Consider the following 72,089-nt stretch of genomic DNA (forward strand, 5'->3'; position numbering starts at 1 on the left):
TAACACCTAATAAACTTACAAAAATTTAAATAAGATAATAAACTTACAAATTTTTAAATAATATATTTATATAAGATAATTTTTGAGTTATTATTATTAACAAAGAATAGAAATAGTGCCTTGAATGAGTAATTTATTACTAATTTGTAATATTATTAATTAAAAATGCGTAATATATATTTTTTAGTATAATATCAATTGTTATCCATACAGATTTTTATTAAGTAAGCCACGTTTACATTTTTATCAATTGTTATTAATTAAGCTACGTTTAGATTTTTTAGTATAATATCATTATTAAGTAAGCCATACAGATGCTTTATTTATTTGATTTAGATTTTTATATTTTCAGTTACACACATGATTTTTTTTAATTTGTAATATATATTTTAGACCCCCTCTATATATTATTATATTTTTATATTATTATATAAAAATATGAAGTACATGATATTATTATAGTGTAACCATATTTTGATTTTTATACCATTTAATTATTATATAAATTAATAATATTATATATAAATATCTCTTCGTGATATTATGTATATATATATTCTACACTTTCTCTATAACTCATATTTTCTTTTACTCTATTTTTTTTTTCTCTTTTTCTCTCTAAACTCATTCAATAATTTTCATAATGAAGTATTATTTTCTTTTCGACTTAAACAATGATAGAGATGATTGGATGGTAAGGATCAGAGTTTGTAGAGTGTAGGAGTCTGTCAATACTAAGAAGAATGAAGAATTAATTAGTATGGATATGATTTTTCTATATGAGAAGGTTGAATCAAAATTTCTTTTCTCAGTTTTCTTTATATTATCAATTATTTTATATTTAATTAATATATTGTGTATATATATAAATGAGAGCTTGAAGGAGATGATGTGACACTCTAAAATTACTCCAAACTATTTTTTCTATTTTCTCCTTTAATCTAATTTTTTTATTCATTTTTATTATTAATAACTATTTTTTCTGTTTTTTCCTTTAATCTAATTTTTTTTATTCATTTTTATTATTAATTATTTAAACTTTATTTAAGGAGAGCTTGAAGGAGATGATGTGTGTTGACGCCGTTTTTCGTCAACAGATAAAAGAAGAGAGCACGTAAACAATTAAAGACAATGGCCAAAAGAAACAAACGAATCAAACACACGGTTTTTTACGTGGTTCAGCAGTTAAATCTGCCTAGTCCACGAGTCTCTGTTATTAATCTCAATATTATCTCTGGACAATTCTTTAGCATGAATTCTCCAGAGTTTTCTCTCAAAGATCAGAATTTCGGTCCTTTACAATGGTGCATGGCTTCTCTATTTATAGAGAAGGATGCAGACTACTATCCCACATATTTTGGGTAGTTACTCTTTTGTGAATAAAAATAAATGGCTTTAAATGCCAATAATTAGATATAAAAGGAAACGTCCCCCAAAGATCAGGGGGCGCATAACTGAATAAATAATATCCCACAATTCTTGGGGATTTACATCAATTAATGAGGGTTACATCTCATGTTCACAATACTTGTAGATATTCAAGGTGGTTATAACGTATCTTCAAGGCTCCAGCATTTCAGGTTTCATGTCATTGTGCGAGCCACTGACATCTCCCGAGCTAACGTTGCTTTCGAGATAGGATATCGAGCTCAAGACCCATGCTCCGAAGTTCCTGAAGATGAAGGTGTTCTCGGAGCTACCTTTCGAGATCGAGATCATTTCGAGATCACCGCATTCGAGATCATATATCATACTTTGCAGGCTTCGACTTACAATCCTAGATCACTCTAATCCTCAGGAGACCATTTGTTGCGAACTCAGCTTTCGAGGTCATATTTACTATGGCTCGAAATCTGGGTATAACAATGTGGCACTCGAAAATTACTCCAAAATATTTTTTCTATTTTCTCTTTTAATCTAATTTTTTTATTCATTTTTATTATTAATAACTATTTTTTCTGTTTTTTCCTTTAATCTAATTTTTTTATTCATTTTTATTATTAATTATTTAAACTTTATTTTTTTAAATATTTAATTAAGATATTTTTTTAATATATATATAAATGAGAGCTTCAAGGAGATGATGTGACACTCTAAAATTACTCTAAACTATTTTTTCTATTTTCTCCTTAAATCTAATTTTTTTATTCATTTTTATTATTAATTATTTAAACTTTATTTTTTTAAATATTTAAATAAGATATTTTTTTAATATATATATAAATGAGAGCTTCAAGGAGATGATGTGTCACTCTAAAATTACTCCAAACTATTTTTTCTATTTTCTCCTTTAATCTAATTTTTTTATTCATTTTTATTATTAATTATTTAAAATTTATTTTTTTAAATATTTAAATAAGATATTTTTTTAATTAAATACCTAATAAACTAAAAAAAAATAAAAATAAAACAAAAACTACATTAAACCTTTTTTTTTAGATATTTTTTTAATTAAATACCTAATAAACTAACAAAAAATAAAATAATAAAAATACTACAAATATACTAATAAAATAAAAAATTTGAAGCGGTATATAAAAGATCATATGGTGTGGTGATATATAGTTAGTTTGGAAAAAACATAGACACTCTATTATGTTAATCTATATCTGTATATTATGAGTAATCTATATATAATAATAAATAAATAATCTATCTATTTTTATTTATAACTTGTTGACAAAATACGAGATCCAAATGTCAATTTTTAACTATAAATTATCTAAACGAGTAAACACAAGGTCCACGAGTTAATTTTAAAAAAATAAAGGGTCCAAACAGGTAATCGGCTAAAATACAAAGTTCAAAATGGTGTGAACCCTTAAGTAAACATAAATTATATATATTTATATAATTTACTTTCTATAAAGAATTTTTAACACTTTGAATAAATACATAGTCCAGAGGTTAATTTTTTAAAAATAAAGAGTTAAAACGAATAATCGGCCAAAGTATTGTATTCAGATAACCGATCTATCTATTCCTATTTTTAACATTTTGACAAAACTTGAGGATCACAAGTTAATTTTTAAAAATAAAAGTCCTAACGGGTAATCGGCTAAAATACAAGGTTCAAAATGATGTGAACCTTTACAAAAAACATAAATCATATATAATTTAATTTTTATAAATAATTTTTAACCTTTTGAATAAATATATGGTCCAAATGTTAAATTATAAAAATAAAGAGTCAAAATGGGTAATCGGCCAAAATACAATGTTCAAATAATCGATATATCCAATCCTATATTTAACTTTTTGACAAAACACGAGTTCTAAAAGTTAATTTTTAAAACTAAAGGGTTCAAACGGGTAATCGTCCAAAATAAGTCTTACACAACATAAATTTCCATATACATAATTTAGATTGTTTATAAAAAAAAAATTACGTAAAGCGTATAATAATGATAATAATAATAATAAAAAATAAAAGCACATGTACAACAAATTTTTTTAACTTTGTTTTCGGTATTTTAATTATTCAGAATTTTTTAAAAACTTGCAAAAGGTTTGATATACAATGGACACTATTATGAAAAAAAATTGTGATCAATACGTCCTCACGTGTCCATATAAAGAACATGTTGTACGAGTAGGATGAAAAAAAATTCATATCGTAGCAATCTCCTAAAAGTATTTTAAAATATGTATATTTTGTAATAATTACAAAAGACTACGCGAAGCGGTGTTATGTTTTCTAGTTGTTTAATGAAGAGAGTCTAACTTTTGCACAGAACAAGATGGGTCCGTATTTACTCTTAATTATTCTATAATAATTCATAAATAAATTATTAATAATAACGCAAAATTAAATAAAAATGGAGGAATTATGTACGTAATTAATATTAAGTAGCTCATTTATTAATTAAAGCTAACGTCCATACAATAAGTAGAGCACCGTTTGTTACGGATGCAACAGAAATTATATAAACAGTAAAACATAATAATAAGCTTACCAGAACCACTATTTGTTTTTCTTCCTTATTCCTTCTAATCAATCATAGAGGACATGATGATTCAAATACTAGTTCCAAATACACCATAGCTCACTTCTAACATGTCACAAAACCTTTTATAGAACCCAACGATGTTTGCAGCAATACAGAAATCACTTTGGTGTCTGAAACCATCATTGAAATTATTATAATTTGGGAGTTCATTGGGTTCAGAATTTTCATTGGTAATAATATTATGGAATGAAGGTTTATTGTCGTGTTGAGTCATCCAGAACCATATGGCAGTTTGAAATGATACAATTGGGTCTGTTGCTACAAGATCAGGGTTGTTTATCAAGTCTATTCCTAGTGCATCACCGGCAAGCCCATAGTTGTAGTTGCTGCTCAAAGAATAATCATTATTCCAGTATGTATATATAATCAAGTAGTGTTAAATCCAATGCTAAGTAAAACGAAAGAAGGGTAATATGTATATAAATAAGTACAAACACATATTTGCGAAAGAAACTTTCTTAGATAGATAATTTATATATTTGTAAAAAAGTTCAAATATGCACCGAATTGTATAAACTATAAGAGCTATACCATGTGTGCAATATTAATATAGTGCAAGATGAGTTGGTGAAATGTTATTATTCATGAAAAACAGTTTTCTAATATATTGTAAATGAAAAACAAAAGATTAATTTATCTAGACATATACGGATATTGTAGTATTTATTTGTTTTAGAAATAAAAAATTTATATGATGAATATGGAATGATATATACTTACTGAGTAAGCTGAATGGGTCTTCAACTATAATAATATTTGCCAGAAGCGCATGACCATTGAGAAGATGTACAATAATAATTCTCAGTGGTAGTTCTATTGACATAACAATATCCCCATGCATATGTATCTGTCGAATCTGTCTGTTCTCCTACATAAATTAATAATCATACAATTATATGCAATTAACTGACATAACAAATGTATAACAAAATGCAACTAGTAATATTATTATACGTACTTTAATTAACCCCTCTATATTTTGAAAAAATACAGAATTAACGAAGAATGTAATATATGATTTTAACGTGCAATAACAATATATTCATAATGAACTAACCTGTGATTGCTTGAGAGGTTTCAGCAAAGAAAGCTGCGAGCTCTCTTTTACGAGTTGCCACATCACCTGTTGTACCTAAACTTGGAAAAGAGGCAGTAGCAATGATAAAAGACTTGTAGTTATAGAAATCTTGACTTGGACAATCTTTTCTATGCTTAAACATTTTGTTAAAATGTGTTTTATTAATAATGTTGCTTGTAGCATCAACACTATTGTCATCTTCGTGCAAACCTCGATGCGCACTCTTCCCACATTGGGATCTGCAATTGGAACCTTGGCAAAAATCAGTGGTGCTACCGCAAAACCAAAATCTACTCAACACCTTCCTGTATTACATGGAGTGTTTCCAAAATCAGGGCCACATCTACTATCTGGTCTTTCTGGGCTTGCTGGAGGTGGTGGGCTCGGAGGTGGTGGGCTCGGTGGAGGAGGGCTCGGAGGTGGTGGGCTCGGAGGCGGTGGGCTCGGTGGAGGAGGGCTCGGAGGTGGTGGGCTCGGTGGAGGTGGGCTTCGGCTACACTGGCTTTGGCAACCAATGGTACAGTGCAATAATGTGCTACCACAGAAGCCCAAAAGGCTACAACAAAGATTATTTGGAAATAAAGCACCACGTGCAACCTTTCTACATCGAGGATAATCTGCGGAGACAAACTCTATCCAAACAGAATGAAAAAAGAGTGAAAAGAATATTATTAGAATGCTTTACTTCATCACAAATTTGGCACGAGGATATACTTTAGAATGAGTGTGGTTTAGTGGATCGGAAAACTAATGGCTATTTATAGATCGAGTAGGTCATGGTATTTTTTTTGTTATTTTGCAAAAGTATGTACATGAGGTATTATTAAATTAATTTGGCTTTGTTATTGTACCTCATTAGCTGTTTGTTTCGTGTTTCATATTGAAAACCAATTGATAAAGAGAATTGCTAAGGGGCACCACTGGTGCCCAATACCACAAGTAGGTGACATACCGCTATTGGTGCAATTCAATATCGTGTCCCACTTATTTGAATTTAATAAGAGTTATGTGGTATCGCTAACCAATCATGATGCGACACCTCATGTGGTGTTGGGCACCTTAAGGTGCCAAATAGCAACACTCATTGATAAAGGGTCTTGTTTTGTCATTATAAATGTCACATAACTTTGAAAGATGCACTTGCGCAATCGCACGCACATTCATTTATCGTTTTTTTTCCCTCGACTCTATTTCTAATGAAAATACTATATCTCTTGACTCAGCGTAATTTATAAATACTTTTTATTAAACAGATATATAGAGCGAATAAATTAGAATGAGAGAAATAATTAAATGACTTTTTCACTTTTTATAATATTTGTGGACGCCCAAATTCCACCAAGGCAAAATATGAGAGTCACGAGGGGTCCTCGGCCCCCGCGCGCACAGCACCCACTGGCCTCGCTTGGCCCCCGCGCATGGAGCCCCATGGCCTCGCTCGGCCCCCGCGCACGGAGCCTCCTGGCCTCGCTCGGCCCCCGCGCATGGAGCCCCATGACCTCGCTCGGCCCCCGTGCGCACAGCACCCCCTGGCCTCGCTCGGCCCCTGCGCACGGAGCCTCCTGGCCTCGCTCGGCCCCCGCGCATGGAGCCCCATGGCCTCGCTCGACCCCCGCGCACGGAGCCTCCTGGCCTCGCTCGGCCCCCGCGCATGGAGCCCCATCGCCTCGCTCGGCCCCCGCGCGCGCAGCACCCTCTGGCTTCGCTCGGCTGCTAAGCCCATGCCACCATCTCGCATTAGCCGCCTCGCGTCTAAGGGCCTCGCCATAGGCCAAGGTGACCAAGTGGCCTTGCCCAAGCATGGCCTTGTTTGGCCTCACGAGGGGATAGGGACCTCCTGAACAACTAGGGAGCCGCGCCATCAAGGGAGCCACAAACAGGGCGTCTCGTCATGCGTCCTTAGACGTCAGACATGGGGCACATACCTATCGCCAAGATTTGTGAGTGACCTTGGGAGGCTTCAGGCATCTCGCGCCAAGGACCCAAGATCTCCGCCTCACACCAAGGGTCCCATTCCTTACACCTTGAGACCCCTATGCTTTGGAGGTCCCGTACGGGTCGAATGGGGACATATTTGTACGACCCAGTATTGAGTACGGATATCAGTACCAGTAAGATTGCTGGGGGAAGAGCCATGGTCCGTACGTCTACGGCCATAGGACAGAGCCGACACCACGACCTCTTGCGCCACTACGCTTGCCACCACGCATCAGAAATGGGTACAGACAAGTAGTGGAGATATCGTACTGACACCTGCTCCTGTACGGGATGTACGATCACCACCTCTGGAGCCACTCACCTAATACAGTATGTATGTACCCCTTGGTCCCCTGGACCACTATGTACCTAAGGCCATTAGAGCCAACTATAAAAGGGATTCTAAGACCACCAAGAAGGGGGTTGGAAATTTTACTGTAGCAGAGGTATAAGTGTGAATGAAAGACTGAATTCTCCATTGTTGCTATATCATTGTTCTTGAGTTCTTGTTCAAGTTTTCGCAGCTTTCCAATTAGCGATTTTGATTTGATAATTTTTCCAACTTAACTTCGTTGACGAGTTCTCACCGTCAACAATTTGGCGCCGTTTGTGGGAACGTTAGTTTCAAGCTACTATTCCACCATTGTTTCCGACAAGAAGAAGGTGCCAAGACGCTCGAAGCGACTGAGGGAGACGCGGGAGGTAGAAGTTCACCTGAATGGAGTCCAGCTGAAGGCCTCCATGAAGGACACTCCTCCACCCAGGGATGTGGAGTCCCCGAAAGACCCTGAGGATCACGGAGGAGACAGGGTGGCCTCATCGCCGGCCGCTCCACCTGGAGGGAGTCCTCCCAGAGCACCACCGGTACAAGCTGATGAGTTCCCTCCTCCAAAACCGCCGCGGGCACCGAACTCCGGCCGGCAAGACCCGGGCCCTTCTGCCCGTAGGCCTGACAAACACCCCCGAGTCCACTCCGTGAGCTCGAGTTGGAAGTCCCGGTTTTACGAAGAGGAGATACGTGAGCTCCACCGTAAAAACCAAAGGTTGGAAACTACCTCAGAAAACATGCAAGAGGTCCTCAACGGCCTACTGCAGGGTAAGTCCAGCATAACCTTGCCTAAGGGAAAGGGGAAAGGCAAGGATGGGGTGGAGACCACCGTGCCGGTAGATGATGGAAGAACCCGACATTCAACTAGCAACACCCCCCGCGCAAAGCAACATGATCACCCCGAACCGCCTAAGTAGGCCCAGAAGCCAGCGCCGAGAACCAACGCTACCCCTCACCATGAGGATGAGGTCACCTCCAAAAGAACACCCCCAGACTTGCGAGAGGAGCTCAATAAGAAAAGGGCGGGCAAAGGGACCACGCCCCCTGTGCCGCCTCGAGAAGGCAAGGGAAAGGCAGATCTTAGCCCGTCCACTTTGAGAGATACCCTCAGCAAAAGGAGGCAGCACCTAGACACGGAGATGCGGAGCTTGCGGAGCAAGATCGTCACCGCGTCGGGTGGCCAGGCCTTTGAGGAAGACTTCGACCATGAGTCGCCCTTTGTGCGAGAAATTCAGGCAATCCAGCTCCCTGCCAATTTTAAGGAGCCCAATATGACCCCTTACGAAGGGAACACGGATCCAAAATACCACCTGGATGCGTTTAATGATCTGATGAAATTGAGGGGGATCGGAAGTGGTGCCAGGTGCCATTGCTTCGTTGTTACTCTAAAAGGACCCGCCTACAAATGGTTCAAAAGGCTAAGGCCAGGGTCCATCAGGTCCTGGCAGCAGTTCTCTGACGAGTTCCTCCAACATCACCATGCCGTGCGGGACTACACGATGCCAGGTACCAGCCTGGCCAACGTGAAGCAAGGGGAGAAGGAAAGCCTGAAGAGCTACATTCACCGGTTCAATATGGAGGCCGCAAAAGTGGGGAGCCTAACGCGCCGGGAGTTAAAAATGGCCATTACCGCTGGGGTGCTCCCAGGAAGCAAATTGTGGGACAACATGTTAAAGAGGGAAGTCACTGACCTGGATGACTTCTATAAAAGAGCACAGAAGTACATCCGTGTGGAGGATGGCCATGCAAACCTGAAGGCCTGGAAGGAAGAGCCCCACGCGAAGTCCCCAACGACAGGTCGAATGTAGCAAAGAAGAAAAGGACGTACGATGGGTCGAGGGATGACCAGCAGAGGAAAACCAAGCGAAGGGGTGATCATAGGCCACCAGCCTATACTCATTATACGAACCTCACGGACACCAGGGAGCATATTTACATCACCAACGAAGATCGGGTGCCCTTCAAAAAGCCCCCGCCAATGAGAAAGGATCGGTCCAAAAGGGACCCCAGTAGATACTGCCAATACCACAAGGACATCGGGCACACCACAGTAGAGTGTATCCACCTGAAGGAGGAAATTGAAGAGCTTATCCGCCGGGGGCACTTGGGCCGCTATGTCAGGAGAGAAAGGCAAAGGCCAGAAGGCGAGCCCACAGCACCCCAGGCATAAGAGCGAGCCTCGGAAATACAGGGGGAGGTCCGAACCATTTTTGGAGGTCTAGGATTTGGGGGAGACTCTAGGAAGGGGCGAGATAAGTATGCAAGAGAGGCTCAGCGAAGTCTGCCTCCCTGCGTCATGAGTTTAGAACAACGACCCCCAAAGAGTTTCAAGGGGGAAAACGACTCGATAACATTCACTGAGGAGGACGCACGGGGAGTACACTTTCCCCATAATGATCCGCTGGTGTTAACCGTCCAATTAGCGAATATGCGTGTGCATCGAGTCCTAGTGGACAACGGGAGTTCAGTGGACATCTTATAACGCCCGGCTTTAGAAAATATGGGACTGGGTATTCGTCACTTGAAGCCTTGCCAGTCGTCCCTATACGGATTTACAGGGGATTCGGTGCAACCCCTTGGGATGATCGAATTGACACTTACCATGGGGGAGCAACCCCGCCAAACTACAGTCATGTCTAACTTTGTTGTAGTAGATTGTGCATCAACTTTCAACGCGGTATTAGGGAGGCCCTCCCTAAGAGAATTGAAAGCCATAACTTCAATATATCACTTAGTTGTCAAGTTCCCGACTCCAGGAGGGGTCGCAAGTATGAAAAGAGAGCAGAAGGAGGCAAGGGAGTGTTACAACACCTCACTCCGCACACCTGCAAAGCCGCGTGAGCCGATGGCCATGGTGGTACATGAGGCGCTATGTATGCCCATGGGGGGTCCGCAGGAGCTGGACCCTCGAGTCGTGGATGAGGCAAGAGCAGAACCAGTAGAAGAAGTGGAGGAGGTTACGGTGACAGAGGAACCCTTAAGGAAATTAAAGATAGGGAGAAGCCTACAAGGTGACGTGAAGGAGGAGTTGATGAAATTTTTGAAGGATAATCTAGACGTATTTGCATGGAGTCATGAGGACATGGTGGGCATAGACCCCAGCGTGATGTGCCACCACCTGAACATCTCCCCAGAAGCAAGGCCCATCAGGCAAAAAAGGCGGGCACTAGACCCAACAAGATACGCGGCGTTAAAAGAGGAGGTTGACAAGTTGAAGGCTAATGGTTTCATCCGTGAGTCTTTCTACCCTGTGTGGGTATCGAACCTGGTACTCGTGCCCAAGCCAAATAGAAAGTGGAGAACTTGCGTCAATTTCACGAATTTGAATAAAGCTTGTCCTAAGGAAAGCTTCCCACTTCCCAGGATAGATCAGTTAGTAGATGCAACAGCGGGGCATGAGTTACTAAGTTTTATGGACGCCTACTCAGAATACAACCAAATCCCAATGAACCCGGCAGATGAAGAGCACACGTCATTCATTACAGACAAAGGGCTATACTGTTACAAGGTGATGCCCTTCGGGCTCAAGAACGCGGGAGCCACCTATCAAAGGCTGGTGAATAAAATGTTCGCCAATCAGATAGGAAGAAATATGGAGGTGTATGTGGATGACATGCTTGTGAAAACCAAAGTAGCAGCAGAGCTCAACAAAGACCTTGGTGAGATGTTTGACACGCTTAGGAAATACCGGATGAAGTTGAACCCAGCCAAGTGCACCTTCGGGGTATCCTCAGGAAAATTCTTGGGCTTCATGGTCAATTCCAGAGGCATCGAGGCCAATCCTGACAAGATAAAGGCACTCATAGAAATGAGCCCGCCAAAGAACAAGAAGGAGGTGCAGTGCCTGACAGGAAGGGTGGCGGCCCTTAATAGGTTCATATCAAGGTCCACCGACAAGTGCCTCCCATTCTTTGACATCCTCAAAGGGAGCAAGAAGTTCTCTTGGGATGAAAGGTGTGAGGAAGCATTTTTCAGGCTAAAAGAGCACCTGGGGAAGCCGCCCCTGTTAGCAAAGCTAGAGAAGGGCGAGAAGTTGTACCTGTACTTGGCAGTGTCTGAGCATGCCATCAGCGCAGCCCTGGTTAAGGGAGAGAAGAAGCAGCAACAACCCGTATATTATATCAGCAAGCGTTTGGTGGACGCAGAGAGCCGGTATCCAGAGATCAAAAAACTGGCCTATGCGCTAGTAGTGGCGTCAAGGAAGTTGAAGCCTTACTTCCATGCACATACAATCGATGTCTTAACAGATAGTCCTTTGAGACAAGTCTTACATAAGCCGGAAACTTCAGGGAGACTGATGAAATGGTCAATTGAGCTAAGTCAGTTTGATATTGTATACACTCCAAGGGCTTCCATCAATGGACAGGTGCTGGCAGATTTTATAGTAGAACTCACCCATCAGCCGAATAAAGGAAGGAATGAAGAAGAAGAGCAGCCTATTACAGAGGAGGAACTAGGAGGTTCAGAGGAGTGGAGTTTGCACGTTGATGGGGCGTCGAATGAAGGAGGATCAGGAGTGGGCATCATGATGACAGGGCCCGAGGGACACAGAATGTACTGTGCAATCCGATTTGGGTTTGAGGCCTCCAATAATGAGGCAAAGTACGAGGCGCTCCAGGCTGGCCTACGCCTAGCCCAGGAACTGAGAGTAACGCGCCTTCATATCTTCAGCGACTTGCAATTGCTAGTATGCCAGGTAAAGAGGGAGTACCAGGAAAGGGGACCAAAGATGGCAGCCTACTTGGAGAAGGTGAAGGGCCATCTGGGACGGTTGGCGGCATATACTATAAAGCAAATCCCCAGACAGAAGAACACCCATGTCGATGCACTCGCGAAGCTGGCATCTACCAAGGATAGTGATGTCTTGGAATCAATACCCGTAGAGTACTTAACAAAACCCAGTATCGAAAGCGCGGATGTGCACATTATTAGCATCCCGAAGAAATCATGGACCGAGCCAATCAAGAGGTACCTGGAAGAAGGAACCTTGCCTGCGGATAGAAACGAATCCCGGAGATTGGTGTACAAGGTCGCAAGATACACCCTGGTAGATGGGGTCCTTTACAAAAGAGGATTCTCAATGCCCCTCCTGCGGTGTGTAGAAGAAGAGGAGGCGTTGATAGTGTTACAGGAGATACACGAGGGAGAATGCGGCAACCATGAGAGCGGACCCTCTACGGCTAGGAAGGCCATGAGACAAGGGTACTACTGGCCTTCCATGGAGAAAGATGTGCATGACTTTGCCACGAAATGTGACAAGTGCCAGAGGCACGCCAAATACCCTCGGAAACCCCCAAGCGAACTGACCAGCATGACCAGCCCCTGGCCCTTCGCTATTTGGGGGATAGACTTGATCGGTGCTCTTCCTACAGGCAAGGGTGGAGCAAAGTACGTGGTGGTGGCAATAGATTATTTCACTAAGTGGGTGGAAGCGGAACCCCTTGTGAAAATCACCGCGAGGCACATCACCTCTTTTGTCAACAAATTCATTGTGTGCCGATATGGAGTACCCTACAAGATTATTTCCGACAATGGTACCCAATTCGAAGGAGGAGCCTTCGATGAATACTGTAAGGAAAGAGGCATAAAGAGGAGCTTCTGCGCGGTGGTGCACCCCCAGGCCAATGGGCAAGTGGAGGCCATCAACAGGGTCCTTAAGAAGAACCTGAAGACAAAGCTGGTGAAAATGAAGGGAGCCTGGGTAGATGAGCTACCAAATGTGCTGCGGGCTTATAGAACCACCCCACGCACGACCACAGGGGAGTCACCATTCTCCTTGGCCTATGGGTGCGAGGCTATGCTCCCAATCGAGATGCGAGTCGTGTCCCACAGGATACAGGCATATGGAGATGAAGCCAACTATGCAGCCCTGGTCGAAAGCTTAGACATGCTGGAAGAAAAGAGAGAATAAGCCCAAATGAAGGTGGCGGTATACCAACAACGCGCCGCAAGGTACTACAACTCGAGGGTGCGAGAGAGAACTTTCAGAGTCGGCGACCTGGTGCTGAGGAAGGTGCTCCCAAACACGCGAGACCCAGGCGCAGGAGTGCTGGGGGCGAATTGGGAGGGGCCCTACCAGGTTGCTCAGTGCATCCCCCCGAACACTTACAAGCTGGCTCGCATGGACGACACCATCATACCCCGGGCATGGAACGTAGAGCACTTGAGGAAGTATTACTAGTAAAGCGCCCATGCCTGATGGTAAAAGAACAAGTGTGGCACGCTGCCTTGATATGCTGGGAAGAATGGCACGCCCGCCTGATGGTAGGAAGAAATCAAAGAGGTTACCTAGATAACCTCCTAAATAGGTGTGAGTCTTTTTATTTTCGTTTCATATGAAAACCCCCTATGTACCATTGCAACTATGTGTACGAGACTATTTATTATGAATATGTTGAATGGAACGGCATGTTATGAGAAAAACTGTTAGCAACTTCGTGTGTTATTTTTCTTCGATACTCGGGCATCAGCCAAAGTGTTCGCCGAAATAAATTTCACCAAACACTTGGGGGGCAGGACAAGGGGCAATAACACAGCCAGCAAGGGGAACCTAAAAAGGGCCCTCTAACGGAGGATCTTAGAAACCTAAAAATGGCCCTCTAACGGAGGATCTTAGAAAGGACCCCTCGCCCTCCTAAAAAAGAGGCTCCTAAAAAAGACCCTCTAATAAGGGATCTTAAAAAAGGCCCTCAATTAGGAGTAGCCTAAAAATGACCCCCTATGCGTCAGGAGGACCCGAGAGGGATCATGACCCTGAAAAGGACCGTTTAACGGGAGATCCTAGAAGGACCCCTTATATCGGGGCCCTAGGCGAAGTCCCTAAACACAGAAAACAGTAAAAAGACCTTGCAAGGCCTCCCCTGAGTTTACAAGAATTAGCTACCCTTGTGAGCGTCAAAAAGGCCAAAAGGCCTTACGAAAGAAAAATATATATATAGTGACAACACCAATAAGTCTAGAGCGGCCGCCAAGCCGTCTAGCCAAAAAGGGTCCTAAAAGCGACCCTTGCAGAAATAGTACTATGCATAATGACGAGAGGGACGCTTCTCGCAAAGAAATAATAAGCGCGCGCAAGAAAAACATGAAAGGATAACTAAGACCCAAGGGGTAAAATATCCTTATGAAAGCAACCAAGAGGCACCAAAAGAGGTCCTAGTGAACCCTTACACATGGGCTCCAAAAGACTTCCAGCCTGATAGATAAAAGAGGGGAACCAACTAAACCCCTTCACACAGGCTTAAAAGGGCCTCCAATGCAATAGAACAAGAAATAAATAAGCAGCATATGTATTTATACATTAAAAGAAAAAAAGGAGTTCTTAAAACAGTACAAGAGTTACCAAAAGAGAAGTAATATTGATAATGATGTTACATAGTAAAAAGAAAACAGAGGCAAAGCAAGACTACTTCAAGGCTTCTTAATGTGGGCACTCCATAGGGCCGCTCGAGCAACGGCTTGTTCACCAAAGGAGAAGTTGAAGCTGGGATCCTGCTTCCACACATTATAGAAGGCGCGGTCTATGGACCTGCGCTCGGTGCTAACCTTCTCCGCCTCCAAGGAAGCACACCTCTCCTGCGCTGACTGGAGATCAGCCCTGAGGGCCTCGACTTCGGCCTCCAACAAGGTAACTCTCTGATGCGAGGTGGTCGCAGTGTCCTTGGCCTCCCGGAGTTCACACTCCAAGCGAGTAACCTTGCCTTCTAGTCTCTTGGTCTTAGCCCTTATTTCCTTCCTCTTCGATGACAAGTTGGAAAGTTTTGTCTGGACCTCTGACAATTTAGCATTGGTTTCGTTAAGCTCTCCCTCAAGCTCCCGCACCCGAGTTGTAAGGCAGTTCCTCTCAGCAGCAGACAAAGAGAGGTTGTTAGACGAGTTGACAAACCGCATAGCCAACGTATAGGTCTGCACAAAAAAAAAAAAAAAGAAAGAGAGAGAGTATATGAGTAAACGCATATACATAATATGACCAGCACGAGGAGCAAAGACTCACCCAAGCCATGGAGCGCCTTAAGTCCTCCCCAAGGTCCACCTGAGCCAAATTCCCAAGGCCACTCTAGTCGGACACGGGAAGGCCCGAGGCAAGCTCGATGTATCGCCGTCCGAATGACGTCGCCATCCGCGACACCCAGGGCGTCCCATCCGTACCAGGGGCACCTGGCTGGGTGGGGATAAATGACCCACTTGCCGAAGTGGGAGGGGGCGCGGTGAAAGTGGACAACAGAGGCCCTGATGCATGAAAAGGGGATTCCGAAAGACCGACGTAATCAACCCCCGGCGATCCGAGGTCGAGATGAGCCTGTGGGGAGGCGTCACGGCCCTTAGGGTCAAGGTAAATACTGCACCCCGGAATGTCCTGCTGGTCTTGTGAGGGAGGGGCTATGTCCGGACCATAAGGAGCACATGGAGGACACCCCCAGGAGATGGAGGCGGCTGGTGGAATCCCCCGCAGTCAAGGGGGGCTTCATCCGGCCCTTCCTCATCTTCATCGTCATCTGGGCAAGGCTCACCCAAGGTCTCCTTCATCTTCGTAGACCCGGAGATGGTCCACAGCAACTTGGGGTCAGAGACGGGAGTTAGCTTGTAGCGGTTCAAATTCTTTACAGTGAAAAGGCGCGCCGCCTCTTTCCTGGCAGGATCAGCTTTGAGGAACCGTCTCATGTCTTTTGCTTCAAACCCGACGACGGAGGGTTCGGCGAATCGCTCTGCGCAATACGGGCCATAGTCGGTGTGAGCATAAGGCACGAAACCATAAGTTACACAAAAGAAAAAAGGGGAAGGGAAACAATGCTCAGAATACTTACTGGGAGTGCTCCGGAAAACCTCGCAAACAGAGAGTGGACCTTCCACGAAGAAAAAGTCCCGCTTCCAAGCCCCCGGGTTAGACACCGAACCTTCTATCAAAGAGGCCCCGTTGTTGGCTTTTTGTAAATAGCAAAAGCCTTTAGAATTGTGGAGGGGCATGAGGTTTTAGAGGAAGTGTACCTCGGCGGTCGTAGGGGCGCGTTTCAACAATTTCATATACGCAAGGAAAAGACAGCTCAAAGTCAGCCAGCCATTGGGTGCCAACTGAAGCGGGGCATGTCGAAGTAGTTGAGGACTGCGACGAAGAACGGGTGCAGCGGAATGGTACCACCCGCCTTTAGGATTTGCTCGCTGAGGGCCACAAAACCGAGTCTAGGGCGGTCGACCCGGCATGCCTCCAAAGGGGCATACAGAGCATAATCTGGAGGGACGCGATAGTCATTCACGATGTCCATTAGTTTGTTGTCGGACACACGCGAAACCATCTCAGACGCTAGTAAAGGGGCGTTGACATCCTCTTGGGTCGATATCTGTCGGCGCGCCTTCGGCATATCTGAAAAATCAAAAGAAAAAGGTGAGCAAGAGACAGAACACTTGACCCTCCATTTTTTCTTCCTAGAAAGAGTCTTCCATCGAGGAAGCGACTGCGGAAGTGCTAAGCTGGGACAAACTGAGACTAAGGGCTGAGGAGAAACAGAAACAGCCCCCTGACAGCCATCAAGCGAAGATGGGCTGAAAGGTTCAGGCGGAAGGTGTCCCTCCATAAACTCTAACTCCCACTGCAATTCAAAGAGGGTCATCCTAAGGCTCGCTACGTGATCACTAAGGTCTGGGGGGGAAGGTCCTCTGTCTCCTCTTGACACCGAGTCAATTTCACTCTCCACTACCCAAATTTTACGCCTAAGTTCGGCCATGTACTCAAGGTGGCGAATGCGGGCTTGCCTTAAGGAGTCATAGTCCTGGTGAGGGTCCCCCTCAGGGGACTCTGAGTCCGAGGACAGGTCAATAAACTCAGGCTCGGGAGGCATGTCGGACGGGCCGTCACTGGCCATGGAACCACGTCACAACAGCAAAATGGGTTCACGTATAAACGAGAGAAAGGCTACAAAACACAAAGGAATAGACTTAATATCTCTAGATGCAAACGCCCTAAATGACCCACTACAGGATATAAAAAAAAAAGAGGAGGGGCGTGCATATGATCAAACTAACTACAAGCTCAGGCTAAGGTACCCCATCCCAAGTACTGCTAGTTTGAACTCGACAAAAAGAAAAAATATATATATATATATATAAAAGGGAGAAGGAAAGAAAATATACCTCAAGCGAATGAGAGGGCGAAGTTGGAGTCCAAAGAAAGTCCGGGAGCGAAAAGCACCACGGGGGCGAAAATGGACGTCTGCAAAAGTAAGCAAAAAGGATGTGTTAGTCACCAAATAGACACACCATAAAACTAAAAAAAAAAATGAATGAAATGAAATGAAACTATGGAAAAAATGGGGTTGTGGAGGATTGAACCTCTTACCTCTTGAAAAAGGAAGAGTTCTCCAAACCACTAAGCCAAGGAAGAAAAGTGAAAATATTAGGCCACGCATGAAGGCCTATTTATAAGAATCAAGGTGAATAGTCTACAAGAGCACCTGAAGGTCCTCTTCTAGACTGGGGGGCAAGTGTGGACGCCCAAATTCCACCAAGGCAAAATATGAGAGTCACGAGGGGTCCTCGGCCCCCGTGCGCGCAGCATCCCCTGGCCTCGCTCGGCCCCTGCGCATGGAGCCCCATGGCCTCGCTCGGCCCCTGCGCACGGAGCCTCCTAGCCTCGCTTGGCCCCCGCGCATGGAGCCCCATGGCCTCGCTCGGCCCCCGCGCGCGCAGCACCCCCTGGCCTCGCTCGGCCCCCGCGCACGGAGCCTCCTGGCCGCGCTCGGCCCCCGCGCATGGAGCCCCATGGCCTCGCTCGGCCCCCGCGCGCGCAGCACCCCTGGCTTCGCTCGGCTGCTAAACCCATGCCACCATCTCGCATTAGCCGCCTCGCGTCTAAGGGCCTCGCCATAGGCCGAGGTGACCAAGTGGCCTTGCCCAAGCATGGCCTTGTTTGGCCTCACGAGGGGATAGGGGCCTCCTGAACAACTAGGGAGCCGCGCCATCAAGGGAGCCACAAACAGGGCGTCTCGTCATGCTTCCTTAGACGTCAGACATGGGGCACATACCTATCGCCAAGATTTGTGAGTGACCTTGGGAGGCTTCAGGCATCTCGCGCCAAGGTCCCAAGATCTCCGCCTCACACCGAGGGTCCCATTCCTTACACCTTGAGACCCCTATGCTTAGGAGGTCCCGTACGGGTCGAATGGGGACATATTTGTACGACCTAGTATTGAGTACGGATACCAGTACCAGTAAGGTTGTTGGGGGAAGAGCCATGGTCCGTACGTCTACGACCATAGGACAGAGCCGACACCACGACCTCCTGTGCCACTACGCCTGCCACCACTCATCAGAAATGGGTACAAACAAGTAGTGGAGATATCGTACTGACACTTGCTCCTGTACGGGATGTACGATCACCACCTCTGGAGCCACTCACCTAATACAGTATGTATGTACCCCTTGGTCCCCTGGACCACTATGTACCTAAGGCCATTAGAGCCAACTATAAAAGGGATTCTAAGACCACCAGGAAGGGGGTTGGAAATTTTACTGTAGCAGAGGTATAAGTGTGAATGAAAGACTGAATTCTCCATTGTTGCTATATCATTGTTCTTGAGTTCTTGTTCAAGTTTTCGCAGCTTTCCAATTAACGATTTTGATTTGATAATTTTTCCAACTTAACTTCGTTAACGAGTTCTCACCGTCAACAATATTCTATTACATAGCGATTAAAATAACTAATATTTGCAAAATATTATACTTTATACTTTTTTTTTTTTGTAAATATGCTTACTGTTTTTAAAACGTTGTAGTTTTATACCTAATTTTTTTTAATGTAATACCTTTAGATCTATTTCTTTTATTTTATTTTGATAAATAATAAGAAACTGAATGAAAAATATATAATTTTAAGTCATTTTTAAATCTTAAATTATTTTCGGTTTTTATTCTTTCTCAAAATAATAAAAAAATTAATTTAAGATTCTAAAATTAATAAAAATAATAATTAGGAACCTATATTTTTAAAAAAAAATGAAGGAGAATATAAGTTTTTAATTATATTTTAATATTAAATAATTTTTTATTAAATTTAAATGATTTTTTTATTAAAATAATTATTTTGAGAAAAAGTAAGAAAGTGAAAATAATATAAAATTTAAATAATAATTAAAAACTTATATTTTTCATTCACTTTTTTATTATTTCTTAAAATAATAAAAAATTAAGTATAAAAGTACAATATTTTGAAAATATTAAGTATATTTATCACAAAAAAGTATAAAAACACAATATTTTGTAAACGTTCAGTATTTCAGTTATTATTTACTCCATATATAACAAACAAAACTGACTTTTATTTAATTAATTAAGAAATGGGTAAACTTTGAGAATATGGTAAAATAAATTGCCATGTTAATTTGTTTCCAAATATGTCATGGTATATCTTGCTCATTCTCCATATTAGCAATAGGATCTTTATTATTTATTAAAATATTATGATAAATAATAATACAGTGATAAGATTATTCAGGAAAAATATAAGTAAATTTTATCTACATACCTAAAATATGCATGTGATCAATCTAGTCATGAATACAACACTAAGAAAAGCTACGTGATGTTAAACTATTTATAAATGAGATCTCAACTCACATCTATCAATTTATAAATTATATATTTGGATATTGATCCCTTACATCCAATTCCATTAGTTGCAGTGTTCCCAGCTTTATTCCCCATTTCTTTTCCCATTACAACAACTACTAATTATTATATATATATATATATATATATATATATATAATATCCATTTCCTTTAGTTGCAGTGTTCACAGCCCGATTAATATTTTTGCCCATATTGATCATCAATAAATATATATTATGCTCATGTTAAGAAAAAAAAGGCTTTATTTCCCTTAATGCCAATTAATAAGAAAGTATAAACAAATGAGCCTTCTCATATATATTTTTATAGCTGAAAAGAATAAGCGCACCAATATGGGTGTTTTTAGAGTGGTATTCCCAATATAATTAATTCTTACTAATTAATTAATTCTTTGCTGAGTGGTTTACCCAGTGGAGAGGCAGTGATTCCAAAGAATATATTAGATGGTGGGATATTTATTTGGAGAACGGTTTTCATAGTCATGGCGGGTGAATAATATGATTAATATATATATTAGAGATTAGGAGAAATATTTTAAAAAAGAACAATGTGTTTTTCCCACACCTTTGGCCAATTAAAAAAAATGACACAATGGCAAGGACCCACTCTTACGATAGGAAGACTCCTTATTAATGTGTTTTAGGCCTGGCTCTAGGGTTGAATTGAAATCTTATAATTTTTCTTTCTTTTCTATCACTTGATGATTTTTATAAGTTAATTTGTCCCACTTTATTTTTTTTGGTCTTACTCCCTATCTCTAATACTATTATATAATGACATTTTTTTCACCTTAATTAAAGGTGCTGAAGTCCTGTACGTATATAGGGTCTAAAATGTTCAAAGAACAAATACATTTCTCATAAAATGATGACCAATAATGACTAATCAAGTTGTTTAGAATATAGAATGACAAGAGAAGGCATTATATCAATGGAGAAAACTATTCTAAAATCCCACAAACAGAAGCAGTATCAGAGAACCGCCTTTAATTGATAGGTGGTTCAATCTAACTAGACGAACCCAAATTGAGAGGGTAAGACACCACTTAATCATCTGAGCATAGGAAAATATCATATCAAAATATGACAAAAACCTTCAAAAGAGAAAGGTGATACCCACCATTATTAGACAAACCAAATCCACCAAGACCACCCAAAACGACATCAAATCTCAACATACCCGGCCGCTGAGGAAATAATCTTACCAAGTATTGTTTTGGGCAATAAAGAAAAAGTAAATTTTAGAAAATTAATAATCATATTAATGGAAAATGGGAGAGAAATGACAAGATATTTATTACTTATAATGTTTTTTTAGGTGATACACTTTTTTGTTTCATAAAAATATAGAGTATATATCCCCATGCAATGAAGAATATATGTATTGGTCTCTCCAACTATCACTAAAATTACCATAATAAGTTGGGAGTTGATTAGATCCAGCATTACCATTTTAAAGAATGTCATGGAATGAAGGGTTATTTTCACACACATATATATATATATAGTTATAGTTTGCTGCTCAAAGAATAATCTATGATCATCACAGTATTGCCAAGTTTTAAATCCAATGCCCAGTAAGAAAAAAAGGAACTGGTTATATGTCTTTATATACAGACACATATTCGCAAAACCAAAAAAAAAATCTTAGAAAGATAATTTATATTTAAATACGTTGAAATATCATACACCCAATTATATAAAGAGTGCATGTCTGCAAATTAACATATATATAGTGATGATATTAGGAGAATTATGATTACTATTTTTGAAAAATAGAATTTTCCTATATATATAAGATTAATTTATTTATCATGGTAATAAGATGATCATGGTACTATGTTTTAATTTATTTTTAAATTTTTTTTACTAAGTGGAATGGTTCCTGACTGTTATATATTTTTTGTCTGAAGCATAAGACCATAGAGAAGACATGTACAATAACTATTATCAATTAATTGGTAGTTCTATTGACATATAAGTCACATAACAATATTCCCATGCCTGCACACCTTTTGAATATACCTGTTCTACAAAAATTTGTAACCATAAAAATTAAAATTATACATGGAACTATCATAACAAACATATATAAAACAACGTACAATTGCACTTAAATACATTTCCCTTTCTTGTTCTGAAAAATGGAATTCATAGATATACTTTTTTAACATACAATATATTAAAAAGCAACTAACATGTGGTTGCCTGAGATATTTGAGCAAAGAGACTTGCGATAATAAAAGATACATAGTTATACAAACTTTGATCTGTGCAATCTTACCTATGCGAAAACATTTTGGTTAAGAAGTGATTCACTAATAATGTTGCTTGTAGCATTAGCAATATTATTGTTATCTTCGAGCAAACCCCGACGCGCATCGTTCCAACATTGGTATCTGCAGTTTGGTTTTTGGCAAAAAGAAGCTGTGCTACCACAGAATCCATGTCTACTACAGCACCTTCCTGTATCACATGGATTGTTCCCAACATTAGGTCCACATTTGTGATCTGGTCTTTCTACGCTTGCAGGTGGAGGTGGCGGGCTTGGTGGAGGCGGGCTCGGACGTGGCGGGCTCAGTGGAGGAGGGCTCGGAGGTGGCGGACTCGGTGGAGGCGGGCTAGGTGGAGGTGGGCTCGGTGGAGGTGGGCTCTGAGGACAATGTCGGTCGTTTCATTGGCTTTGGCAACCAATAGCACAATATGTAGATGAGCTACCACAAAAGCCCCAAAAGCTACAACAAAGATTATGTGGACATAAGGCAACACCAACAATATTTCCACATCGAGGATAATGTGCAGACACCACTACAAAATTGTACTTAGACAATGTACATTTGACGACGTTTTTAGTATAACTGTTTTCTCGTGTTAAAAATAGACACGTGACGACATATTCTCTAGAACTGTCGTGCCATGTAAACCAAAACTTACATGAAACAACAGTTCTTGGGAGGCCGTCGTCCCGTCTTTACTTTTATCACAATAAGACAATTCTACTTAGACCATCATCTCTTGTATGAGGTTTTATTATTATTATTTTTCAAAAGGGGTCTTAATATTAAATATACTCAATATTATTGGATCATGTGTATCTTCTAATATAATAAAAAAATTGTCTAGACATATCAATAAAAAAAATATTAAGTAATAGCTTGTACATTTGTCATTAATTACATATTTTATAATTATGATTTTTAAATTAATAAAATTTTATGATATAAATGTGAAATAATATAAAATATTATTAAAATGGACTTTAATTAATAATGCTTGATTATCATGATTTTTTAATTTAAAAAAACTAATAATAATAGTTTATATTTTTAGAAGAATTAATAATACTTTTCAAAAAAAATTATAACAAATTTTAAAAATGTCTTAAAAAAGTTATTTAAATAATTCAAAATTTTAATATTAATTAGTTGTTAAATTTTTATATATAATATCATACTTTTAATAAATTATATTATATTAATAATACTTTAAATTAATTCAAATATTAAGATATGTTAATAATGTATGATTTTTTATATTTTTAAACTTAAAATTATTTATATAAAGAAGAAATTAATCCTTAAAAATAATTTTTTTAAATATAACACATAGGTGGTAGGGACTACCGTGTTAGGTTAAGAAAATTTAGCACTTCTTCTCCAGAGTTTTCCACAGTGCTGCGATCCCACTGCAGTCAAGTCGAACGACTTCTTCCCTTCGAGCGACGACGGCTCTTCCCTAACACGCGGTGAACGACAACGACGTATACGACATCTAGCAGATCTCTGGCCTCAAGCCTGTCTTTCTCTATGCGTCGTCCCGCAGATCTTCGACCTCAAGCCCTTCCCGCCGACCTCACATGCTTCCAACTGATTTCTCTCATAGATATGCAAACATACCTCGAAAATTGTAAGGTAATACATCAATATTTGAAAATTAAAAACTTTCTTGCTGATGTGAGTCATTATTTCATATAATCTTTAAAAATTGTAAGGTAATACATCAAGATTTGAAATTTTCTAGGATATAAATCTTGAAATGTCATAATGAATAATTGTATTCTCAATATTCAAAGGAGCTTCTAAATATAATGGTTTTCTTTTAATAAATTTTTCCTTGTGTAATTCCATCTATGTTTTTTCTCTACTCTTGGACATAATTACGATTGCAAGGGAATTAGGAAATTCATAGAGGGTTTCAATCCTCAACAAAGGTAACCTATTGCTTCCTTTTCTTTTCACTTGGAATTGGGTGCCTAGTTTTGAACTGTTCACAAGCTGCTTTAGAAATATATTAATTCATGCTTCTATGTTTTGCAATTGAAATTATTATAGAGGCAAAAATGTAGCAATCATTCATTATTTACCACATGAAGAAACTTGTGCCAAATGGGATCCAAATATTATCTATCTATTTTATGCAGGGGCACAAGTTTGTCAATTTTCTTAAATACTCTAGTATGTATATACTTGGCACAGTGAATTAGTTTTTGTATACTTTTAGTCTAGAAAGTCATTTAAATATAAAGCCTTCTTTTGCCTTTAATTTAATAACGTGGATTGCATTTATGAAGTATTTGGATGGAGTACATGATATAACAAGGATGATGGTGCATTTTGGAAAACCATTAACGCATGTAAAAGCATGCTATACTGTTGTAAGTATAATTTCCTTGTCATTCTATTATGTAGGTTCTCAATGGTGATATAGCAAGTAGGTGCTAACTAGGATTATTTGCTTGCCATTTATCATTCAGAAGATAGCTTTACTTCAATTGATTCATGAAATATTTTTTATTTCTCAAGTATGATTTTCTTATTAATTAGTACCCTATTTAATTAGTTTCAGACCACATGCTTGGAATGTGTCACTACAAGTTTCCATGACTGTAACAGTTGGTTTGTGCTCACTAGCATTATTTTATCTTAATTTGATATTTTGGGTCATTTTTCAATTTTAGTGTTGATTGTGTGAAATGTATATACACTACAAAAAAAAGGTTCAATACCGAGAACATTATACCGACAACATGTCCTCGGTATAGACATTTCATATGCGCGGGACATTTTCGCGGTTCTGAATAGGTTTAGTTGCTATACCGAGGACCTATACCGAGAACATGTTCTCGGTATAGGGTTTATAAATATCACACTCAGCCGCGAAGCCCCTTCTCCTTCCTCTCTGGTTTCTCTGGGTTTTCTCCGAAACCTCCGCCTCCCTCCGCCGATTATAGTCGTTTTCCTCCATAAAAGCTCGGTTTTAAGCCCCAAAATTGCCAAGGGTGAAGGAATTTCTGTGTATTTGTTGAAGGTATGGTTTATTTATTCATTTTATATATATATATTTATGAAATTGTATAATGATATTTTCTAATTTTTGTTTGAAGGTTGGGTATTCGGTTTTTGTTGGACTATAGGGATTGCTAGCAAGATATTGAAGGCATTGGTAAGTTTTTTTTAATTTTTCTGTATTTTTTTAATTTTTTTTTCAATTTTTGAATAATTTATGTTTTTTATATAAATAATATAATATTAATTTTAATAAAAATCTGAAATAATTATATTAGATAGAATGTATTTATTTTTAGGTTTTCAAAATAAGTATTAGTAAAAATGATATTAGGAATTAGAAAATTGTTAAATGATTAATTAGTATTTTTTTTAAATAAATTCTATGTTGTGTTTGGTGAATTTTATGTGTATTAAACATATTAGTAAACATATTAAATATTTGAGTGTTAATTTGAAAATTTTGGTGGAAATGTTAGTATGTTGTTGTTGTCAATTTTAATTTTTTTGCTTATGTTAGTAGTAAAAATTCAGATTTTATGAATATTGATGATTAATTTGTTGTTGTTAATTTTTAGTAGAATTTTAATATTTTGGTTAGAAAATTGAATAATTAATAAAATTTAGACTAATAATTATAAATTATATAGTCATTTAAAATGAATTTGTAATGCTCTCTGCATGATCTGGGTCTGGATATTTTTTATGTGTTATTTGCAGGATTTTAAATTTTGGGATAGATGAAAATATAGTCGTTATGCTGCCGAATTTTTTATAGAATTGTAAAATTTAGAGATATTGTGAATATTAGTAGAAGTACTCAATAAAATTTCTAATTTAATAAATAGTGAATTGATAAGTAAAATCATTTATTTTAAAATTAAGATTAAAAAAATTAACATTAACATTATGCAACTAAATTTTAATAAAAATAAACATTAATTAAATAATTTAAGTAATAATTAAATCCTAAAGTAGTTAAATAAATTTTAAACAAATCTTAGAATTTTTTTTTAAATTAATCAAACTATTCAATAAAGCATAAGTAAAATATGTAATTTAATAAATACTAAATTAATATGTAAAAAAATAATATGTGTTAGTTCTGATTAAATAAAATTAACAAATATATTATTAGAAAACCATTATTAAAATTAAAATTAAAAAAATTAAATTTAATATTTGTTAGTTTTAATCATTATTAAAATTAAAATTAAAAAAATATGTTTTTAATATTATTTGTTAGTTGTTTTTAATTTTTCTGTATTTTTTTTAATATTTTTTTTCAATTTTTGAATAATTTATGTTTTTTATATAAATAATATATTTTAAAATTAAGAATAAAAAAAATTAACATTAACATTATGCAACTAAATTTTAATAAAAATAAAAATTAATCCTAAAGTAGTTAAATAAATTTTAAACAAATTTTAGAAATTTTGTTTAAATTAATCAAACTATTCAATAAAGCATAAGTAAAATATGTAATTTAATAAATACTAAATTAATATGTCAAATTTAAATAAGTTTAATAATATTTACACTGAAATATATTATAGTTAGATATCATAAAACAACATAATTAACTTCAAAAAGCATAAGACATTAAAAAAACATATTTAATTATATTTGCTTTTTTCTTTGGTAATAAGAAATTATTACCAAAGATATAATAGTATTATTATCACATAGTGATAATATTATATTTTTTTAGTGTTCATCACAAGAAGCCTTAGACCCGTTTAGAGAGGGTGAGTCATTGAAGACTCTTACATTTGCCTCTCTCTGAATTAGGACACACACAAATTGATTGTAAGTTTGATGATTAGTGTTCCGTGCAGTGCTACATTCATACAATGTCGATCGACAAGAGTTGGATTAATTTGACAGATCGATTATCCGATGAGTATGAGGCTGGTGTGATGGATTTTCTCCAGAGAGCCCGGCAGTGCGTTGACTCAAGGGGATTGGTGAAATGTCCGTGTAGGAGGTGTGTCAACGTTGAATTTCAGACGATTGATGTATTAGAAAATCATCTTTTTGTAAATGGTTTTCTACGGAAATATACCAATTGGCATTGGCATGGAGAGGATGAAATAATACCAATGAGAGCTCGGATAGATCAAAATGATGAAGATGAGATGATGGATGTTCTCACTGATCTTATGCAAAATGACAATGACGAACAAGCGGAGAATGAGCGCGGTCAAGAGATACCTACAACTGACTACAGGAGTGGGCAACATTATAACGATTTGTTTGCTGAGATCGAGGCTCCATTATTCCCCGGGTGTCAAAATTACACTTCATTGAATTTCCTAGTGAAGTTAATGCATTTCAAAGTGTTGGGAAAAATTCCCAACAAAATATTTGATGGAATGCTGGAGTTGTGTACATGATGCATTTCCAGCCCCAAATAAGCTTCCAAAATCGCACTATGCAGCGAAAAGGTTGTTGCGGAAACTTGGATTGGGCTACGAGTCAATCCATGTCTGCAAGCATGATTGCGCACTGTTTTGGAAAGAACATGCTGGAAAAAGCAAATGTCCTGTTTGTGGAGAGGATCGATGGGTGGACAAGAACACCAAGGGAAAGAAAGTGCCTCATAAAGTGATGCGTTATTTTCCTTTAACCCCTAGGTTAATGCGAAAATATGCATCGAGGCACATTGCTCAACATATGAGATGGCATCACGAGCAACACAGCAGACACAGGCAACTGATACTGAGAGTTCCACACCAGTTTCGAGTGCGCCTGAAGATGAAGACATATCTTTGGTACAAAATGTCTTCGGAAAACGACAGGGCCACCAGAAAGGATATGGACGTATCCTTAACATAAGGGACCGAACTCCATTTGATTTTCGTCCTTCACAAACTAGAGATGAAGAGTTGTCTGAGATGAGAGAGCGTCTTCGACAGTTAGAGGAGCATGTCCGGACTCATTGTATCACCCCGGGATCTCAATCTGCCCCACCACCACCACCCGATGATCCTGATGTTGGAGCACCGACTCAGTAGGACTTATGTATGAATTTTATTACAATTGACTATTACATTATCATGTTTAAGACAAGTCTTTATTTTAATTCAACGAATACACTCTTATGTTTTTTTTTATATCTTTAATATAAGTGTTTTAATTTTATTCTATTTTCTTATATTTAATTCAAAATAAATAAATAAATAAGGGAATAACAAATATAAAAAAAAATTGGGGACAAGTCTATACCGAGGACATTGTCCACGGTATATACCACCAAGATGTCGGTATATACCAGTACGATGAGAAATTGAGGTTTGTTGTACCGAGGACATTTGTCACTTTCTACCGAGGACATTATCCTCGGTAAAACGTATACCGAGAACATTTTGAATGTCGTCGGTAGACGTTTTGTTTTACCGACGCGGCTGTACCGACAACTTTATACCGACGACATTGTCTCGGTATAAGATATACCGAGGACATTGCGGCTTATACCGAGGACATTTGTTCTCGGTATAGGCCCTGATTTTTGTAGTGATAGGCATGACAATTGTGGAGTGAGAGCAAGGGAGTAGAAATGTATATAGGCATGGAAATTGTGTGAAATTGTGTGATTGTATAAGAAGAAATCTGTTGACCATTATAATTTATAATTTATAATTATGTTGTAGTGAACTCAGATGAGTGCTTGATGACAAGAATACAAGAAATGTCACTGGATTACCATTTCATAGCCGAGTAAGAAATGTGTTCCTCCACTTATGCCTATTTTGGATTTAATGGCCAGCTTAACCAAAAACTCTTTATTTTTTTTATTTATATATTTTAGAAATATTATGTTTTCAAAAACTAAGAAAAATAATACTTTATTTACAATACAATAAATGTCGCTGTTTATGTTATCAGATAATAAAAAATCAGAGTTTAAACTAGTGGAATTAGATTGAAAGATTTGTGAAGAGTTACTTTCTTGATTATGATGTTATGAGTTACACATTGTATATTTTATCAGTACTGGCTTGCTACAAACTACTCAGGTAGCAATAATAAAAATTACAGTATAACAGATAAAGTGAAATGGGTTTAGTATTTAATGATCGATCTTGGTTGGTGTATATAGTATTGGTAGTTGCAATTCAATTCTATGAGTTAACTTCTTTCTTTGGATCCAAAATAGATTAGTGCTTATGGTCATTTGTCCCTAAGTACTGCAACTTTTTTATACTTTTTAAGAAAAGAAAAACAAATTAAACTAAAATGTTTATCTTTGCCACTTAGCCATTTATAGTGACTTTGTTCTCAAGGACTTTTACAAAAAATTATATTTTCAGTTGTAATTTATGCATACAAAAAATCAATGATTGTTGTCTCTATTCTCATTTAGATGATGAAATTTTGGGACTTTAATTAAGTCTTTGATTATCTATATTTGGGTATGTATCTACTTTTCAGTTCCATTCTTATGAAAACATTTCTATTGACAGATGCACTTTTACTACAACTATACCGGGAACAGAATGAATTAATGTCATCATAGAAGCTGCTAAAGAACGATTTGGTGATTCTCAAAGAAAATAAGCAACAAGTTCTACGAGTTTGGTGAAGAGTAAGTGAAGAACATTGATAATTATGTAACTATTTTTTTTTTCTTGAACAGGTGGACTTATTGTTAGCAAGCACAAATAATGCAATATTAATGATACAGTCAGACCTGTACTGCAAATTAGCTTGTTGTAACTTGTTGTAACTGGTTGCATTTCTTTTCAGGGACTTTGTTTTAAGTTTGTAGTCAAAATACTTTGTTTTTTTTATGTATAATAATAAGTTTCACGTTTTTAGAAATTTGTTGTAAACTTAAATTCAAATGTAATATAATTTGTGTATTTCATTTGTGTTTGGTTTGATTTGTGGGTTAGAATATATTGAATTGTGTTGATTTTCTCTATCTATTGATTTTGTTTAGAGGACTTTGTTTTAAGTTTGTAGTCAAAATACTTTGTTTTTTTTTATGTATAATAATAAGTTTCACGTTTTTAGAAATATGTTGTAAAGTTAAATTCAAATGTAATATAATTTATGTATTTCATTTGTCTTTGGTTTGATTTATGGGTTAGAATATATTGAATTTTGTTAATTTTGTCTATCTACGATTTTGTTTGGATTATGGGGTTCAAAAGAGTGAAATAAGTTTTTTTCTTCAATTTTTTTTTATATGAGACGACGGTTCAATAAATATTGTTGTCTCATGTATTGCAGGGGACAATTCTTGTGTAGGAATTGTTGTCGCATGTATTGTAGGAGATGACGCTTGTATAGGAACTGTCGTCTCACATTTTGCATGGACAACGCTTGAATAGGAACTGTTGTCATATGCATAGCAAGGTACAACGCTTGCACAGGGACCGTTGTCATATCCATAGCATGGTACAATGTTTTTATTTGAACCGTCGTTTCATGTCTTACATGACATGACATTGCATGGGACGACAGTATCAGAACCGACGTAAGAGAATCTTTACGACAGTTTAAAACTGTCATCTCATGCCAATTTTGTAGTAGTGAGAGATGATACCTGTCAAAACAGAAAAAGAAGAGAGTAAAATGAATACGAGAATGCTTATCTTCATGTATTACAAGTTTTGGATGAAGATATATTTGAGACAACTAAAACTAATGGCTACTTATAGTGTAGCGGGTCGTGGGTACTTTTTGTTATTTTGCAAAAAAATATAAAATATGATGTATTATTAATAAATTAATTATACTCTTCATATTATTGTGCCTCATTAGCTGTTTCTTGTTCATAGCAAACCAAATAACGGGTTTTTGTTTTTTTATTTTATTTTAAATATCATATAATTTTGAAAGATGCACTCCATACACCTCATATTCTTTGTGTTTTTTCTTAGACTATATTTTTAATTAAAATGCTAAAGATCATTATATATGAAGACTTCAATTATTATACAAAAACAATAGAGGATGACACCTAAACTTGACACCTCATTTAATATTTCCATTACAAAAAATTGTTTCCTCTCCTTTACTGTACTACAAAAAGGTTTTTCTTTGCGGTTACTGTGATTTTTGGGAGTCATGAGAGTCGTAGAGGTTACGACTACAAAGAAAAATAATAAAAAAAAACCGCAGATAAAATGAGTCTTTTTCTCGCGGTTATGTTAACTAAATCGTGGAGAAAGAATATATTTATCTGCGGTTTTGTTAACATAACCGCAGAAAAATATATTATTTCTCCACGGTTTAGTTAACAAAACCGTAAAGAAAGACGATCATTCTCCATGGTTTTGTTAACTAAACCGCAGAGAAATTTATTTATTTTTTAATTTTTGGATATGCTTCTATATATTTTCAATTCCAATTATATTACCCAATTTTACTAATTATGATATACCTAAATTTTATATAATAATATAAAATACCTAATTTGATAAATTATTATCTATTTAAAAGATAACATATTATTATATACATTCACATACAATACAAGTATTTTGTATATACATAATAAGAACATATAAATATCATTTAACATGTAAGTCAAGTTAGCAAGTTACACATGAAAAATTAGACTTCATATATAAATGACATTAATCTTGCTAACCAATCGTATTGATTTTTGTCAAACCACTACAAAATTGAAAAGTTAATATAAATTAGATGATTAAATACTATATGTAACACCCCAAGTTGCTAATAAGGTTTATGACCTTGATTAGCGTGCCCGGAGGGTAATAAGTGAATTAACATGATAATATATGAATTTAAATGAGTATGTGATTAGAATGCATGTTTAGGTGGTATAAATATGCATGTGGACCCCGTTTGCATGATAGGGGTAAATTGGTAATTTTAGCCCGCTGAGGGCATAAATGTGATAATTGTGTTATGTGATTTGTACCACGTGAGTGTGGTGATATTATTGAGGTGCATGTGCCGAGACGGTCCTAGGGAGCTAGTTAACTTAAAAGTTACAACGGGATTTTATACCCGGCTCGGGAGGAGCCTCGGGTGCTTTGGGGAATTTTGTAAGTTGAATTGAGAATTAGTGGTTAATGGTTATTTGTGATTGAGTAACCTGGGTAATCATTAGTAATTGCCGAGGGTAACAAGTTTAGATGGAAAAATTGTAGAATTGTAATATAGGTGAAAGGACAAGAGTGCCCTTGAGGTTTAGTTAGGAGAGAATTTCTAGGGAAGGGTAGAATGGTCAATTGGGCTAAGGATAGAAAAGTTTGAGCTGAAGGGAAGGATGGTTCACGTATAACACTTAGTCACATATTGGTTTATGCTGAAAATTGGAAGAAAAAGCTAGAAAGAAAGGGAAGCAAGAAGGAGGGCTGGAACTTGAAACCTAGGAGGAAATTGAAAGGAGTGTGAGGCAACCAAAACTAGATTCAAGCTAGGATTGTTTAAAGGTAAGAATTGTGCTCTGTTTTTGGTAAATTTAAGTCTGAATTTCCAAAGATTGAGTGTGGGAATTTAAAGGAGATATGGCTAGTTTTACTTGGAAATTCAGTTAGGTTAATCAAGAGGAAAGAGGTTGGAGGCTGGAATTGAGAAGAGTTCAAGCCAAATTCTTGATTGAGGTAAGAGTTCTAACATGTTTAAATTTTCGTATCTGATGTGGTTTAAGATTTTAGAGGCATGATTTATAGTTTTCAAGCTCTAGTTTAAGTCTTTGAAGTCATGGTTTAAGTTTTAGGAATTTGAAACTCAAGATTGGATTTTGAGTGTGGTTGTGTAATTGAGTTTTTTTTTTTTTATGTTTATAGGTTGTTAAAGGGTTCAATTGGGGTTTTAAATTGATTTTGGGGCTTAGGTACTTGTTTGGGTTGAATTGGAGTTGTTTTGGCTCGGGAAAAATGCAGGAGAAAACCCATAAATCTGGGTTCGCGTAGAGGCGCCGCGGCCCTGTTCTTTGGTGTCGCAGCGCAGGCTTGCATCAGGATCAGGGGAGGCTTCTGGGCGCCGCAGCCCTTGATGGGAGTGCCGCGGCCCTAGGAGATTTTTGACAGCCAATTATTGTATTTTTAGGGCTTTTGCCCGGAGACTCGGGGGATGGTTCCAATACATTGTTCTAGGGAATTAGAGGTCCCGAGAGTACGGGATTGGTCCCGAGAAGTGGTTTTGGGATTGGTTAGTATTAAAAGTGTTTTATATGTGTTGTGACCTTGGTGCATCGGAAAGCTCGGGATACAGGTAAAAAAACTGTAGCACTCATAGAGTAGGACATGGGCCCATAGTATTGTTGCGGGGCGTGGCCCTAAGTTGTATTATTGCTAGGATGTAGCCTTAAATGAATTATTATATGTTTAATTGTTGTTTGCGAATGCTATATGTGGTTATAGCAGAATGAATGACAAAGGAGCCGGGAACGGCGAAGGGCCGAGAACGACAAAGATCGAGAACGGCAGTGGGGCCAGGAATACCACTTAGCCCGCGGGGTGCTTGTGGTTAGGGTGAGACCCCAATGGATACATGGGATATCCTTACGGTGTAGACCGAGATCCCAGGCTTTGGTATCGCTTCTGGGACGGCATGGCCGTATATGTGTTTAAATCTTATGGGTTATCGTATTAACTATGAGTTATCTGCTACAGGGATTGTATGATATGCATATGTTATGTGCTGTATGAGTTTTCTTGCTGGGCTTCGGCTCACGGGTGCTCTGTGTTGCAGGTAAGGGCAAAGAGAAAGTCAACCAGCCATGAGTACGGAGAGCGTGTGGGCGGCGCGTACATGTTTTGCCTGCCCGACTACTTTGGTTGGGGGCATTTTGAGAAATGGCTGTACTAAACTGTGTTTTTGATAATTGGTCATCTGTAAATCTATTTTGAATTGTAAATATTTTACAAACCTCGTTTTGGGAGCCCAAATGTTAAACCCTTGGAACTTTTAGTGCAACGGAGTACTTTTAAAGATTGTAGCCTTGTCTTTTTGTTTAATCACACTTTTGTTCTAAAAACCTCGCTTAGCAAGTTAATTGCACATTTTAAACTCACTTAGTAACAGCTCTAAGGAAGCAGGGCGTTACAACTTGGTATCAGAGCGAGCCAAGGTTTATTGGTTCTGGAGATTGACCGAACATGTACGTTCGCTGCCATTGAAAAGCTCGACTCATGGTTGATTGGTATGGTTGATTAATATACTTGAATATGTGCTTGAATGCCTTGTTTGCCTGCTTAGTTCATAAAGAGCATGATGAGTGAGATAACATATGCATGATTTCAGGGCAAGGCCCGTTGTGTGTTAAATGTTATTTGTATTTTATTTGGATTGTTGATTTTGGTTGGTTGTTGGGAATGGGATGTGGAATTGGATTTTGTTATCATGCCTGATGAGCGGTGTCACTGATTGCAGGCATATAGTTGTAATGCCTCGGCAATCATCTAAACTCTGCGGCAGCAAAGCCGAGGATGACAATCAGAGTCAGGACCCTCCACCTGCCCCACAGAACTGGCAACAGATATTAGCCGAAATGGAGGCTAGACTGCAGAGAACAGAGGAAGAACTTCATCAGATAAGGCAACAGGCCCCTCCACAGGTCACAGGGTTATCGATCCAGCAGAATGTGGCGCCAATGCCGGTTTAGCCTGTGGTTGAGAACAGGTGGGAACCTTTGTATGAAAGATTCAGGAAGCAACAACCTCCTACCTTTGAGGGTGGGTCAGACCCACTGCAGGCTGAGCAGTGGATGAACATGATTTCGTTGATCTTAGACTTTATGAGGGTCGAAGGAAGTGAAAGGGTAGTTTGTGCTAGCTACATGCTTAGGGAGGATGCCCGCATCTGGTGGGATGTAGTGAGTCAGCGGAGGGATGTTGCAATCATGACATGGGAAGAATTTAAGAGTATCTTTAACGAGAAATACTACAACATAGCAGTTCGAGCTGCGTAGGTTGATGAGTTTATCAACCTGTCTCAGAACAGGTTGTCAGTTACTGAGTATGCCCTGAGATTCGACAGACTGGCGAAGTTTGCGCCAGACTTAGTGCCGACGGATGCGGCCAGAAGAGATAGATTTATACGAGGATTGAATGTGATGACCGCCCATGATTTGAATATTACGTTGATTCCAGAGACTACTACTTATGCTCAAGCGGTGGATAAGGCCCTTACTGTATAGAGGGTTGAGGATCAGTTATGGAAGGACAGCGCTGTTAGGCGCGATGCCAGGAGGACGGTGCCTCCTTTTGTTGGGTCTAGTCGAGGCAGTGGCCCCAGTGACCAGAAAAGAAGGGTTCCAGATTCATTTACTCCTCCTAGTTATGATTGGAGGGTGCGGGGTTCTGTTGGTGGCCGTCAGGGCAGTGGTGACAACTGAAGGAGTTTTCCAGTGTGTCCTCGGTGCAGACGACGACATCAGGGTGAGTGCCGGATTAAGGCATGTTTTATCTGTGGGAGTGCCAACCATTTGAAGAAAGACTTCCACAAGCTAAGAAAGAGGAGTCAAAGCAGGGAGACAGTCTCGCTCCTGCCAGAGTATTCGCTTTGACTCAGACTGAGGCGGAGGCGAGTCCCTCAGTTGTGACAGGTCAGATCTCTAGCGTGGGTTCTTTGTATACTTCATTGATTGATTCAGGGGCTACACACTCATTTGTATCTGCTAGGGTGATAGATCATCTTTGTAGACCTGGTATTGTGTATGCTAGGGGTTTTCAGACTTTATTTCCAATAGGTGAACTGGTGGTCTCTAGGAGATGGGTTAGAGCATTACCAGTACAGATAGATGGTATGGAGTTGTTTATTGATCTGGTTGAATTAGATATGGATGATTTCGATATGTTATTAGGGATGGATTGGTTAACAAGGTATGGAGCAACGATTGATTGCAAGCGACGAATGGTGACTTTTGGACCAGAAGGCGAGGTACCTTTTGTGTTTATGGGGAGGGTGAATGGACCGCGGGTGCCTATGATCACAGCACTGAAGGCTAGAGACCTGTCGCAAGAAGGTTGCATAGGATTCCTAGCGAGTGCTGTAGATACCTCTAAGGTGGTGACAGTGGGACCGAATGAAACTAAAATGGTATGTGAGTTTCCAGACTTATTTCCAGCGGACTTGCCGGGGTTGCCGCCACAGCGTGAGATTGAGTTCGTCATAAAGTTGGCACCGGGGGTGGAGCCAGTTTCCAGGGCACCCTATAGAATGGCTCCGGCAGAGTTAAAAGAATTGAAGATCCAGTTATAGGAGTTATTGGATTTGGGGTTCATCAGACCAAGTTTCTCGCCATGGGGTGCTTCAGTGCTATTTGTTAAGAAGAAGGATGGATCGCTTAGGATGTGCATTGACTACAGGGAGTTGAATAAGCTGACCATTAAGAATAAGTATCCACTGCCTAGGATTGATGATTTATTTGATCAGCTACAAGGGAGTACGGTGTTTTCAAAGATCGATCTTCGGTCAGGCTATCATCAGTTGAGAATTAAAGAGGAGGACATACCGAAGACAGCTTTTCGGACAAGGTACGGGCACTATGAATTTCTGGTTATGTCTTTTGGATTAACTAACGCCCCAGCAACTTTCATGGATATGATGAAAAGAGTTTTCAAGGACTATCTGGATAAGTTTGTGATTGTATTTATCGATGATATACTAGTATACTCCTAGTCAGAGACAGAGCATGAGCATCATCTGCGCCTGGTGTTACAGCGATTGAGGGAGCACAAGTTATATGCTAAGTTTAGCAAATGCGAGTTCTGGTTACCGCAAGTTCCATTTCTTGGCCATATCGTTAGTAAGGAGGGGATACTGGTTGACCCAAGTAAGATAGAGGCAGTTAGGGATTGGCCTAGACCGAGCAGTGTTCCTAAGGTCAGAAGTTTTCTTGGGTTGGCAGGATATTACCGACGATTTGTAGAGGGGTTTTCCAGAATTTCTACCCCATTGACAAAGTTGACTAGAAATAAGACCAAATATATGTGGACAGATCTGTGTGAGAATAGCTTTAAGGAATTGAAGCAGCGATTGATTACTGCACAAGTGTTGAGCCTACCGACAGACAATGAAAAGTTTGTGGTTTATTGTGAGGCTTCTAGACAGGGTTTGGGATGTGTGCTGATGCAAGCTGGGAAGGTAATAGCTTATGCATCAAGGCAGTTAAAGGAGTACGAGCAGAGATATCCCACGCATGATCTGGAGTTAGCTGCGGTAGTATTCGCACTTAAGGTTTGGAGGCATTATCTGTATAGTGAAAAATGCGAGATATATACTGACCACAAGAGTTTAAAGTATTTCTTTACTTAGAAAGACTTGAATATGCGCCAAAGACGGTGGCTAGAATTGGTAAAGGATTACGATTGTGACATCTTGTATCATCCTGGAAAAGCTAATGTAGTGGCTGATGCATTGAGCCGGAAGGGCCCAGGTCAGTTGTATTGTTCGAGGCAGGTGTTAGACAGACTAGCCGAGGAGATGACCAGAGCAGGTATAGAGTTAGTGGTTGGTAGGTTAGCCAACATAACTCTTCAGTCAACGCTCCTAGAGAGGATTAAGGAAGCACAGGGAAGGGATCTCCAGCTAGTTGAACGTAGAGAGAATTCCCTAGCTGGAACGATTAAGGACTTCTCTACTTTAGAGATGGGTTTACTAAAGTATAAGGGATGGATTTGCGTTCCGGTTGATCCAGATATTCGGCGAGAGATTCTGGATGAGTCTCATACCACTCCTTACTCTTTACACCCAGGTACTACGAAGATGTACCAAGATTTAAAAATTTTGTACTGGTGGTCAGGCATGAAGAGGGATGTGGTAGACTATGTGGCAAGGTGCCTAACCTGTCAGCAGATCAAGGCTGAACATCAGAGGCTAGCAGGGTTATTGCAGCCTCTAGGGATTCCCGAGTGGAAATGGGAGGATATTACCATGGACTTTGTGGTTGGATTACCAAAGACCGTGGGTCAGCATGACTCTGTGTGGGTGATTGTGGACAGGTATACTAAGTCCGCCCACTTTTTACCTATGAGAACAACTTATACTGTGGAGCAGTACGCTGAGCTTTATGTGAAGGAAATTGTTCGACTTCATGGGGCTCCGAGGTTGATAGTATCCGACAGAGACCCCACCTTCACCTCCAAGTTTTGGGAGAGACTTCAGAAGGCAATGGGCACACAGCTACGGTTCAGTATCGCTTATCATTCTCAGACAGATGGACAGTCTGAGAGGACGATTCAGATACTGGAGGACATGTTACGAGCATGTGTGTTAGATTTTGGGGGATCTTTGAGCAAATATCTCCCATTGATTGAGTTCTCGTACAACAATAGTTATCAAGCGACTATTGGAGTGGCTCCGTATGAGATGCTGTATGGGAGGAAGTGCAGGTCACCGATACACTGGGATGAGACAGGTGAGAGAAGATAGTTAGGTCTTGAGATGGTTCAGAGGACCAATGAGGCAATTAAGAAGATTAGAGCTCGTATGCTCGCCTCCCAGAGTTGTCAGAAGAGTTACTCAGATCTGAGACGCAGGAATGTGGAGTTTCAGGTCGGCGATCAAGTGTTCCTCAGGGTTTCACCCCTGAGAGGAGTGAAACGATTCGGTGTTCGGGGCAAGCTAAGTCCCAGGTTTGTTGGCCCCTTCGAGGTTCTGGAACAAGTTGGAGAGGTGGCTTACAGGTTAGCAATGCCTCCGGCTCTATCAGGGGTTCATAACGTGTTTCATGTGTCCATGCTCTGGAAATATGTATCAGATACTACTCATGTGTTGATCTATGAGAATTTGGAGTTGGATCAGGATTTGTCATACGAGGAGAAGCCTGTTCAGATCCTTGATAGGAAGGACAAAGTCTTGCGGAGCAAGACCATCGCCTTGGTTAAACTGTTGTGGAGGAACAGCAAGGTTGAAGAGGTGACGTGGGAGCTTGAGTCTGATATGCGGGAGCGTCATCCTGAGTTATTCAGGTAATTTCGAGGACGAAATTCTTGTAAGGAGGGGATAATGGTAACACCCCAAGTTGCTAATAAGGTTTAGGACCTTGATTAGCGTGCCTGGAGGGTAATAAGTGAATTAACATGATAATATATGAATTTAAATGAGTATGTGATTAGAATGCATGTTTAGGTGGTATAAATATGCATGTGGGCCCCGTTTGCATGATAGGGGTAAATTGGTAATTTTACCCCACTGAGGGCATAAATGTGATAATTGTGTTATGTGATTTGTACCACGTGAGTGTGGTGATATTATTGTGGTGCACGTGCCGAGACGGTCCTAGGGAGCTAGTTAACTTAAAAGTCACAACGGGATTTTATACCTGGCTCGGGAGGAGCCTAGGGGTGCTTTGGGGAATTTTGTAAGTTGAATTGAGAATTAGTGGTTAATGGTTATTGGAGATTGAGTAACCTGGGTAACCATTAGTAACTGCTGAGGGTAATAAGTTTAGATGGAAAAATTGTAGAATTGTAATATAGGTGAAAGGACAAGAATGCCCTTGAGGTTTAGTTAGGAGAGAATTTCTAGGGAAGGGTAGAATGGTCAATTGGGCTAAGGATAGAAAAGTTTGAGCTGAAGGGAAGGATGGTTCACGTATAACACTTAGTCACATATTGGTTTATGCTGAAAATTGGAAGAAAAAGCTAGAAAGAAAGGGAAGCAAGAAGGAGGGCTGGAACTTGAAACCTAGGAGGAAATTCAAAGGAGTGTGAGGCAACCAAAACTAGATTCAAGCTAGGATTGTTTAAAGGTAAGAATTGTGCTCTGTTTTTGGTAAATTTAAGTCTGAATTTCCAGAGATTGAGTGTGGGAATTTAAAGGAGATATGGCTAGTTTTACTTGGAAATTCAGTTAGGTTAATCAAGAGGAAAGTGGTTGGAGGCTGGAATTGAGAAGAGTTCAAGCCAAATTCTTGATTGAGGTAAGAGTTCTAACATGTTTAAATTTTCGTATCTGATGTGGTTTAAGATTTTAGAGGCATGATTTATAGTTTTCAAGCTCTAGTTTAAGTCTTTGAAGTCATGGTTTAAGTTTTAGGAATTTGAAACTCAAGATTGGATTTTGAGTGTGGTTGTGTAATTGAGTTTGTTTTTTTATGTTTACAGGTTGTTAAAGGGTTCAATTAGGGTTTTAAATTGATTTTGGGGCTTAGGTACTTGTTTGGGTTGAATTGGAGTTGTTTTGGCTCGGGAAAAATGCAGGAGAAAACCCAGAAATCTGGGTTCGCGTAGAGGCGCCGTGGCCCTGTTCTTTGGTGCCGCGGCGCAGGCTTGCATCAGGATCAGGGGAGGCTTCTGGGCGCCGCAGCCCTTCATGGGAGTGCCGCAGCCCTAGGCGATCTTTTATAGCCAATTATTGTATTTTTAGGGCTTTTGCTCGAGGACTCGGGGGATGGTTCCAATACATTGTTCTAGGGAATTGGAGGTCCCGAGAGTACGGGATTGTTCCCGGGAAGTGGTTTTGGGATTGGTTAGTATTAAAAGTGTTTTATATGTGTTGTGACTAGGATTTCGGAGAGGCTCGAGAGAGAGGACCGTGCTTGTGACCTTGGTGCATCGGAAAGCTCGGGATACAGGTAAGAAAACTGTAGCACCCGTAGAGCAGGGCACGAGCCCATAGTATTGTTGCGGGGCGTGGCCCTAAGTTATGTTATTTCTAGGATGTAGCCTTAAATGAATTATTATATGTTTAATTGTTGTTTGCGAATGCTATATGTGGTTATAGCAGAATGAACGACAAAGGAGCCAGGAACGGCGAAGGGCCGAGAACGGCAAAGGTCGAGAACGGCAGTGGGGCCGGGAATACCTCTTAGCCCACGGGGTGCTTGTGGTTAGGGTGAGACCCCAATGGACACATGGGATATCCTTACGGTGTAGACCGAGATCCCAGGCTTTGGTAACGTTTCTGGGACGACATGGCTGTATATGTGTTTAAATTGTATGGGTTATCGTATTAACTATGAGTTATCTGCTACAGTGATTGTATGATATGCATATGTTATGTGCTGTATGAGTTTTCTTGCTGGGCTTCGGCTCACGGGTGCTTTGTGTTGCAGGTAAGGGCAAAGAGAAAGTCAACCAGCCATGAGTACGGAGAGCGTGGGGGCGGCGCGTACATGTTTGGCCTGCCCGACTACTTTGGTTGGGGGCATTTTGAGAAATGGCTGTACTAAACTGTGTTTTTGATAATTGGTCATCTGTAAATCTATTTTGAATTGTAAATATTTTACAAACCTCGTTTTGCGATCCCAAATGTTAAACACTTGGTACTTTTAGTGCAACGGAGTACTTTTAAAGATTGTAGCCTTGTCTATTTGTTTAATCACACTTTTGTTCTAAAAACCTCGCTTAGCGAGTTAATTACACATTTTAAACTCACTTAGTAACGGCTCTAAGGAAGTAGGGCGTTACTCTATACCTAATTTTTCTTAAGCAAAAAAGAGTATAAAATATAACATGCTTTCTTCTTGATAACTGTAGAGTCCAAGAACTTTACTTAGCTAGTTAGATAGTAGTAGTAGTAGTAATAGCTAGTAATAGTTGTAGTATGTTTATTACTGTGGATTTTGGTTCAAGCCAGGACTTAGTTGGACACTCGTAGCAACACTTGTAGATTTTTATAAGTTTAACCTATAGTTTAAGAATGTTATTTGTAACACATGGTTTGATTAATATAGTTGATTATGAAGATGATACTTATTATACTATAAGGTTTAGATAGACCCAATAAGATAATGACACTTGCCATGTGCATGTTTATTGAGAAATTAAGTATTTTTGATGAATAGTTGATTAAGAGTAATATTTGAAAATCTCAGAGTCTGCCAGCAGCTTTGAAATGGTTATAGGACTCAGTCAAAGCTGTTTACTCAATTCAAATTAGGCTGAAAAAGTGCAATTACGTGTACAATATTTCAGCGTATGCCGATATATCACAACTCTAGGGGGCGATACATCGCCACTTGGGGAATACGAAAAACACGTAACTTCGCACGAACACTTCGACGAGCCTCAGAAACATAAGCCCAGGTGATATATCGCTTGCCATGGGCGATATATCGGCTCTAGGGCAGGCTTTTCAAACAATTTTGAAACCGAGCTCATTTTATTCCATAACCTCTTGATAAGCTAGTAATCTTTTTGACCGAGTCTTAAGCCTCTTCTGAACGATTATTCAAATGTTTTTCAATTAAAAAGTCATTATTTTTATTCAAGCTAAATGAAGATCTTTTCATTCTTGAACTCTATAAATAGGACCTAGCACCCAGCCATTTCTTTCATTCTTCAAACTGAGTTCAAAGCCTTCAAGAAACTAGGTTTACTTTAGAGTGTTAAACACTTGGGTTGGGGTTATAAGCTTTATCATCTTAAGCTTATTAAACACTTGGGAAGTAAGGTTCATAGTGTGTATTTCAATTTCGAGGTGTAGTTCGGTCATAGTGCATTCAAAGGTATTTCTATCCCTAGTTCATTTATGTTTGTTTCATTAGTTTTTATAGTTTTTCTCTACTCAAATCCTAACTCGCTGTTTTCATTCGTGGTTAGGCATCTAAGTTCTTTGAACTTGAGGTTTCTTGTCGGTAAGTACCTTCTCGGTGGTTTAGTTCATTCCTTTTCATCTCTTTCTTTTAGAATACTCACCTTCTCATTAATGGTTTTTAGGAGTGTTCAAAAATCCTATCCTTGTTCTCACATCCCGGTATTTGGTAAGGAAAATATGATAGTATTATATGCTTATATGATTATGCTATAGTATGTTTTTATATGTTATGATATATGTTTTGGGGCTTATAGTTTCTTAAATAGCAAACCCCAACACTTTTATGTTTTTGGGGCTTATAGTTGCTTAGCTAGCAAACCTCATTATTTTGAGGCTTATAGTTGCTTAGTTAGAAAACCCCAATAGTTACCATGTACATGGGTTAGAATTATGATATATGTTTATAGTATATGTTATATGTTTATGTATATGTTTCGTGCTTGTAGTAGATTTTCCTTGCTGGGCATTAGGCTCATTCCTTTGTTTTATATGTGCAGGAAAATATTTATGGCGGTGGGAACATTCTTGGCGGCATGGGATTGTGTATTGAGGAAGAATGGATTCGGTGGATTGTGCAAACGATTCGAGGACGAAGTTGTTTAAGTCTTTTAATTATGATTTCTATGTATTTCCGCACTTGATTTTGTAACCAATTTATTTATGATTTTAAGTCATGTTTTACTTTATTTTCAAACAATGGGATCCCATATCATGTTCTGAATTTTATGTTAACCTTCGTTTTACTGTTTTTAATAAAGTTATTACTATTTCATATGTATGTTTTCTTAAGATTAGTATCTATGTATAGTAGTTATTAATGGTCCAAAATCTAGAATAAGTTGGATCATTACAATAACTTTTCCCGGATTCAGTGCATTTACAAGATCATAAATGTATCTTAGGGGGTGTTTGTTTTGAGTAGTTGAGTTGCCTTGGAAAGTGTAGATGGGCTTAAGATGGAGGTAATATGAAACTCTTGTGTACAAAAGGGTTCACTTTACCCTTAAAATACATATAGGGCCCACACAAATTATTAACTTTACCCCCTTAAAATTTGAACCAAACATAGGAAGGGATTTAGATTCCCATTCCCACCTTTACTTTACCCCATACCAAACACCCCCTTAGTACATAATAACCTCATTCATGACTTTCAGGCTATTTTGGACAAGAACCTCTCAGCAATTTTGTAAATGTGTCAATGTATTCATTTTTCGAACATTGTGCGTATGCTCTACAAAAATTAAAATTAATAAACTACATATTATACCCTCAACTCTTAACAATGCATACATTAAAATTGAAAAATTTAATTTTCCATAACCTCCTTCATTATTGGTGGGGATTTATGATTTTTTAAAGGGTAAAAAATTATGGTCATCCCCCACATCATCACGAGCACCAACATCCAATGTCGACTAAAACAATAATAAATTATAATTATTATAAGATTAAAATCCAAACATAGTAGTGATAATATTTCAGTAGTCCGTTCTTACTCAACAATCCAAGGAATGAAATATATCTGGCTTCGTCTATCAATAGTCATCATCCATTTGGCTATAAGATCCACCATATTATTTGTACTTTCATCATTGCCAATAGAAAGATGTCCGGTGTCAAAAAATTTGTATATCAGTTGTGAATTTGGATGCATGTTTTCCTGAATGCATCTGTAGAATCAATCATTAATATTACATATTCAAAAATATTTTCAATTAATATATTAATGTCAAAAAAAAATTGGACAGAGTTTCCTCAGTTTCTATAGCATATCCAAAATTATTAGTACCTATAAATTCAATACAAACAAAATGCATGTTCTTAACCATAAGTCACAGCAGCACACAGAATTCATAGAACCTACTTCACTAAGACACACATGTTCTCAACATTCTGTTATCTCCGCAACACTCAATTTCATCTCAGAACCTACTTCACTACGGATGAATATTTAATATATTCAAACTCCTCTAATAGTTTGTCATGACATAACAGATTGAGTTCAATTTGAATTAATACATACCTTATACCAAACAACATAGCTGAGGATCCAATATTATCCATGGAGGCTGCTTGATAAATGTCTTCAGATGTGATGAAGATAGCCTCGCGATCTCCTATAAACTCCGGGTCAACGGGAACTTGTACAACCCCATCTATTCCTTTAATGGAATAGTACCCCTTCACTATAAATTTTATGTTGAGAATGGTTAAATATAATGGTTAAGATGTTTACACGTTGAGGTGCAAAACACTTAACTGTTTTCACTTAAAGAGAAGTGAAAACATGAGATTGTGTAGAAGGCATCTAAAAGTGACTTTTACAGATCTAAAGTGATACAATGAGGTATCCAAAGTCAGAGAGGGTGGCAATACGTGGCCTGCATGCAGGCGATACATCACCTGGGTGGTCTTTTAGGGTCATACAGTTTACGTAAAATTCTCAAAATGATGTGTTTTAAATGCTCTAATCCTATTGGTCAGATTAATGATGATGGATACACTATATATATGGGTTATTAGAGTTGAAAAGTCTTGATCACACATTCCAACTCTCTTTATCAACTCATTATCTCTCTAGTTTTCTAAGACCAAAGTTTTCTCCAAGAAACTCATCAAACATTACTTGACTTGCATGAGTTTCAAGGCTTGTTCAATCCCAAATCTCATTATACTTAGTTGAAGCTTCAAGCAATTAAGAAGGGTTGGAATAGAGATTTTTGACAACAATATTCATATTGTGTATAAGCCTTAAAAGCTCTCCATGTTTGAAGATTCAAGTTGCTCAATACAAATGTTGTATCTCTCTAACCTGAATCTTGAATTTTGTCATTCTATTATGTTTTTCATTGTTGGTATAGATGATAAAATGTATCTAAGTTCATCTTATCATCATTTCATTATTTAGTTTCTTATCTTCAAGGTTAACATTCATATGATGAACATGTTTCTTTGATTATCAAGAATTTCCCTCATACTTTAAATTTTCAACTTGATTAACTTCTAGAGATGGGAATATTGCATTATTATTATTATTCATTGTTGATTTGCAAAGAGTAAAGCCATATATTCCCAATAATCAAAATATTTATTCTAATTACTTTCAATTTTGTGTTTTGTATTATCAACAATGATGAAAATTGGTCCATCTTCTACAACCTTCAAATCCTTGTTTCAAGATTTGGTTTGTGTTGGACACAAAACCATGAAATATCAAAGAATGTTCTATTTGGAAATGCTCTACATGAATATGGATATAGATTCCATGAGGAATGTACCATCAACAAAGGATGAGACAACTCAATGGGATTACATGCTTAAGGAGATTGGTATCATCAAGTTCCTTATTTCTAAATGTGTAGATTTCGAGAATTTGAATGAAATGTGTTTGCTGCCATATTTTTGTTAGTTTAAGATCATTTTTTACATTAAGAGTACAATGGTGAATGTTAATAAATAATTCAAGGGTTATTGTTGTACTTGTTTTGTTTGTAAAGTTATTGATCATCATGTGAGATATGGTAATTGCAAAATTAACCATAATGAGATTGGGGTCAATACAATTGATGATGAGATCTTTGTGACCTTAATTGAATTTAATGCATTTGATGAGGAATGTATGATAACCCTAAAGAGAATAGACATGGTTCATGCATGTAGTGATGAGACTAATGCAACCTTAAGAGAATCTGAACATGTCAATGCAATTGATGTTAAGATCATTGCAAAAGAAAGTGAAGATACTAAGATCAATGCATTTGATGTTGAGATCATTGCAACCTTTAGTGAAGTTAATGTAACCCAAGGAAAGGTGCAAGGATGGTGGCATGATACTTGTGCCACCATTCATGCAAACTATGATAAAACTCTTTTCAAAACCTTTAAAAGTGCAAAAGTTGTACTTGAAGTCCATATGGGAAATGGAAAGAGATCCAAGGTACTTGGAGGGGGTTGCGATGATGTGTTCTTCACTAATGGAAAGAAAGTGACCCTAATTAATGTTTTCTATTTTCCCAATATGAGTAGAAATATTATGAGTGAAAGTCTATTGATTAAATCCGGTATCAAAATGGAGTTTGAATTCGGTAAACTCACATTGGCCAAATTGGGCACTTTTGTGGGAAAGGGTTATACATGTGATTGAATGATCAAATTTAGTGCTCTTGATAGTGACAATAATGATATGGCATCTAAATCTTACAATGTGATTAATTCTAATTCTATTACTTTATGGCCTAATAGACTTGCTCATATAGGTTATAAAACAATTAAAAGAGTTGTTAAATGTGTATTAATTAATTGTGATGTGAATGCGCATGATAAATGTGAATTATGTGTTAAATCTAAAATGGTAAAGAAACTTTTTTCAAGTGTTAATAGATGTTCAAACTTGCTAGATTTAATATGTAGTGATTTATGTGAATTGAATGACATGTTGACTAGAGGAGAAAAAAATATTTCATGACTTTTATAGATGATTTCTCTAGGTATACTTATGTGTATTTACTTAAGAGTAAGGAGGAGGTGTTTAATTCATTTAAAATCTATAAAGCTGAAGTAGAAAATCAACTGGAAAGGAAAATGAAGACTCTTAAAAGTGATAGAGGCGGTGAATACTTTTCAAATGATTTCAATGTTTTTTGTGAAAAACATGACATTATACATGAGTGAACTGCACCATACAATCCATAACAAAATGGAATAGCTGATAGAAAGAATATGACTTATCTTGAGATGATTAACTCTATGCTTTTACATGCTAAATTGTGTTATAATTTGTGGGGTGAAGCCTTGCTTGTTGTGTGTCATATATTGAATCGAATCCCTGTGAATAGAACAATGTGTCTCCATATGAGTTATGGAGAGGAAAGAAGCCTAACTTTGGCTATCTTAAAGTGTGGGGGTGCCTTGTTTATTGCAAGAGCACAGAGCCTAAAAGGACCAAGTTGGGTCCAAGGGTCGTAAAGTGTGTATTTGTTGGCTATGCCTCAAATAGCAAGGCTTATAGGCTATTAGACTTTGAGTCTAATGTGATAATTGAATCGAGAGAAGTGGAGTTCTTTGAGAATATGTTATACTGTGATAGCAATTCTCAAGAACCCACAAGTGATGGAGAATCTCATAAAGAGAAAGATCCAAAGGATGATGAGCAACCTATATTGCCTCAGAGAATCCAAAGGCTTAAAGAATTGAGATCAAATTAGACATGTTCTCAAGTGGAGACACACTACCTAGTAGAGGGAAACCTTGAAGAAGTCACACATGGAAGTTTCCAATGGCTCTTCAAGTTGAAGATGATCCCAAAACATTCCAAGAAGCGATGTCTTTGAGAGACTCCGCTTTTTGGAAGGAGGCAATAAATGATGAGTGGATTCAATTATTTCAAAAAACACATGGGAATTGGTAGATCTTCCACAAGGTTCAAAACCAATTGGGTGCAAGTTGGTATTTTGGAGGAAATATCACACCGATGGCACATTACAAGCCTTCAAGGCAAGACTAGTAGGCAAAGGGTTTAAACAAAAGGATGGAGTCGATTATTTTGACATGTATGCACTGGTTGCTAGAACAACCACTATAAGAGTACTATTTTCCTTATCATCAATATATAACCTTTATGTTCATCAAATTGATGTCCAAACAACATTCCTAAATGGAGATCTCGATATGGAGATTTATATGGAACAATCATAGGGTTTTGTTCTAAGGGGAAATGAAGATAAAATGTGTAGGCTTGTTAAATAATTATATGGTTTAAAGCATGAATCGAAAAAATGGCATGAGAAATTTGATAAAGCCATAATTTCATATGGGTTTAGACACAATAATGCGGTTAAGTGATTATACTCTAAGACTTATGATGACTTTGTCATCTTGGTGTGTCTATATGTTGATGATATGTTGATTTTGAGTAATAGTATGATAGGCATAATGGAAACGAAGAGGTTTCTATCATCCACTTTCAAGATGAAAGACCTTGGAGAGGTTGATACTATCTCGGGTATAAAAGTGAGAAGAAATAGTGCGAGTTATGCCTTAAGTAAATAGCATTATTTTGAGAAAGTGCTTGACAAGTTTAGTCATCTCAAAATTAAAGAGGCAAATACACTATTTGACTCAAGCATAAAGCTTGAAAAGAATAATGGTAGAGCAGTGGCTCAACTTGAGCATGCATGTGCAATAGGGAGTCTAATGTACGCCGCTCATTGTACCAGAGCGGATATTGCATATGTGATTAGTAAACTAAGTACGTTTATTAGTAATCCAAGTATGGAACATTGGAAAGCGATTGAGAGAGTTCTAGGGTACCTTAAAAGGACCAAATAGCTAGGCCTCCAATATTCAAGTTCCTAAAGATACTTGAAGGATATTTCGATGCGACTTGGATATCAAGTGTAGGAGACAATCTCTCCACAAGTGGTTGGGTGTTTGTGCTCGGAGGAGGAGGGTTTCTTGGGGTTCTAAGAAACAAACATGTATTTCACACTGAACTATGGAGGCCGAATTTATAGCTCTAGCGGCAACTAGCAAAGAAGTTGAGTGGCTTAGGGATCTCATGTTGGAGATCCCAATTTCCGCGGATGAGGTATCGACAATCTCGATACTTTGTGATAGTCAAACCACATTGTCTAGAGCATATAATGACGTATATGATTGGAAGTCTAGACATATAAGTCTAAGATATTAGTATGTGAGATAATTTATTTGTGGAAGAATCATATCAATCTCATATGTTAAGACAAGTGAGAACTTAGCGTATCCATTTACAAAACCTCTTGTGAAGAGGTTAGTAAGTTCTACTTCAAAAGGAATGGGACTAAAACTCCTAGAATAATATGTTAACAAACTTGTGAAAATCAAGGGCAAGAGTTCAATGGGCAAGAACAAGTTATTGGGAGAATTGTTTCAACTCTAACAAAATCATGAGTTCCTTTCAAAGATGGTTAGTGTTGGTTGCTACCTAGTGAGGGTTAAGCCTAAGGCTTTTGATGAAGTTTAGTTGTATGAAACAAGCATCTCTAAAGGTAGAAAAGATGTTGTAAGAACTTCATCAATGTGAGCATAGAGGTGGTGTCGCCTCTCATGGGAGTTGGAGTTTCTTCCCAAAAAGTTCATGAAATGGATGAGCACATGGCCATATGAGTGCTAGGCAAGAGAAGTGGGAAAATGAATGGTCAAGTGGAGGTGTTACCAATTTTATCATTAAGGAGTACTTGATTCAATCTTTATGACACCAATGACTTTGATAAGGCTTTGTAATCCTTTCGCTAAGATAAAGTTCAAATGGAAAGATACTTTATTTTATGCACCAAAACTGTTAATCTAAGAAGAGAGAATTATATTTAACCAAGTGAGGGAATGTTGTGATTGGTTAAATATAATGCTTAAGCTGTTTACACGTTGAGGTACAAAACACTTAATGGTTTTCACTTAAAGAGAAATGGAAACATGAGATTGTATAGAATGCATCTAAAAGTGACTTTTATGGGTCGAAAGTGATAAAATGAGGTATTCAAACATTCCAAAAAATATTTTTACCATTTGGAGCAATTTTAGGACCATTGGAAGGGTCCAAAGTCAGAGAGGGTGGTGATATGTCGCCTACTAGTAGGTGATGCATCTCCTGACAAGTGACACATCGTCTGGGTGGTCTTTTAGGGTTGTACAATTTATGTAAAATGCTCAAAATGATGTGTTTTAAATGCTCTAATCCTATTTTTTAGACTAATGATGATGCCTACACTATATATATGGGTTATTAGAGTTGAAAAGCCTTGATCACACTTTCCAACTCTCTCTATAAATTCATTCTCTCTCTAGTTTTCTAAGACCAAAGTTTTCAGCTAGAAACTCATCAAGCATTGCTTGACTTGCATGATTTGCAAGGCTTGCTCAATCCCAATTCCCATTCTACTTAGTTGAAGCTTCAAGAAATTGGGAAGGCTTGGAATAAAGATGTTGGACAACAATATTCATATTGTGTATAGGCCTTAGAAGTTCTCCAAGTTTGAAGATTCAAGTTGCTTAATACAAAGGTATTATCTCTCTAACCCTAATCTTGTTTTTTTTTTTCATTCTATTATATGTTTTTCATTGTTGGTATAGATGATTAAATGTATCTAAGTTCATCTTATCATCATTTAATCATTTAGTTTCTTATATTTAAGATTAACATTCATATCATGAACATATTTCTTTGATTATCAAGAATTGCACTCATACTTTAAATTTGAATCTTGATTAATATCTAGGGTTTGGAATATTACATTATTATCATTACTCATTGTTGATTTTCAAAGAGCAAAGCCATTTATTCCTAACATCTTAAACTAACATCAATTCGGTCCCATTGGTGATCAGTTAACACTACACCAAATACCCATTTTCATAACATAATAATATAATAGTTCTGAAAAAGTATTATGGTATGTATATGTGGTAAAAGAAAAAAAAAGGCGGTAATAATTTTTGGGAGCCCGCCTATATCATTAAAAGTTATATTTTTTTTGGCCTCTCTCTCATGTGCTGTCCTTAGTCTATTCCTCTCTCTCTCTCAACCACGACTCCTTCAACTTAAACTCCAACTTCAATCCCAATTCACTCTCTTCTTCTCAGTCTCAACATCAACCCCTCCCTCCCGACTTCACCGCCAAGCAGCTTCTCAACACCCTTCGTCGCTAGAATGATGAGTCCTCCGTGCTTTGCATCTTCGACTGGGCCTCGAGATAGCCTAATTTCTCACCCACTACCTCCATCTACCAGGAGATTCTCATTCTCTCTCAATTCTATCTCTCACATCAGATGAAAAAATTCCCTCATTCTCCCAATTCCCTCAGTCGCACTCTCTCACAACTCTCGTCTCTTTCTTCCTTGCTCTCACAGACCCCTTTCTCGTGCAGGTGTGCTGACGAAGGCTTCTGGGGACTTGGCGATGCGGAGGCTCGACATGCTCAACAACGCATGGCTGGTGATGGGGATGTGGTGTGGTCGACGATGCAAGGCTGGAAACAGGGCTGGGTTTGACGCTTAGAGCTAGGTTGAAGTTTGAGGGTTGGTTAATTTGTAGAGAAAGGGTCGAGAAGAAAGGGAGAGAGGTAATTTGATATATGTATATATTAAATAGATTTATCTTTATTAAAATAAATGTTTAGATCTGATTTTCTTCTTCTTTGAATCATATTAAAGTTTCTGAAGTTGGCTTTTGCATCTTAAGATATATCACGATAATTGCTTTCTCAATATCACTGAATTGCAGTTCCAACATGTTTTCCACCCGTGCAATGTGTTTGCTGTTTCGTCTGAATGATGTGATATATGTACCTATGGTGGGGACTTGCTCGATGTACCTTTCGTTCATTTTTTTCTTTCTTTTTGGGTAGTAGTTGGTCCTTTTCTTCACTAGTTAATAACCTACTTTTTTTCTCTTATTAATTGGGTTTTTTTCTTTCAAATTTATGGACTCAAATAATTGATTCAATGACGTAACCGTGCTTTTCACTTACCCTTTTGCCTATCTCATTTCTTAACACTTTTATTAGAGTAATTCTACAGCAGTATTTATGTTTTTTTTTTTAATTAATTTTCAAAGCTTTGTCTTGTTTACTGGCCCCTGAAGACTCACTACTCCAAAAATATAATGTAGGAGAGGCAGTTGTCTCGAGAAGCATTTGTGCTTATAAATTTTGGCACACAAGGTTCAGTTGCATAGAGAGCTCATGCCAGGGAACAAGTACGAGAGTAACCAAACCTTGTCGCTAACAGATTACCAGTCTCTGCTGTAAGGAAAGGTGAAGATGTATGGCATTTAGAGATTAGTGCTGGGGGTTTAGTCAGTGCTCTTCTGGGTATGCAATTCCTACTCTTCATTTTTTAAGATTGTTTGGTCTATTTATATTTATATTAAGATTGTTTACTTGATGATATTATTGCGTGTCTAAAAAAATAGTTCCCCATATTAATAGTTTTTTGTTACTTTTTTTACCTGATGATTTGGTTTTTTTCTTTGTAAACTTGTTATTCACTTGTACTGTATGGTTGTGTTAAACGCACGAAGGAGTTTGAGGCAAGGTGGATCGGTTGGGCTGGTGTAAATGTGCCCGATACAGTTGGACAGAATGCACTTACTAAGTCTCTAGCCGAAAAGGTTAATTTCGACTCATGACATAGAGTCATTCGGACCATTTAATATTACTGCCTTTGCTTATTGGGTTGATTTTTTTTTTCCTCTGATTGAGTAAACATGTTTTTTTTAGTTAAATTATGTGTATACTGAACCGTATCTTATCATTGTTAGATTATGCAATCACTCTTTTAGACACAATGGTTCTATATTTCAAATGGTATAGGCTTAGCTGGTACAATTAAAATAGGACCTTGAGAGTGTTAAGCTTGGTGTAGATCACATCAGTGACCCATCTATGTGGTATCTTGATGAGTAGGTCACATCATTGTGCCCCATCTTTGTTTTTTTCTTGAATTGAACCTCAGTTTCTCATGCCAGTGCATCAACTAAATGTCTAAACATAAAAGCTAATAAGCTATATGTATTTTCATTCATATGCCAGTGGGTTAAGTAAATCATTTTTAATTTTATATATGGTTGTAACATAAATTAAATGTTTTTCCTTAGAAGTTTCAACAATCACTTTTTATTTTTAAAAATTACAAGAAAAAGTGTGTAATTGCTGCATGGCTACGAGTTTAGGGTACACTACTATAAGTTTTTATTTCTCTCTTGTGAGCTGATTTGGCGAAATAGTTGTTGCCAATTGAACCTGTATATGTTGATGTTGAATTTGTTCTGGTTGTAGAATTCATATATAAGCTTTCTTTTTATAGGTGAATAGGCATTAGAATTAATATAGATTGGCATCATCTCTCTCTCTCTCTCTCTCTCTCTCTCTCTCTTTAATTCTCAGTTTGACACTTTGTCATATTTTCTGTGCTTCTATTATAGAAAATGTCTCAAGTTGACTAGCTATTGGAGCGTCTAGTTCGTGCAGCATTGAAAAGAGAACAGACTGGGAAGGATGCGTATGGGCAGCCTGTTGATGGGATTGCAGGAAATGTTCCATCTTCCCTTGCAAACAATGGGGATATTGATGAAATTCTACGTGCTGCAGATGAGATCCAAAATAAGAATCCAAATGTCTCCAGGATCTGTATGTTTCCCCCTTTCTTTTTTCCTGGCTGTACAATTTGGAACTCATTTATATGTTGTCATGGTTTTCTATCATATTTTGAGTTGTTAAGAAACTGAACTGAGTACTTATTAAGCTAAATTTTGTCATTTAACAGCATTGTGAATATCTTGGTTTTTTTTTTTTTATACCTACAGTGTGTGAACATGCTTATTCTTTGGCTCAAAATCTGGATCCTGACAGTGAAGGAAGAGGAGTTCTACAATTTAAAACTGGATTGATGTCTGTCATTAAGGTGTGTGCTTAGTTTGAAATGGATAAACTTCACTTCCAGATTTTTATTCTGTTTGTTTTTCATTCTATACACTTCGACAATAATATTATGTTTGCCATATATTTACTGTAGAAATCTTGCAAAAGAGCAATGTCTTGGCTTCTATCTATAACTCCTCCCTCCTTTTTTGCAAGTTTTTGCTAAAATTTTGGAAACTCTATCGAGAGCAGAATGACGTGGAAAAGTTACGAGAAGAAGAGTTGAATTTAAGGGAGACTTGGGCTTTCAGTGGAGACTTGGGCGAGTAAGTATTTCACCCACTTGAACTCAAATAGATGGAACTTTTATTTGCTTTTGTTCTGTTTATGCTAATACTGTAGTTTTATTTTCTAATCTACCTATAAAGAGAAAAACATAATTATGTGAAAAACATACAGAGTATTTTTCTTGATATGTGAATATAATGGTGTTATCATGTCATTTTCTTTCACTTTTGTCTGCTACCTTGTTTTTAATATATGGTCAAATTTGTTAAAATTCCATTTAGATAGATAGCCATGTAGAGTATTTGTAGCCTGATCTGATCTTTTATATTCGATGATAATGCATAACAAAGTTTACATGTTTAATAAATGTGTGACAGTATTTATATGCTTCTTAGATCAATGTTGTGGAGGAAGAAATATCTAAAATACCAGACCATTCTACCATTTTTTTGCCTAATAATCTCTTCCATCACGTATGTAATTAGGAATGAAGCAGTTGATTGGTAGTCTTCCCAGACTTTGAGTGTTATTGTATCCCAGATAAGCCTTTTGCTTTAATTTTCTTCCAAACACAGAAGAAGTGTTTAAATTTTTTTGAAAAAGCTAGGACAAAGCTGAGGGTTGATTTTCAAGCTCTAAATGAGAGTTTGCTTTTTGATCAATAATAGTAGTAATGTGACGGCTTGGAGAGAAAATTTTCAAACAAGTTTACATTCAATAAAAGTTACTAGATCTTCTTTGAAAAGATAATGGGCCAACAACAAATGTCTTACTGATATTATTGCTAATTTTTTCTGGATCACTTGTACTATTTTCTAGTTTTAAAATATTGTATCCTTTTTTCCGCCTCTTTCTCCTGTTGTTATCTACACAACACACTAGTCAGTCTTTGACGATGTTGGCTTCTCATTCTTAGTCTTTTTGCATAAATATGTAACGTCCTGCATTTTCGGTTACCTTTAAACGACTCGGGTCGGGATTTTTTCCCCCGGGTTAAGAATATTATTTTAAATAATATTATATTTTGTTTGTAAGTATTCCATGAGTTATTGCTAGCCAAAATATGAATTTTGTGATTTTAAAAGTCAAGATAAGACTTTCGGTCCTGGACCGACACAAAAACCCTGATCGGGTAAAAATCTCGGAAAATAAAACGAAAAATCATGGCAATTATATTTTGGGCATAAAATACATTCATAAAAGTTAAAGTTTGGTCAAAAATAATAAACCTAAAAGAAAATGGAAATTTTAAGGCATTTTGTGGTAAATGCCTAATTTTGCCGAAATGGGGAATTTTATTCCATGAATGGACCTTAGGTTAAATTTTATTATGTGATTAATTAAATTAAATGTGAGAGACATTTAATTTAATTAATTAATGTTAAGTTTGGTGATTAAAACTTAATAAGAGTGAAAAAGGTGTCAAAAGCCAATTTGGACTTTTCTTCTTATGAAACCTTTATTAGCCTTTATAAAAAAAAAATTATATATAACATAGATAAAATGAAAAGGGTGGCCGGCCATGTGGTGTTTTAGAGTGGTGTGAACCCAAATTTTATAAAATTTAAATCCCATTTAATTAAGAAGTCAAGTGGGCAAGTTGGTAGAAAAGCACTCAAGTGTTTTGTGATATTTTGAAGAGTATTGTGAGCTATTCTAACCCCCAAAACCGATCCCCACACTCTCTCAATCACTCTCATCTGATTTTTGAAGACCTCTCAAAGTGTTCCCTCAATATTCAACCTCAAGAACACCAAGGAAAACTTGGAGGCTAAGTCTTGGTCTAGGAAGTATTTTCCCTAAGGTAAAGCTTCACTAATCTAGGCTTTTGTAAAGTTTTAAGCATAGAGTTTCAAATAGCTAATTAACTATGTTGTTGGGGGAAGTTGGTTAGGGTTTTTTTGAAAGGTTTTGGAGGAGCCAAAGCTAATAGGAAGGTCCAAACCTTAAGCAAGAACACCAAAGAGGTAAAAAGTTTACTTTTGATGATTTTGTTGTAGGGTTTTTAGTTTTAAGCATTATTTTGTATATTTAATGCTTAAAGTTTCTTGTTGGTGATGTAATAAGGTTATGGTAGTTGTTTAATAATTTTTATGATGCATGTGTATTGATTTTTGAAAATGGGAACCAAAACCCCCAAGGGTTTTGTAGGATACCCTAAAACAAAACATGTTTTAAGCTGTGACTTCCAAGGGGTCAAGCAGCCACTGTATATTGTTTTTGTAAAATTAAATTGTACTGTGATGTTGTTGAGATTGAGTACATAAAATTGAGCTTTTGAAACACTAAAAAATGTTTAGAAATGAGTAAGTTATGCTATTTCAAAGTTTAGGTAAAAAACTGTTTTTTTCGTATTCTTATTTTCGGAACCAAGTTTGGACAGCCACTGTATAGGGCAAATGAACCCAGTTTTTTCTAAAATTTTGTGGACATATTTCTGGCATAACATATTATTCCACTGTAAAATTTGGTAAGAAAATATTGAACGGTTTGAAAGTTATTAACTGTCAAAGTTTGGAAAAAATAAGGACTTGAAAATAAGGTCATTTTTACCTCATTGTTGGAAAATGATTTCACCAATAAAAAATACTCATTTTGACCTAAGATTTTACAAAGACCTAAAGGGCATAACAAAAATGGAATTGTGAAATTTTGGTAACAATTGGGTAAGTTAATTTCAAGTTATGAACTAACGAAGTATGTAGTTAAAAATGTGAAAAATAGGTTTTTCACACTTAGTGTAAAAAATGAGATTTTGGAACATAAGGTAAAAAGTAAAATTTTGCTTATTTCAAGATATAAATTGGTAAGTCTTGAAATCATATTTTCACTAAAATTACCCCTTTGAGTTTAAATGAATTATTTTTCTAGTAAGTAAAAATTGATTAATTGCTTTTGGAAAATTAATTAGTCAAGATGAGAAATTTATAACGGTTTTCCTAATTAAGACAAATTAGGCAATTTTCTTAAAACAGTTTTTAAATATTAAAACCTTAAGAAAAATAAAAGGAAAATTTAAAAAGTTTATTTTCCTTAAAAATAATTAAGGAATTTATTTGTATTTTCTTGATATAATGCCGGCTAAAATCTTACATATTTTAACCGACTAGTCGAAAGTGCGGGTTAATAGCGATACCTTGAAAGAATAAGATTTTTAGCAGGTTGTGGGGAAATACCATTGTGATACCCGAGCCTAGGTATCGAGACCTTAGGATAGGTCTCCCCGAGACTTAGGGTTTAGTCTCGAATATTTCGTATGACTTTCCTTAATAGGTTTAAAACCAAATAAGGATTATAAATCCTTACAAATGACTTTTATTAAAATGACCAAACTACCCAAAATAATAATAATGAATTATGAGTGCCATAATTAATCCGAGTATACTGTATGGATAACTACAGTATTGGCTAAGCGTAACTGGACTGAACGTTGGAGGGTGAAAACTTGCTGAGCGCTAAGGACTCCAAGTAAGTCAACTTATATTGTATGGTTGCAACATGAAATGATTATTGTCTTGTATGTTAGTATAGGGATACATGCACATATATAGGCTGTCATAGAAAGTTGCTTAGAGACGTTAGTCTAGTGGGTGCTGATTTAGAAAATATGAACGGTAGAAGTCCGTCATATCCTAGACGGTTGATCCCCGTCACACTGCTTGATTTTATTTATGTCCGGTTCATTACCGCGAAGAGTGGCCATGAGATGAGGATAAGCTGGTTAAACCTAGGGGCGCCAAGATAAATGGGACCTAGGGGCCCTCATGCTTACTTAATCATTGGACGGTTAGAATCCGAGCAAGTGCTCTGATAAGTTATTCCCGGATAGCAGCCGTGAATATTGGCCATTCAGTGAGAGTGCCTAGAGATACTAGGGGTTGCCAAGATTGAGTGAGGCTGAACACCCTAGGGGCAACTGCTCACCAGCACCACTGATTAACATAGAAGTCTCCGTAAAACCGTGTAAATTGGATTACACTCTTGAATATGTAGCGATGCCCTAAGTAACACGATAGTTACCCTTGATGAGAATATTTATTGGTTAGATCTTAGTGTGGAGACTCGGCTCTCTTTTACAGATTAGCAATTATGTTGGAGGGCGCGTTACGCATGAATTGTTGGAAATTGTCGAGCGTTGGTCTCGAATTATGTTGTGATATAATATATCTGCTTGCTCTGGGATTTTCTGAGTGCAGGGATATATTTGTGGATAAGATATAGTTGTGATATAATATATCTGCTTGCTCTGGGATTTTCTGAGTGCAGGGATATAATTGTTGATAAGATATAGTTGTGATATAATATATCTGCTTGTTCTGGGATTTTTCTGAGTGCAGGATTTTTATCTAGATATGAATTAAATTATCCTTGGTTATTAGGCATGACCATAAGTTTGCCAGGACGCTTTAGCGTTCTTGAAATTGATTGTGTTGGGTCCGGATGGGTCCGGATCCCTAATTCTCTACATGCTTTGTTTGAAAGTTGATCTTACTAAGCGTTTTCGCTTACCTAGTTGTTTCATGTTGTAGGTAAGAGCAAGGGCAAGGCAGAGCAGTGAGCGCTGGAGTCTTCCTTGCAAATGTACATGTGGACCGACCTTTTGGGAAGCCTTTTTATTTTTGGAAATGTTGTGTAATTTTCCTAAACTAGGCTCACTCTAATCTTTATAAAACATGTTTGTAACTAAATGTTAAGTATGGCCATACGACTTTTTAAAAAGTTTTTTTTTCTATGGGTTTTTGAGACATTTTGTTAAATGAAAACATTTATATTTCCGCATTATCGAGTCTTGAAAATCCGGGTCGTTACAAAATAGGTATTCCAAGATCTAATTCAATCGGAAGAGTTTCAGACGCTGCTGCTATTGCCACTAACAACTTTCCAAACACAGAAGAAGCACTTTGTAGAGGAGAATATGGCATCATAAGAAGCCTGGTTCGGGTATTAGAGGTACATTAAATCATCTCTTTTTTATTTCCAAAGAAAAAATTGAAAAACTAGTACTTTTTAAAATTTTCATTATTAAATTTATTTTTTAGGGTGGCCTTGAAGGCAAAAGGCAAGTAGACAAAGTCATCGACAAGTGTGCCTCCATGCAGGTCTAACTCTTCAATCCCATGCTGCACCTTTTGACTTCAGTTTTCTTTCTAAACATCTATTTAATAAGAGATCATCTAAAATTATCTGTTTTTGCCAGAAAATCTCTTTCAACCATTTCTTGCTTTTTCTTGGCATTTTAAAAAAAATCTTTTTAAAATTAAAAGTTTGTTGAACTCATGAAACCATTTTTTGAAATTTTACAGAACTTACGTGAGGCAATTGCCACTTATTGCAATAACATTTTACGTCAACCAGATGAAATGAAAAGGGAGGCGTTGCTTTCATTTTTGTGGAGTATCTTGAGAGATACTACTTTCTTATATGCTTTGTTGTCTACATTCATTCAGAGAAATCAGCCATTCAATCTAAATCTGTTGGTAATAGCAGTTTTGCCGACTGGATGAGAGCGAGTCCAGAACTCTATAGCATTCTTCGCAGGTATTAACAAGTGCTTATCATATCTAGTTAAATAAATTTGAAAAAATTGATCATATGGCAAACATTGAATGTGATCCCAACTGGTTTGGTTGATTATTGTTTTTTCTTTTACTTTTATGATTGATCCCAACTGACTGTTTTGAGTCATCAGACTCATCACCATAGAGAAATTCTGAGCAATGTGTATTATTTGTTAAAAAATTCCAATAATGTTGAGGTATATGACTAATGTTGAGGTTAGATAAGCCAAGGGTTCTTAGGATTTAAGGTGATTCTTTTCTACAGGCATTTGATGCTAAGTTGAGACTCAAAATAATTTTATAAATTTTCATTTCTAGAACAACTTTTACACATTGCAATCTTTCGACTTGAAAAGTGGATTGTATCTAATTTTGAGAAAGGGGAACAGGAAGGAGAAAATGTATATGAGGATTATTTAGTGGATTTCCATATGTGATGTTGCCTTTTTTTTTTCCTCTCCCAATTCATGATGAACTAGGTCATATCTTAGGCATTCTTATTGTTGGAATTTTTTGGTCACTAATAATATTTCTGCAATCTGGTGCTCTTTTAGACTGCTTAGGAGAGATCCAATGGGTGCACTTGGCTATGCAAGTTTGAAATAAATAATCCAAACTTGTAATGTAGATTATTGCTGCCAGTCTAGAATGTGCATGTGTTCGAGTTCCTTGTTAAAATAGTCAAAATATGGTCCAACTATTTCACTGCAGTCATGGGAACAATAGTTAACCACAATATTTATCAATTCGTAATGCATGAACTTTAGTCTTTGGCACAAAGAGCAATTGAGATATATCATCATGAAGGATTTTAGTACTGATGTTTCTCACTTGTTTTTAATATTTAGCTTCAATGGATAGAGAGATGTTGTTCTTTCCTTTCATGTTTCCCCTGCCTATTTAAAACCATGGAGTTGGAAAATTACATAGGATCCATTTTTTGTTAGGACCATGTACACTACAACAACACTTCATTGAAGCACTACTATTTCTTTTATCTTGCAGCTTTTGGGGATACTTCTTCCCTAACTGTCTCTGTCCATTTTTGGGGAAAGTATAATTAGGATGTCTTCTTTCAGGGCATTGATCGTGAAAGAGTGGAAAGAATGGAAGCTCGACTGAAAGAAGATATCCTAATTAGAAAAGGTGATAATTCCTCTTTGACTGGATAATTGTGCAAGTACTCTGTATGGAAATGGAAATTGAAATAAAAACTTTGCTTTATGGATGTAGGTGTATGGATTCTAATTGGTTTCCTAATAGGAGTTGTAATGATGGTATTGGTTGCTGCATGCTTCCTGTATAGAAGATACTTTAAATCAAATCTCCCATCCAAAAACCATGGTATGCTCTAAAATGTTTCACCACTAAACAAGAAGCCATTTTTTCCTAGATGTATGCCATGTGTCATACTTGTACTTATTTTTGCCTAATTCACATGACAGTGTTCAGGGATGTCCTTACAAAAGAGCCTGCTTGCCGAAAAGTACCTGTCAAGGAAGTGTATGCTGCAACAAACAATCTCCGTGAATCAAATGTAATTGGTGAAAGAACTGCAGGTTAGAACTTTGCTAAAACAAAACAAGTCTGTTTACATAAAAAAGTGTAACAGGAAAGATATCCCTATGTCCATATCACCTTATCTAAGCTGTTTTTTGGACCATCCACCATAGCAATCCTAACAAGTGTTATTTTTAAATCAGGAAAGGTCTACAAAGTGTTAGCATAGAGGTATGCATCTGATATGTTTACTGTTTAGTGTCTTAATAATAAGCCTAATAATAATTTAATATGCATCTGATAATACTCCTAAAATTAATATTCCTAAATTGCAGGTTAAACTTAGAAAATCTACAAGTACTACTATGAGTGTCCAAATAAATCCCGGTCTGAACCAAAAATCCACAGTCATAAAGATAATACTATTATTACTATTATACAACTATCTAACTTAGCTAAGTAAAGTTCTTGGACTCTACAGTACCTCCGCGCGCACCAACCCCCTCGCCTGCGCGCACGTGTCTCCCTGTGCAACACACGATGAACAGTACCTGTCACATATATTGTTCATCCAAAAAAAAAATTAAATTAAAGAAAATAAAATTGTGAATTGATTTTTATATGTAAAACCCAAAATATCATAATTATTTTATCATTTAAAAATATTTTTTTGAAATAAGATATTAATGTTGTTTGATATTTAAAAATTAGTTTTTTTTTTACAAAGGTTCAAATTCAAATTTAAAAATAGGCTAGCAACTTAATTTTAAATCTTTGAATATATTAAAATATTAGAATTAAGATATCAAATATTAAAGATATTTTCTTTTAAATACTTGTTATTTTTATTAATTCTTTTTTTAAATATTAAATTATATAGTTTTTAATATTTAAATTATTTGAAATTTGAAATTTGTTAGCTAGATATTTTTATGGTTATTTGAATTTGTTTAACTGTTTTTAGATATTTTAGGGTTGTTATAACTATTAATATTTTTAAATAGTTAAAATATTTGTTTATAGTTATAACAACACAATATATTTTTTGAAAAATAGTTAAGATGTTGATTTTAAAATTTAAAATTGGTTAAATTTTTAAAAATATCATTTTTTTCAAACAATTAATAAAATATTTTTTTAATAGATGGGATTTAAATTAACTTTTGTTAATTGTTGATAAATCCTATTTAAATTATATTAATATTTTTTTAAATTAACCTATACCAAGTTGATTGTTGATAAATGAAATTGAAATTAACTTTTGTTAATTGTTGATAAATTTTATTTACATTAACTTTTTTTTGTAAATATATAATTAATTCAAATTTTGGATAAATTCTAGAAAATTAATTGTGGTATTTTTGCAAATGAAATAAATTGTGGTATTTTTGCATAAATTCATAGATTTGCTCATATAGTAACATGATTAGGCCCATCCAATTATAACATGTCTGTTTTGCACTATATGTGGTATTTTTACAATTGGGCTTAGTTGCATATATATATATAGTGGGCCATATGTTTGCTTAATATATGGATTTTGCCAAATAAAATATTCATAAAATGATAGGTTTTATTTGGGCCCATTAGAAAATGTAAAGTTTAAATTCTTCTCTTGTGGATGATTCCACTTGTGAAGGACCAATTGTTTGACTATAGTGGGTCTAATCAATTAATAAAACGAATGGTTAAATTCCTATCTTTTGGACTTTGTGTGGAAGTTAGGGGGAGTTAGTAGTGGGAATGACATACTGGACCCAGCCCTCCTCCATGCATGCCCAACTTTTAAGGCCCATTTGCCTGAGATGGACTTAATTGTACAGGTTCATTATATTAGTTAAACCTAAATATTGATTAGCAACAAATTAATTCTAAATTAATTGAATTTGTTTCAATGTGACACTTTAGAATTAATAGGAAATTATAGGACTTTGATTTTTAAATTTTAATTCAACAATTTTTTGGAAAACCATAGTCATTAATTTTTGAGAATTAATAATAAAAATACTATTTTAATAATGAGCTTATTTTAAGAATTATATTCGATCTCCACCGTTGATTTAACATGGTCAATAACTTAATGGGGCCTCGAGACGCTTTCATTAGTCCCCCTATGGAAGGTGTTCATTAGTTATTTTGACAAGGCTCGACTTCAAAAGATAGATAATTATAGGTCAAATTCTATTAGATTTGCCCCTACGGTGACTACTAGGATTAAATCTATTGATTATCGAAACCGTGGGTCTAGCTCATAAAATAAGAGATTTTGTTTTCTTATTTTGATCGAATAGTAGGTTGTTAATAATGGTATCTATTATTAAATGAGTTTACAAATCTATTTAGCTAATGATATTTTTTGACTCTTGCCAACTGGGACAACAATATCATAGAATAATTAAAAACCTATAGAAATAGAGAAATGATTATTTTAGTATTTTTTTTCATATCTTACATATTTTAGGTTTATGTTGGGCAATTTCTTGAAATTTGTGTGAATAGAAGTTTTATTGAGCAAATGTGATTGATTTCTATTTTATTGATAACTGATAGGTTTAAGTATGGTTGTGTCTACTCCCATCCTTTCTCATATTTTGGTGGAGAAGCTCACTAGAGAAAACTTCCTTAAGTGGAAGCAGAACATCAACATAGTGTAGATTGGTGACAACGCCGAGTTCATCATGACTGAGGAATCCCCAGAAGTTCGAGCTGAAGGAGCTCCCAAGTCTGTAAGAGATAAATATGAGCGTTGACAAGCGGCTAATAACAAGGCATGACACTACATGTTGACTAGTATGGTCGACACTCTCGGGACAAAGATGGAGACTGTCGTGACGGCCTGCGAAATCATGGTTCGGCTCCAAGACATGTTCGGTGCAAAGTCTGTCTAGACTCATTTTGAGGCCACTAAGAAATATGCCAATGCTCGGATGGCACCATCTCCACACATTCGTGATCAACTCAACTATGGTCTGACGTAGCTCATGGACGAGCTTCAGATTTTCGAGTCTATCATGGGTGGACCAAGTAAGGGAGGAGGAAAGAAGACTACTGCTACTACTGTTGATCTAGCTAAGGCAGAAGATAACTAAGCTTCGTCTTTGAAAGCTAGAAACAAGAGGAAAGATGGACAAAACAACAACCCCAAGCCTGCAAAGGATGCAAAGATGCATGCACAACCAAGTGCACAGACGCCTAAGGGTAAGAAAAAGAAAAACAAGAAAGGTAAAGGTAAGTGATTTCACTGCAAAGAGAAGGGGCATTGGAAACAAGATTGCCCCAAGTTTCTAGCAGCGAAAAAACAAAGGTAATGATTATAGTTCATATATCTTGGAAACATGTGTTATAGAGAATGATAAATCCATTTGGATTATTGATTCTGGATCTACTAACCATGTTTGTAACTCTTTACAGCTTCTTGAATCATGGGAGGAAGTGGACGAAGGTGGCTTAAAGCTAAGAGTTGGGAATCGAGTGTTCGTTGCAGTCCAAGCTAGAGGAAAAGCTCGCCTGAAGTTCAGAAATAAATATTTAAGTTTTAAAGATGTATTTTTTATTCCAGATTTTAGTAGAAATTTAATTTCAGTTTCCATGTTGCAATCAGAACAATTTTGTTGTGACTTTCACAAGTTCTAATATATCTATTTCTTTCAATGGATCGCAATTGTGTTTTGCAAGTTTGGAAAACAGGCTTTATATTTTGCAACCTAACGAGCCCCTCGCTCTTAAAAATGATTTATTCAAAGTAGCTAAACCTAGGACCAATAAACGTCAAAAGACCGATAACGAAAACATGACGTATTTATGGCACTTGAGACTATGTCACATTGGCTATGATAGAATTCAAAGACTTACAAAGGATGGCCCTTTGAGGGAACTCACCTTGGGTGAATTACTTGTTTGTGAATCTTGTCTAGAAGGCAAACTGACCAAGCGTCCATTCTCTACAAAGGGTGATAGGGCCAAGGAAACACTTGGACTTGTTCATTCAGATGTTTGTGGTCCTTTGAATGTACAAGCCAGGGGTGGTTTTGAGTATTTCGTCACTTTCATTGAAAATTACTTTAGATACTCATGTCTTTACCTAATGCATAGGAAATCAGAAACATTTTCAAAGTTTTAGGAATTCCTAGCTATGGCTCAGAACAAATTAGGAAAAATGTTAAAGATCTTGCAATCTGATACAGGTGGAGAATATTTGGATATGCAGTTCCAAGAACGTTTAACTAAACTTGGGATTTTATCACAACTTAATCCCCCGGGTACTCCGCAACAAAATGGTGTAGTGGAACGTCGGAACAAAACTTTATTGGAAATGGTTAAATGCATGCTTAGTTACTCAACTCTACCAACTTCATTCTGGGGACATGCAATTGAAATCGCGAACGACATTCTCAATGTCGTGTTGTTCAAATCAATCCCCAAAACACCTTTAGAACGCTGGAATGGTCGTGAACCTTGTTTACGTCATTATAGAATCTTGGGGTATCCCGCCCACGTCCTGAGGAAAAAGGAAAGAAAGCTAGAACCGCGTACCAAAGTTTGCATGTTTTTTGGCTATCCTAAAGGCACTCCGGGTGGACTTTTCTATAGTCATTTGGAAAAGAAAGTGTTTACTTCTACGAATGCAACTTTTCTGGAAAATGACTATGTCCAAAACATCAAACCACATAGCAAAGTAGTTTTGGAGGAGATGGTTGAAGAATTGACTGCAACCAATGTTCCATTGTGATCATCACGAATTGATGATGAAATTCCCACTCTTCATGTCCAACCGATGCAAGTCAATTTAAATGAAGAAAGAACCATTGTTCTTGAGCAAACAGTCACGGAGCCTCGTCATAGTTGGAGGGTTTCTAGGAACCCAGTTTGCTATGGTTTGGATGGTGTAACCAATATGGTTGTTGGCGACACTAGTGACGATGATCTATTGTCTTTCAAATAGGCAATGGCTAGCCCTGAAAAGAAAATATGGCTCGAATCCATGAAACAGGAAATGGAGTTCATGTACTCAAATTCCGTCTGGGATCTTGTGGAATAACCTAATGACTTTAGGGCCATTGGGTGCAAGTTGATCTACAAGAAGAAACGAGGTATTGATGGAAATATCGAAACTTATAAAGCTCGATTAGTTGCAAAGGGTTATACCCAAAGAGAAGGCGTGGAGTATGAGGAAACTTTTAGTCTGGTAGCCATGCTCAAGTCCATTCACATCCTCTTATCCATAGCAGCCGCTCTTAACTATGAGATCTAGAAAATAGACATCAAGACAACTTTTCTTGACCAAGCCATTCGCCATGGGGAGCATCGGTTCTATTTGTGAAGAAGAAGGATGGAAGCATGCGAATGTGTATAGATTACCGCAAGCTGAATAAGGTGACAATTAAAAAAAGTACCCGCTACCCCGGATCGACAACTTTTTTGATCAACTCCGAGGAGTGACCGTGTTTTCGAAGATTGATCTACGGTCCGGGTATCACCAGCTCAAGGTACGGGAAGAAGATATTCCAAAGACAACTTTTAGAACTCAATATGGACATTATGAGTTTCTAGTTATGTCTTTTGGTCTTACCAACGCTCCAGCAACATTTAAGGATTTAATGAATCGGGTCTTCAAGGATTTCTTGGACAAATTCGTAATATTGTTCATTGACGATATTTTGGTGTACTCCAAGGACGAAGTCGAGCACGAGGAACATTTAAGAGTGACCATGCTGCGATAGAAGGAACATCAACTTTACGCCAAGTTCAAGAAGTGCAAATTTTGACTTTCGCAAGTAGCGTTCCTCGGCCATATAGTATCCAAAGATGGAGTTGTTGTAGACCCAGCTTAGGTAGAGGCTATGAAGGATTGGCCAAGACCTAAGAATGCGTCAGAAGTTAGAAGTTTTCTCGGGCTAGCAGGCTATTATCGAAGGTTTGTAGAAGGATTTTCTAAGATAGACACTCCGCTTACCAACCTGACCCAGAAACAACAAAAGTTCAACTAGATGGATAGATGTGAAGTGAGCTTCCAGTTGCTCAAGGATAAGCTATGCTCAGCACCAGTACTTTGTGTATCGACGCCCAATGAAATAGAACGCACTAGTACGCAGACATCTATGTCTGAGATATAGTACGACTGCATGGAATCCCTAAGACCATAATATTAGATAGAATATCGGTGTTTACATCAAGATTTTGGGGGAGCTTGCAGCAAGCTATGGGTACCAAGTTAAGTCTTAGTACGACATTTCATCCTCGGACTGACAGTCAGTCCGAGCGTACCTTACAGATTTTAGAAAATATGTTGCGCGCTTGTGTACTGGACATCGGAGGATCGTGGAGTAAGTATTTTCCACTAATAGAGTTCTCCTACAACAATAGCTACCAGGCAATGAACGGTATGGCACCCTATGAGTTACTTTATGGAAGGAGGTGTCGATCGCCGCTACATTAGGACGAGGTAGGAGAAAGACAACTTTTTGGACCCGAAGCCGTTAGAGAGGCTCAAAATGCAGTGGCGCTGATTAGAAAGCATATGCTCACTGCTCAGAGCTGACAAAAAAGTTATGCGGATGCCAAGAGGCGAGATGTGGAATTCAAAGTCGGAGATCAAGTCTTCTTAAAGATATCTCCTATGAAAGGTGTGAAGCAGTTTGGGAAGAGAGGCAAACTTAATCCCCGGTTTATAGGCCCTTTTGAGATTTTGGGCAAGGTGGGAACAGTTTCATATAAATTAGCCTTACTGCCAGCTCTAGCAGATAGCCACAATGTGTTTCACCTCTCAATTTTTCGTAGATATGTGTCAGACCCATCTCACGTCCTTAAGTACGATATGATAGCACTCCAGAAAGACTTGAGTTACGAGGAATGACTAGTTAGCATCCTAGATAAAGGGATGAAGGAATTACGGTGTAAGATTATTTTGATAGTCAAAGTCCTGTGGAGTAATAGTTCAGAAAGGGAGGCAATGTGGGAGTTGGAGGAAGACATCTTAGCACGGTATTCGGAATTGTTTGTGTTAGAAAAACTTATACATGATCTTTATTTATTTTCGTGTAGATCTAATATTAAACAAATTAATATGAGATAACCTAGAACATGTTACTAAAATTGAATTCAAAGAGAAACAATGATAAGAATACTTATAGTATACGCAACGGAATGAATGAGTCATTCCTTCAGTTTCTCTAACCCTTGTATCATTTCTGTCGCAGAGTATTATCAAGCAACCGAACCATTCTTCTATAATCTTCACAGTCTTCCAAAGTATCCTTAGAATCACCTAGACTATAGTGGGCAATTCTCAACACATGAGATAGATACAAAAAGAAGAAGAGAAAATAACAAAGAGGCTTAGAAAATGACTTGTGTTTAGAGAGAATCTAAAACTATCATAAAACCAGTGATTAAACTTATGTTTTGACTTCTCTCTAAGCACTCCTTTTATAGACTCAATTAAGCCATTTTATTTCATTAAAAAAATCAATAAAATAATAGCCAATTTGAAGCCCTATGTCGAAATTATCATGGGCTTTAGGCCTGTGAAATTTCCCATTTGATTTATAAACCCATTAGACTTAAAATCAATGCTTGTATTATTTTCTATTGATTTAATTAATTAAATAATTATTTAAATCCTTTATCAAATTAATTATTTATAAGTTGAACCTTGATTTAAACTTATTTATTAATTTAAATACCAATTTATCTTAATTAATAAATCTGCCATAATTTCTCTTTTCTTCTCTAAATTACATAACTCTGTGAAACTATCCAAAATTGACCTGGTCAACTTTGATAATTCTTATTGATAATTAAATCAATTAATTGAGACTATCTAGATGATTTTATCCAAGGTACAATGAGGACCATCGGCCTATGTAATCAAGCTCCAATAAGTTATCATAAATCTAACAAATAAATTTACTAACTTATTAATTCCTCGTGACTCCACTATAGACTCAAAATTGCACTCTTGAATTCATAGAACGCTCTATAACAAATATAGATACACTATTAATTATCCATTGTTACAACCATAATTGTCACTCAATCCTCTATAGACAGTCTACAATAAGATGGGACTAAAATACTATTTTACCCCTCATTGTATTTTATCCTTAAAACACTTAGTTCCTTGTAAATTATATTTCAGTAAACTAATTTAATTACTGAAATGAGATCTCTATCATTTAACACCATGAACCAAACTAAAAGGAAATCATCATTGCACTTCTTCATCAGAAGCTATAGATGTTCATATCTATGATTAACACTCCCACTCAATTATACTACCGAGTTCCCAAGATGTAAGTATGGGCTAGTCCGTAGGGTAAGCTAGTAACGAACAAGTCAAAGAACTCAAATAATACAATCAATTAGAATACTAACCACTCAGAATTTAGATTGAATTGACCTATGGTCAACTATATGATATCACTAGAATAGATAATAATGGTATGTTTACTTATCTTATCAACTATCAATATCGGTCTTGTCTGATGTAACAAATACATCCGATCTTATCTACTTTGCTAATGTTCTGGAAAGACATAACACTACAATGTGTAAGTAAATCATATCGTAGATTGGCAAGTCAGTGTAAATCCTGTGCACTAACTAATCTTAGGACTAACTTATTTTGAACATATAATTATATTTATATTACACTGTGATTACATCACTATAAATATGGTTAGCTATATGCTTGGGATTTAATAGAAGCTTATATTAAACAAATAATCATGAAAATAGAACATGGGAGCAAAGTGATTGACCAAGTAAAAAATGATTTATATTCTTTTATTGATAATAAATGAGATTAGAAAGAATTTGGGTTTTAATTAGGTCATAAAACCCCAACAGTTTGGTAAGTAAATTTCGGGGTAGTAGTAGTAGTAGTAGCAGCAGCAGTAGTAGCCGTAGCAGTAGCAGTAGCAGCAGCAGCAGCAGCAGTAGCAGTAGCAGAAGCAGTAGTAGTAGCAGTAGCAGCAGCAATAGCAGCAGTAGCAGTAGCAGTAGCAGTAGCAGTAGCGGTAGTAGTAGCAGTAGTAGTAGCAGTAATAGCAGTAGTATCAGTAGTAGCAGTAGTAGCAGTAGTAGTAGTAGAGTAGCAGTAGAGTAGCAGCAACAGTAGGAGTAGCAGTAGTAGTAGTAGTAGTAGTAGCAGTAGCAGTAGCAGTAGCAGTAGCAGTAGCAGTAGCAGTAGCAGTAGCAGTAGTAGAAGTAGTAGTAGTAGCAGCTTTCGTGGATTTTGGTTCAAGCCGGGACGTAGTTGGAAACTCATAGCAATAGTTATAGATTTTATAAATTTAACCTATAGTTTAGAAATATTAATTATAACATAATGTTTAATTAATATTGTTGGTCCTAGAAATATTATTTATTATAACCTAAGGTTTAGATAGAATTATTAAGAGCGTGACACTTGTCACAAGCATGTTTATTAAAAATTTAATATTTTTGGTGAATAGTTTAATTAAAATAAAGATCTAGAAGCTCTAGAACCTTCCAGCAGTGGTTAGGATCACATTTTTTCTCAGTCAAAGTTGTTTAATCTATTCAAAATATGCTGAAAGAGTGCAAATACGTGTTTGATATATCAACGTATGCCGATATATCGCTACTATAGGGGTCGATATATTGCCTATGGGAGATACGGAAAATACGTCGACTTCGCACGAACGAAAGCACGAAGGCTCGGGGTATAGGTCCAGGCGATATATTGCTGAGGGTAGGCGATATATCGCCCCTGGGAGACATTTTTGAATTACTTGAGGATTTAAGATATAAAAACAGCCTTAACCACTTGGACTTGCTCTTGAACGATTTTGACCAAGTTCTGGCATCTGTTGAACGAAAATTCAAATCTCTATCATTTATTTATTAATTTTAAAATGGGTTAGTTTCACTCCTTGAACTCTATAAATAGGACCTAGTACTCAGCCAATTCACTGATCATTCTAGCATTGTTCAAAGCCTCCAAGCTTCTAAGGTTACTATAGAGATAATCACTTGGGTTTTGGGTTAAAAGCTTTTCCAATCTAAGCTTTTCTAAACACTTGGGAAGTAAGATAGAGTGTTATTTCGATATCGAGGTGTAGATCAAAGTCATAGTTCATCCAAGGTATTCTTATCCTTAAGTTTAGTTCTTCTTGGTTCTTTAGTTTTCTTTTGTTTTCATTCAGATCCTAACTCTTTGTTATGATTTTTGGTTAGGTGTTTAAGTTCTTTGAAACTTAAGGTTTTCGGTAAGTTTCTACTTTGATGGGTTAGTTCTCTTTTTCATCTCCTTTTTCTTTAGAAACTCATGGTTTACTCTTTATTTTAGGAGTATTCCAAATCCTGTTCTTGTCTCCATATTTTGATTTTTGGTAAGGAAAATAGGTTAGATTATGTGTTTATATGTTTATGTTATGATATGTGATATGATATATGTTTTGTAGTCGCTTGGGCATATGAGTTGCTTACATAGCAAGCCCTAAGAATTTTTATCATTTTCGTGGTTTAGAGTTATGATTTACCCTACCTCGATTAGTAGACAGAAGACCTAGATGGGTTATCATATACTATAGTTGTGATCTAACCTACCTCG

At 37.1% G+C, this 72,089-nt stretch overlaps 1 protein-coding gene and 2 long non-coding RNA genes across 4 annotated transcripts; 2 read left to right on the forward strand and 1 right to left on the reverse strand.

Annotated features, from left to right (window-relative positions):
• Nucleotides 1-4,017: 4,017 nt before the first annotated feature.
• Nucleotides 4,018-16,051, reverse strand: LOC133823943 (mulatexin-like). Its single transcript, XM_062256797.1, is given in 6 exon segments — nt 4,018-4,336; nt 4,731-4,878; nt 5,068-5,385; nt 5,388-5,720; nt 15,091-15,295; nt 15,782-16,051. Coding segments are annotated over 6 exon segments (1,593 nt in total).
• A 7,590-nt stretch (nt 16,052-23,641) lies between these two features.
• Nucleotides 23,642-30,076, forward strand: LOC133821061 (uncharacterized). Its single transcript, XR_009887291.1, has 3 exons — nt 23,642-23,919; nt 24,579-24,662; nt 29,763-30,076. It is a non-coding gene; the product is annotated as an uncharacterized LOC133821061 (long non-coding RNA).
• Nucleotides 30,077-56,187: 26,111 nt separating this feature from the next.
• LOC133821062 (uncharacterized) lies at nt 56,188-57,928 on the forward strand. 2 transcript variants are annotated; one of them, XR_009887292.1, is made up of 3 exons: nt 56,188-56,259; nt 56,342-56,422; nt 57,858-57,928. It is a non-coding gene; the product is annotated as an uncharacterized LOC133821062 (long non-coding RNA). The 2 variants fall into 2 exon arrangements; XR_009887293.1 differs by having other exon boundaries at nt 56,202-56,259; nt 56,350-56,422.
• Nucleotides 57,929-72,089: the final 14,161 nt, after the last annotated feature.

This window comes from Humulus lupulus, chromosome 3, assembly GCF_963169125.1.
Source record: "Humulus lupulus chromosome 3, drHumLupu1.1, whole genome shotgun sequence".
NCBI lineage: Eukaryota > Viridiplantae > Streptophyta > Magnoliopsida > Rosales > Cannabaceae > Humulus > Humulus lupulus.